General features: G+C 40.4%; 1 protein-coding gene across 2 annotated transcripts; it reads left to right on the top strand.

Annotated features, from left to right (window-relative positions):
• The first annotated feature begins 35126 nt into the window (after window positions 1-35126).
• LOC126458301 (SET and MYND domain-containing protein 4-like) lies at window positions 35127-70184 on the top strand. Of its 2 annotated transcripts, XM_050095246.1 has the most exons (6): window positions 35127-35881; window positions 35961-36222; window positions 40163-40300; window positions 58253-58374; window positions 58461-59198; window positions 69684-70184. In XM_050095246.1, the coding sequence occupies exons 1-6, from the start codon at window positions 35363-35365 to the stop codon at window positions 70152-70154; spliced, it is 2250 nt and encodes a 749-aa protein (XP_049951203.1). In that variant the 5' UTR covers window positions 35127-35362; the 3' UTR covers window positions 70155-70184. The 2 variants fall into 2 exon arrangements, with proteins under 2 accessions (XP_049951203.1, XP_049951204.1); XM_050095247.1 differs by lacking the exon at window positions 40163-40300.
• Window positions 70185-72089: the final 1905 nt, after the last annotated feature.

Below are 72089 nucleotides of genomic sequence, written 5' to 3'. Positions count from 1 at the left end.
TAGCCAGTTTCCCGATATTTGTGTAATAAGGCTGAGAGTTTTTACAGCAGAGATAGAGGGTTTGGTCAGTGTTTTCCAGTATCTGTCCCTCCCACTATAAAGGCGAGCACATTACCTCAGTAACAGGATATTCATATCAGTATCTCCAACATATTACATTACTACTAAATCTAGATGACAACGTTTTATGGAGCTAATATAAAAATGCATTTACGTTGCGCTAGTTTAGCTCACTTGCCTCCTTGACAGCGCTTCCCCCGGCGCACGTTTTTACGGACAGCTGTGGGAACACAGCCTACGTCCTGCTAGAAGAATCCGGCAGCGGCCGTTGGCTCGGGCGGCCTGTTCTGCAACCCACACCCAGCACCCAGACACACTCCATAAATTCTCCCGTCCCCAGAACTACGTGGATTCCCACGTTTCTTCCGTTCCGTCCGCTTCTCCTCGCTGAGCGGACTCCTAGGTTGGGAGTTCGTTCTAGCGATACTATTCCAGGATTCTCGTGGACTTTTATTTCCTTAGGTCAACAGCATTCTGACTGCTTTGATGCGGACCGCCACTTATTTCCGCACCTTATTATTCCATATTGACCCGAATATAAGTCGCCCTCCTCCTTCAAAATTCAGCCACGAAAAATTAGGATACGGATTATCGCCATGTTACAAAAAAAAAGCAGGTCAAAGGTCAACTTGTACTTTTAATCATGGCTCTCTTTCAACAACCGTAAATAATTTTCAACATAGGAATCACAGTTACACTGCAAAAAAGTAATGGTCAAAGTTCAGTGCAGATGCGCTCCAGTCAAAAAGGCTGGAAAGTGTTTAATCTTAATGTTTGACTTGAGAATATCTGCTCTAAACTTTGACCATTGCCTTCTCGAATTGTAATTTTACGGTTTCTTATAATTTCATTTTGATGAAGACATCCTTGGAGGTGTCGAAACCTAGGTCATTGTACCATACAGTTATTTGCAAACCGTTGGCTGTGTGATTCCTTATGCAGAGGTCAACTGCTGAAAATCCAAAAGCCTCACATGTCATATTATTTACTGTGTTTGACATCTTATGAGTTTATTCTTTACTTTTGCTGCATACTGAATATCTTTAGTCATGCAGCAGTAGCTGGTTAGCTGTGTCTAGGGCTGGGCAAACGATAGTCGCATTCGAACGGGCTCGAGATTTCCCCCGATATACCGCAAAGTTCGTCTCAGTATCGAGCCTATTCGAAAACTTACGTGACATCCGCCTAGTGACTCGAGTGAGAGGGATATGCAACGAACTATAAATCAGACACAGCAATGAGCTACGGCTCTAATTAAAATCTGATAAAGTCATGAAACTCCTAAGGAAATAGAATGAAATCTCACCAAAGCACAAACTGCTGCCGCATTCGAACACATTTGCAATAAGAGTGCTCATACAGAACCGGTATGTATTCATACATAAACATTTATGCTGATTTAAGTAAACCTAACAGGCAAAGGCGAAAATGCTTTGCTCCAAAAAAAAAAAAAAAAAAAAATTATTTTACAGCGCCTAGTATAATGTTTTATTAGGTTATGATATAATAATGCTTTACAAAGTGGGTTGCAAAGTAGCATGTCAATACCTGTTTACACATTATAGTAACAGTTTATTATTTTTTTAATTAATTAATTTATTTAAGAAATTTGTTTAAGAAAATTCTCTGCTTCTTATTTATTTTTGGTATTTTTAGTTATGATTTCCAGTGGTTTTATTTAGGTTTTAGCTTCAGTCTTTTAAAAGCCGAAGAATATAAGTCTTTGATTTTAAATACCACAGGAGAGCTAGATATATGTCCCGCAGCGTCGATCTCGCTGGTACTTCTCGTCGGAACTGCTCCACCTGAAATCTCTAAAATGTTTATTTCGTTACGAGGATCGGTCAGCACAACTAGGTACTATGTTGTATGATGCGTATGGAATGATGTATCCAATTTTTTTATCAACGAAAAGTTTATTGCTTCTGAGATATTCTCTGGAAGAATATTGACCGTGAAAAGATGCAGGCTCGCACCACCATTCCACACTGCACCTCCGGTTGATCTACGTCTCGTGATATCTGAAGAATGTTTGTCAAATCTTTTATAAATTGATAAATACACACCTTGAATGCGTATTATTTTCTTGAATTTGTTTGTTGTGCTATCAACTAAGCAAACATTCAAAATGGAGTTTACTGGCGTCGCACAACAATAGCAAAATCTCTCCAACATACAACACGTCCTCAAATATACATCTTTGGTTGCTTATTCCAGAGAGATGCGTCCGTAGCACGGAACTTCCAATTCTCGCAGGCAGTTTATACTACTCTTGGCATTAATAACTTGCCGCAGATGGGAATAATTAAAATTAAAGCTTTTAAGTTGTTTACCTTGTACGATCCATTGCAACAGGTAAATTCGTTATAACATTTTAATAAGTTTGATAACACCGTGAGAACTAATTACAAGGGCAAGACCAATCTTGGGGACAGATCCAGCAGACGTCACTAGCTTCAGAATAGTTATTGCTGGCTCTTATTTATTTATTATTTGCCGTTGTTACGAATGATCTGTACCCTAGATATTTTAGTCCGTGTTTCACAGTTATTTTTACTATTAAAACCCACAATCCATTACAAAGCTAAGACTGGTCGTGGCCAAAAATAGTGTTAGGTGGCTATAATTTCGCACCTTACAAGCACTCATCTACATACTGTGCCCTTTACAACCGGAATTAGATATCATTTGATAGTCTATACATCGTATATATGAATATTTAAAGAAGACTGACATTGTCACGTACACCTTGTAAACATTTGTTAACGCTTATTGCATGAAAGATGATGGTGTATCTTTATTATCAAAACAGTGTAATGAAATGGTGGCAATGAAACGGCAGGCGTAACTGAAGCCCTGGGTCGAAAAGTCCGCACAGGTGTGATGGTCCTGCTTAAGAGAGGAGTAGCCCTTGCCGGACGTTCGGGGCACCTGAGCGCTGAAGTACAATAGAGTGGCGGCTGGCCGGTGTTGTTGCTAGGCAGGAAGGATAACCGAAAACTCTGAAAATCATGGACGCAGCAGAGAGGAACAAGGAACCGTTACCTCGGAAATCACGCAGGCTGGGTTATTTCCGATGATTTTTACTCTGAGAAGCGTACCATTGTATGCATTCATAATTAACTGAGATAGGTATTTCCTAACAAACTTTCCGCGCCGGACAACAAAAGACTAAAATATGGTTGGTCGGCGTTCGGAAGAATCTGTCGAGAGGGAGAATATTCCATGGTTTCGAAAATATGATTCGCCTTCTGCAGTTACGAGGATGGGGAGCCGAGCTTTGCTGGGAAGCCAGCGGTGGAGAGAATGAGGTCTTCCATTCTGAGCGCCCGTGTCTGACGATCGCTCAGTATCAGCTTTTGTTGGTACAGACGGACTTGCTGTCTTTGCTCTCAGAAGATTTTATAGTTAGAACGGTCAGGCACTGTACTGTTGCGAACTTATACGATTCTAGGGTTCGCCTCCGGTTACGGGGTCGTCGTTGAGTATGCAGCATTCAGTGATTGAGAGCACTTCTTCTGTCTATACTCACAAAGAGACGTTATCTGAATTCCGTCCTTGTGGCTGGGGGTTCGCGTTTCTTGTCAGTAGAACACAGAGAGGACAAGACAGTATTAGATTATACTAGTCAGATGACCACCTTCTGCCGTCCTAGTGTTTGAAAGAGTTTATTTTGTGGCTCGAGTTCTTCCATCGTCGCAGACGTGTATGAGAACCATCACTCCGACACATCAGATGTAGTACATAAGATGATACTGTTAATTGCTTCGGCTTATTAGGGCTGTAAGACTAAACAACTGTGATCACGTAAGTTTTTTTTCCACTGTGGTTGCACACCATTGTAGATCATCTTTGAAATGTCAGTCACCTTGCGTTATTTATATTAGATCACGTGACCATAAAAAGGGGCAGATTTGGGCAATTGATCAATAATATTAGTTAAGAATTTTATTTGTATCTCTTTATGTCCACTGGACATTGATATATAAACATTTGTAATACATAAATGGTTTTTAATCTACAAGAAATGTATAAGCAGAAACAGCATTTGTCATTTTGTAGTTACTAGTTCCCTTAACCATTCATTTATGTAATTTATACGTTAAAGAGCAATAATCACTCCGTCTTCAGGCCACAAGTGGCCCATCGGGACCATCCGACCGCCGTGTCATCCTCAGTTGAGGATGTGATGGAAGGGGCGTGTAGTCAGCACACCGCTCTCCCAGTCGTTATGGTGGTTTTCTTTGACCGGAGCCGCTACTATTCGGTCGAGTAGCTCCTCAATTGGCATCACGAGGCTGAGTGCATCCCGAAAAATGGCAACAGCGCATGACGGCCTGGATGGTCACCCATCCAAGAAAGAGCAAGAAGGAGGAGATAATATCACCATAAGGACATCCTGAGATCTGCTTCAGGGGGTAGTCAGACAGGCCCAAATCTTCATTTTCGTGTTCAGTATTTTCCTTTGCGCACATTAGTTTTTACACCCGCTTGCAGTAGCATCTTGGAATAGGCACAAGGTCGTGGGCTGATGAAAAGATGGAAAAGAGCCCTAGTTTTCCCGAACTATGACGTAAACTGTTCGAACAGTTCGTGTCGTGTTGGAACACAGCCCTAGCTGTACCCAGCAGCAAAAGTAATATTTTCAAAATGCTTTATGAATTACTGTTGTTGTTCACGATGCGCGTGCGCTGGGCGTAATATTTGACACAGGCAGTGTATCGACAGCGCAGAGGTGTTGAAATGTCTTTCGATGTAATAGGGACGAAATTGCTCCCATCCCGAGATTATGTACAATTTGACCGTTCACGCCGTGTTTACAGTAAATCCAAAGTTTCAGTGTGAAAAAATTTGTAATGCGTTTTGGAAGATGTGATTTTTCTTAATGGAAGTGTAGCTCAAATTTTTTTGACGAAAGAACAATTGCGACAGTAAAAAGTACAGACAGTGATTCATAATCTTTTATAGTCCGTATCGTAGAACCACTTGTATGAATATCAAGAGCTCAGGTGGAAACCCAGTTCTAAGCAAAGAAGGGAAATCAGAAAGGTGGAGGGAGTATATAGAGGGCCTATACAAGGGCAATGTACTTGAGGACAATATTATGGAAATGGAAGAGGATGCAGATGAAGATGAAATGGGAGATACGATACTGCGTGAAGAGTTTGACAGAGCACTGAAAGACCTGAGTCGAAACAAGGCCCCGGGAGTAGACAACATTCCATTAGAACTACTGACGGCCTTGGGAGAGCCAGTCCTGACAAAACTCTACCATCTGGTGAGCAAGATGTATGAGACAGGCGAAATACCCTCAGACTTGAAGAATAATATAATAATTCCGATCCCAAAGAAAGCAGGTACTGACAAATGTGAAAATTACCGAACAATCTGTTTAATAAGTCACGGATGCAAAATACTAACGCGTATTCTCTACAGACGAATGGAAAAACTGGTAGAAGCTGACCTCGGGGAAGATCAGTTTGGATTCTGTAGAAATGTTGCAACACGTGAGGCAATACTGACCCTACGACTTATCTTAGAAGTTAGATTAAGGAAAGGCAAACCTACGTTTCTAGCATTTGTAGACTTAGAGAAAGCTTTTGACAATGTTGACTGGAATACTCTCTTTCAAATTCTGCAGGTGGCAGGGGTAAAATACAGAGAGCGAAAGACTATTTACAATTTGTACAGAAACCAGATGGCAGTTATAAGAGTCGAGGGGCACGAAAGGGAAGCAGTGGTTGGGAAGGGAGTGAGACAGGGTTGTAGTCTATCCCCGATGTTATTCAATCTGTATATTGAGCAAGCAGTGAAGGAAACAAAAGAAAAATTCGGAATAGGTATTAAAATCCATGGAGAAGAAATAAAAACTTTGAGGTTCGACGATCACATTGTAGTTCTGTCAGAGACAGCAAAGGACTTTTAAGAGCAGTTGAACGGAATGGACAGTGTCATGAAAGGAGGGTATAAGATGAACATCAACAAAAGCAAAACGAGAATAATGGAATGTAGTCGAATTAAGTCGGGTGATGTTGAGGGAATTAGATTAGGAAATGAGACACTTAAAGTAGTGAAGGAGTTTTGCTATTTGGGGAACAAAATAACTGATGATGGTCGAAGTAGAGAGGATATGAAATGTAGACTGGCAATGGTAAGGAAAGCGTTTCTGAAGAAGAGAAATTTGTTAACATCGAGTATTGATTTGAGTGTCAGGAAGTCGTTTCTGAAAGTATTTGTATTGAGCGTAGCCATGTATGGAAGTGAAACATGGACGATAACGAGTTTGGACAAGAAGAGAATAGAAGCTTTCGAAATGTGGTGCTACAGAAGAATGCTGAAGATTAGATGGATAGATCATATAACTAATGAGGAGATATTGAATAGGATTGGGGAGAAGAGAAGTTTGTGGCACAACTTAACTAGAAGAAGGGATCGGTTGGTAGGACATGTTCTGAGGCATCAAAGGATCACCAATTTAGTATTGGAGGGCAGCGTGGAGGGAAAAATCGTAGAGGGATACCAAGAGATGAATACACAAAACAGATTCAGAAGGATGTAGGTTGCAGTAGGTACTGGGAGATGAAGAAGCTTGCACAGGATAGGGTAGTATGGAGAGCTGCATCAAACCAGTCTCAGGACTGAAGACCACAACAACAACAACATCGTAATCCGCTACTGAACGTGATTTATTACGAGGGGCGTTCAATACTTAATGGAGCATATTTTTTTCTCGGCTAACTTCGGTTCAAAAAATGCAGAAATTGTTGTGGGACATTTTGGAATATTCACGCTTTAGCCCCTATAGTTTCATGAAGTTTCGATTGGTGGCGGCGCTGTACGTAGCCACCAAAATGGCGTCTGTAACGGAGGTGCGTTCCAAGCAGAGAGTTGTCATTGAGTTTCTTTTGCAGGAAAACCGCAGCATCGCAAATATTCATAGGCGCTTGCAGAATGTCTATGGAGATCTGACAGTGAACAAAAGCACGGTGAGTCATTGGGCGAGGCATCTGTCATCATCACAACAAGGTTGCCAAACCTGTCCGGTCTCCCGCGTGCCGGTCAGCCGAGTACAGCTGTGACTTCTGCAGTGCTGGAACATGCGGACACACTCATTCGAGGTGATTGACACTCTCGTCCACCAGCTGAGGTACTAAAAGGTGAGAGCGCTCTGGCTGCCCATAGAGAGCAAAGAAGGACCATCAGTGCGGAAGCAGTACATGGACGATGGAGAAGTTATTGATGTAGCAAGAAACTGGTTCCGACTCTAGCAGTAGAGTGGTACCATGCGGCCATGCAGGCCTCCCAGTAAGGTGGCATGAGGCCATCCCATTGAACGGACTTCCGTAGCCAAACGTGTGAGGAATAATATCGTGTTTATCCTGAATAACACCAAACTGCTTTCAGGAAAAAATAATTGTTGTACTGCTTACTGATCACCTCTCATATTTCAATTTCTGTTGGTCCAACATGGACAGGGGACATCGGCTGGTTAAATAATTGTCAATGACAAGCAAATTCACCAACAGCCGTGTGACTTAAGATGTTATTTAATTTTGAAGGCTACCAGTTTCAGCTTTTCATAATGCATCTCTCCAAATGAACGAAAATGTCATATAGAGCCATAAATCTCTGGATGTCGTGAATTCAATCGCTACACTAGTCCTTCATTCAAAGACTTGATATCAGTTGCTGTGTGAGTGTGTGTGTGTGTGTGTGTGTGTGTGTGTGTGTGTGTGTGTGTGTTTGTTTGTTTGTTTGCTTGTTTTAGAATGAACGATGAAGCAAATTGCAGTGCATTGCAAGTTCTACCCACAATCCCTTCTCAGATAAGAAAGCTGACTACCCATAGTGCTACAAAACATACTCCCCCTGCATTACTTCTCTCCACTTCCTTGACCTGCAGACTGCAGCCTCATTTAAAATCAACCAAGTTCAGATGTGTGCACTATGCTTACTATTTGTTAATTACTTGATTGCTGAACTCCTTACTTCTGAACTGTCACGAATTGGACCACTTGTTGTCTAGCCATCTAATAATAATAATAATAATAATAATAATAATAATAATAATAGCAGATGACCTTGCAATCCGCACAAATAATAGAAAAGAAGTCACTAACGTCATAGAGAAGTAACACGAAACTGCACAAAGAACTGGCCTGCAAATCTCGTATGAGAAAACCCAGTACATAGAAAGAGTGCCACAAGACAAATTGCCTATTGTGACAACCCATGGGAAACTCGTACAAGTACCACATTTTAAGTACCTGGGAGAAATCATCCAGCCATCAGGGATCAACTAAAGGCCACCGAGGAAAGAATAAAAAAACCATAGAAAGCATATAAACTCACGTGGAACTATTATAACAAAAATTCCATATCCATTAACGCAAAATTGAGGCACTACAATACTATCGTACTTCCGGAGGCACTGTATGCATCTGAAACAATACAAATAGGTGGGCAAACTAAAATCAAAGAAATAGAGAAACAAGAAAGGAAAATTCTCAGGAAAATTTTTGGCCCTATACTAGAGCAAGGAGTCTGGAAGAAGAGACCAACATCAGAATTATATAAATGCACAGACAAGATTACGGATACAATAAGGAAAAGAAGAATGCAGTTCTACGGACATATCCACAGGCTGAATGAAAACAGAGTTTCAAAGCGAATTCTTAAAGTCATCAACTCAGGCAGGGGAAAAACAAAATGGATAAAAGAAGTTGAAGAGGACCTCAGACAAGCACACATAACAGTAAACGATGCAGAAAATATAACTGAATTCAGGAACATCATCAAAAAACATTGCTAAGAAGGAGTTGTGCGACATAAACGAAAGTCGATAGCTCTGTTCCTACATTTGAAAGATGAGGTCTATTCAAATTTCGCGCCAGTCGCATAAGTATGACGCTAGTAGTGCCACAGTGACACAACGAACTGTTACAAATCGGTTACGTCAAGGACAGCTCCGAGCCAGACGCCTTGTAGCGTGCCTTCAACCGATCCCAAACCACCGCCATTTGCGACTTCAGTGGTGTCAAGCGAAAGCTCATTGGAGACAAGATGGAGGTCTGTAGTGTTTTCTTATGAAGGCTGGTACTACCTCGGTGCCAGTGATGGCCATGTGTTGGTTAGGAGGCCAGTTGAGGGCCTGCAACCAACCTGCCTGTATGCTAGACACACTGTATCTGCACCCGGTGTTATGATCTAAGGTGTGATATTTCGTATGATAGCAGGAGCACTCTAGTGATTATTCCACGCAAACTATCTGCAAAATTGTACATCAATCTGGCAATTCGATATGTCATACTGCCATTCACGAGCAGATTTTCCAGGGGTGTTTTCGAGTGGGATAACGCTCGCCCACATGCCGCTGTTTTAACGCAAGATGCTCCACAGAGTTTCCACATGTTGCGTTGACCTGTTCGATCACCAGATGTATCTCCAATGGGGCACATATGGGACATCATCAGACGACAACTTCAGCCATCCACAAACAGCATTATCTGTCCCTGAATAGCCAAGTACAACAGGCATGGGACTCCATCCTACCAACTAACCATCCAGCACCTGTGCAACACAATGCAAGCACATTTGCATACTTTCATTCAATAGTCTGATGCTTACGTTGGTCATTAATGTACCAGCATTTCACATTAGTAATGGCTTATCTTGCGCTTACACTAACCTGTGACCTTGCAATGTTAATCACTTAAATATTTCACCTAGACAAATGTACTCCCAAAATTTTACTGCTCTTTATTAATTTTTTTTTTTTTTTTTGTGTTGCGATTTTTTTCTGTCAGTATATATTAAAGCACTACGTGTACTTCTGTGACTGCGATGCGGGGGATGCATTGGCTGGATAGAACTCAGAAATCATTTGCATGAATGATAGTGATGAAATATTTTATTGTACTATTCTCCGCCCTAGTGATATTCACTGCTCTCTTTCTGTATGCCTGCAGTCTCTTAGTTATCCACATCCAACGTCACACTTTCTGTGGTGGCAACACATCAGGTTGGAAGCGACACCTGAGAAATACCAGAAAATACAGTCTGCCCATATGACATAAAAGAAGGGTCAGGTTTATCTTATGTATTTTACATTACATGGTGAATGAAATGAGAATTCAATTGAGGAAGATTGCCATTTAGAAACTATGAGATAATTAGAACCTGGCATTTTCTCTCACATAATCTTTCGTTTCATGAATTGTAATATGTTTGATTATTACTCACATCAACTATAACCAGTGCAATTAAATTATTATTGTTTGCCTTTATATCGATCTTACCTATGTGGCCCGCCTGGTGAAGTGGATAATTCGAAAATTCAGTGTCCAAATAACAACACATATTCCAGTTAAACGTATAAAAGACAACATTACCAAATGATGCAGGCTCGACTTTAATAACAAAATGACTGATGGTAGAGTAGCTAGAGCTCGTTCTTTTCCTCATCAGATAAACCACTTGGAAATTCGTTAATGGCAGTTCGTGGGATTTAGATTCCTTTCATTACTGTTGGTGGAAATGAATCCAAACATTATAAATGACGAATGCCTGACTGTAAGACAACGGAATTACTATTCAGCAGGTAACTAATCGTACAATGACTCGTACAATGGCACTGGAATGCGCAGTCATAACTTACCCCCTTCAGATTCAAGTTATAGAAGAAGATAAGACAAAATCTGCGGTGAAATTACATTTCAGTAAGCTAATTGCAGAGAGACGATTGCGACAGAGTTAGAAACAGGCACTTGCGACACCCATTACATGGGACTGCCGTGCAGATATACATATCAGCAAAATTTCTATTTTTATACATGCTATTAGATTGCCGTATACTCTGTTTCACATATGAATGTTACATTGCCCCAATTGGGAAAGACTGGTTGCAAAGTAAATAGACCTTTCGCCATTCTATAGTTCTTTGTGCACCTTGTACTCAGAACAAATAATTAGAAATTGTCTTTATTTACAGATCATGAAAGGCAATTAAGGTAAAATAACAGTGCATATTCTTTGCCCCTTTGTAAGCTACATTGGAAGCATCACCTCAGTTTTGTAAAATGAACTCTTATGAGTAGCAGGATAACCTTTGTTCTGCGCCAATTAGTTAGTGCAGGTTGCATACAGTCAGGGGAAAACATACATTCCGGCACAAAGTTGATTGCTTTATGGCCCTAACCTGTTGTTTGGCTGATTGGTTTATTATCCTTGATGGTTGATTTACGACCCCCTGGGGATAATCCCTCATTCTGAGAAACACCCTACTCCTCCCATCTCCTTTCTCTCCCCCCCCCCCCCTTCTGGGAAATCCTCTTGCTGCTACAAGTACATCATTGATATCAAATTACTTGACTAATTAATAAATCGATAATTGAATTACCTCCCCCTCCTGGTAAATCCCTCCAGCCCTCCCATCCCACCCCATCCCCCCTCTCTATCTGTAAGTTGGTGGGAAAAGGACTCAGTCTATGCTGGAGAGGAAGGATCTCATGACAGGAAATTCAATTACATAGCACAAGATGCACTGTTTATTTATGAAATTCAATTTTCAGGGCTTGAATCTCTTTATTTGGTGGGAAAAGTTCACATCCAGTAACTACATGTCCTAGTTACGTAATTACACTGTAGATTGGAGGTGTTGTCTTGTTGGGAAATTTTCGTGTGTATGCTCGCCTTGACAAGCAGCGATCGACTGAGCTAATGCACAGTGCCACCATCAGAGGATGTCCCAGCCTCACCCCCCACCTGTTACCCCATCCCTCCCCTACCATGCCAGAAAAAAATTGGTGGGAAAACGACTCACTCTGTGCTGGAGAGGAAGAATCTCACAACACGAAATTGGAATCAGTGTCAGTTATATACTGATGCATATTCTTTATTTAATCAGTTTGCAGTAGATAGGGGTCGCCCACTTGAGTAGATCTCACGTCTGCACTCCTCCCCACTGGTATGTGCAGAGTCAAGTTCTAGAAGAAGATAAGACAAAATCGGCGATGAAATTACATTTCAGTAAGTTAATTACAGAGAGACGATTGCGACAGAGTTAGAAACAGGCACTTGTGACAACCATTACATGGAATTGCTGTACAGATATACAGATCATCTAGGCGCTGCCACGAATTTCAAAACCCACCCACTGTCCTACTTACAGACCATGATACTGAATACCACTGACTATGGACTGGCTATGAGCCTCCTGTCATCTTGCAGCTTCCACACAAAGCATCAAGTGTCTGCATTCTGTTGATCAGGAAATTCCACTCTCGCTCCCTGTCTCTGTATCTCTCAAGAGGCTACTTCCTATTTTCTGTGTGAACAACACCTCCAAACACACAGACGGAAGTTTTCATGTCTCCTCAGAATAATATGTTCCTATTGGCTAATGCTGGGGGCAAAGGGAGTGCTAACGCAATTTCGGTATCATAAATAGAGGTAAATAGTCCACTTGCACTTCCCTATCAAATTACCTGTTTAACGGTTCACAGGAGTCAAATAGATCACTTAAAACACTTACAACCGCCTTACAATGATCCTTCTTCCTAATAAAACATATTTTCAATATTTGAGAATCACACACAAAAATTATACGAGTCAAGTAATGAAATTTCTAGAACAAATAGATCACAGCGCTAAATATATCTGAGATCTCGTATGCACCGATGTTTGAGAACACAAGCACCCTCCTCCAACGCAACGTTTCCACTAAACATATCAGGTGAAAAAATTTAACCAGGCACATAAAATCGCGATCGCAAAGAGTGTGCTGTCTGCAGCCCGGGGGAGCCACAGTCGTACCATCTACCACCGGCAGGGAAATAGCATTGCCTCGCGAGCTCCAGTGAGGAGAGACCTTCGCATATGTGCCTATGCTAGCTGCTGCACGCCCATCCCCTGGCATCTACAAACCCACCGTACCGAACGCTCAAGAGGTCAGAGAGAGACAAGCAGTCAGCCAATCGGCTAACATGGGTGGAATAATCGCCCAGCACAAACACCCATCGTTTTGAATTTTCTCACGCAACACACAAGTTCACTTCTGTTGCTACTCACTCAGCACGCTGATCACTTCACTAGCCCCCACTGCTGCGTACAAGAGCAGACAGCAAGGCGCATTCTTTGTACCTAACCGCCCATCACAGGCTGAGCTAATCCATGACTTTCGGTCGCCGAGTCCACACTACCACTCCTGCCATGGCACACTGTCAGTCAAAAAGAGGCGGCTTGGATGAATATAGTAATTCTAAACTATTCCACCCCAACGTAAATACCACAGCTGAAAGAAATCCAGTGATGTTGACCATACACCTCGAATTTCTCAGGCGAAATGTAGATTTCTCCCTTTTATACAAGTTATTTTCAAAGACAGAAGAATTGGGAGATACACGAGGTTTCACATCGCTAAAGTATCGTTACTTGTTGTGAAAATCCTGTACCAGTATGGCATAAGCTACGCTACTGGCCTTTAAAATTGCTACACCACGAAGATGACGTGCTACAGACGCGAAATTTAACCGACAGGAAGAAGATGCTGTGATATGCAAATGATTAGCTTTTCAGAGCATTCACACGAGGTTGGCGTCGATGGCGACACCTAAAACGTGCTGACATGAGGAAAGTTTCCAACTGATTTCTCATACACAAACAGCAGTTGACCGGCGTTGCCTGGTGAAACATTGATGTAATGCCTCGTGTAAGGAGGAGAAATGCGTGCCATCGCGTTTCCCACTTTGATAAAGGTCGGATTGTAGCCTATCGCGATTGCGTTTTATCGTGTCGCGACATTGCTGCTCTCGTTGGTCGAGATCAAAGAATGGCTCTGAGCACTATGGGACTCAACTGCTGAGGTCATAAGCCCCCTAGAAATTAGAACTACTTAAACCTAACTAACCTAAGGACAACACACACATCCATGCCCGAGGCAGGATTCGAACCTGCGACCGTAGCGGTCGCGCGGTTCCAGACTGTAGCGCCAGAACCGCTCGGCCACCAGCGGCCGGCTGGTCGAGATCCATTGACTATTAGCAGAGTATCGAATGGGTGGGTTCAGGATGGTAATAAGAACGCCGTGCTGGATCCCAACGGCCGCGTATCACTAGCAGTCGAGATGACAGGCATCTTTATCCGCATGGCTGTAGCGGATCGTGCAGTCACGTCACGATCCCTGAGTCAACAGATGGGGACGTTTGCAAGACAACAACCATCTGCACGAACAGTTCGACGACGTTTGCAGCAGCATGGACTATCAGCTCGGAGACCATGGCTGCAGTTAGCCTTGACACTGTATCACAGACAGGAGCGCCTGCGATGGTGTACTCAACGACCATGGCTGCAGTTAGCCTTGACACTGTATCACAGACAGGAGCGCCTGCGATGGTGTACTCAACGACGAACCTGGGTGCACGAATGGCAAAACGTCATTTTCTCGGATGAATCCAGATTCTGTTTACAGCATCATGATGGTCGCATCCGTGTTTGGCGACATCGCGCTGAACGCACATTGGAAGCGTGTATTCGTCATCGCCATACTGGCGTATCACCCGGCGTGATGGTATGGGGTGCCATTGGTTACACGTCTCGGTTACCTCTTGATCGCATTGACGGCACTTTGAACAATGGATGTTACATTTCAGATGTGTTACGACCCGTGGCTCTACCCTTCATTCGATCCCTACATTTCAGCAGGATAAGGCACGGCCACATGTTGCAGGTCCTGTACGGGCCTCTCTACATACAGAAAATGTTCGACTGCTGCGCTGGCCAGCACATTCTCCAGATCTCTCACCAATTGAAAACGTCTGGTCAATGGTGGCCGAGCAACTGGCTCGTCACAATACGCTAGTCACTACTCTTGATGAACTGTGGTATCGTTTTGAAGCTGCATGGGCAGCTGTACCTGTACACGCCATCCAAGCTCTTGTTTGACTCAATGCCCAGGCGTATCAAGGCCGATATTATGGCCAGAGATGGTTGTTCTGGATACTGATTTCTCAGGATCTATGCACCCAAATTGCGTGAAAATGTAATCACATGTCAATTCTAGTGTAATATATTTGTCCAATGAATACCCGTTTATCATCTGCATTTCTTCTTGGTGTAGCAATTTTAATGACCAGTAGAGTATATTTCAAAGTACTCTCTTCTCAAGTAAAAAATTCTTTTCTAATCAGCTTAATATCTGTATCACAGGACTAGAATATTAAATTCAATTTTGCCACATGATGGAGTACTAAGATCTACCTCTGTCACAGGATGCCTCCTCACTACAGAACTCCCTTAAAATAACCAAGTGCTTCCCCACATGCAAAGTTCCTTAAGGTAACAGCACAGAGAAATAATAAATATCAGGTTCATACCACGCATCACTTCATAAATTCGGTAATGCATCTGATTTTATTATGATGGTTGTCTCTCCCAGCGTAGGTGAGAGATTGAAAATTTGTTAAAAGATATCGCTGCAATGGAAAAACGCCTGATTACCACTCCAGCTCCTAAATCACATCCGTGGTGTCCTAGCTATCGCTTCAACCCACCAGATGGCAGTCATTAACATCAAATTGATTAATTAAATTGATCATGAGAGTTTGCAAGGCAAGTAATTTTTTTTCAGCAGTCGAATTTACACTCACTGGGCAGCTCAGGTGGGAATTCCCTGAGGGACGACAATGTTCTTTTCGAGGAACACTATTGAGAACCACCGTTTGAAGCTTGAAGCTGATCGCAAAAGGATTCTACCGCCAGCAACATATATTTCACATAAGGACCGTGCTATTAAAAACACGATCACAATGAGTATGTTACTGTCACCCATCATAAAAACCAGTCTTTGTTGTACAGGCACACACAAGAGTCGCTGACAACATCCATTGCTAAAAACTATACATTCTTTATAAATATCAGTATGTATTGCTTCTGAATGAAGTGGTCTTCCACACAAATAGCGCGATATTGAATACAGACGATGATTTCTGGGGTGTGTAACAACAGATCGAAAGTGCGGGTGCACGTCGCCAGCTTTGTAAGCCCAGGATGAAATCATCCTCACCGAATTTGGAAAGTGATTAGGGTAAGGAACGTAGTTAAGCTGACATTTGCAACTCCCTAATGCTGCTGCTAGATATTCCTCACATTAATAAACAGCATTGAAATGCTTTCTATCTCGATGCCATGTAGACAGTGTAAGAAACATTCTGTAACATATCCACAGAATTACAAGCAAGGGGCGATGATGGTCGTTTGTGAATGATCACATACAATAGATGGCGTGCTATGTGAGGAATCACTTTAAAAAATACAACACTAGATTGAAGTTGACAGAAAAGTATAAAATCCTATGTCCAATACACCATATTTTCAGATCTATAGTGCTATGCTTTCAGATAGATATTCTATCAGCGATTTGGAATCAAGTCTCTCCATTCTACCACACATTTGTGTTGGAACCTATGGAGATGTCTTTTAACGATTACAGCCACTGGTGAATCATATCTGTGGCACACTCATATCTCAAAACGAGTCACCTTTTTCGAACCAATCTGCTAAATGCCCCATACAGCAAAACTCCAGCATGGTTTTAAACAATCTCTCTTCATCTTGTAAATGTTCCTCAGTCTCTGTCCTGCCCTCCCTGTGGTTTTGCTCATATGGTTGTTCCAATTAAAGTCGGAACCAAGCAGAAGCCAGAGAGTGCTATTTGTACCACCTCCTGCATCCCATGGAGAAACAGGGGTTAGTTGAGTTAGTGCGACAGGATCGTGTTTTGACTACTCGGTGGAAATGGGAACATATTGTTGTAACTCCGCCAACGGTGTACAATGTGTAAAGCCAGCGCCAAACAGAGCTTTCTCCTGAAACACGAGATAAGAGAAAAGATAGTATAAGCAGTTACTGTGCTGTTTCTTGTTGGGAAAATTAGGAAGACTCCATATCATACAGGGCATGGAAGAAGGACTAGGATTTTGCTACTGCATTGCAGTATGTCTCAAAACTACATACAGGTACCGCAGCCCGAAGGAGATCTGCATATCTCTCAGGGTTCATTCATGTCTGTCACCCAAACATTCCACTCTCACCTATCCTTATTCTGTACCATCCAACAGAGAAAAACTATGAACTATAAAAACTTCGCGAGCATCACCCGGTGGAGATATTACCATGTCCCTCTTTTCCAATGTAGCGAAAACAAATACCATCTGCATGCTGACATCGAGCATATGTGGCGATCCTATTAAATACACAAGTTGCGTCCATTGGAGCAGTTGGCCAGTGACAGAAGTCGCTTGTACAGACCAGCATACAGTTTCGTCGCGCATACTATAGGAGAAGCGTAACCCACAGACTATCGACCACAAGAGAGGGTTCTTATGTTGTTCTTTCCTAAGCAGTTTGATACATTGTTTTTCTGCTGTAACACGTCCAAGCAGTGTGTGACTACAGCCTTGTACACTGCCATACATTTTGCATTTCCAACACGACTTTGAGGTCTGTGCTAAACTGACGTTAACACATCTCAATTCACTGGCTTTCACAGAAAGCTGGACATTGCATGGTGTAAACTACGCTGTTCCCACACCATACAGGATGGTTGAAATAAAAAAACATAGATGGTGTTTCTTATAGACATAAATATGGAGGACATCGCAACGTATGGAAGCTGGAAAAGTTTGTGGCAATATGGAGCTTTTCAAACAGCTGTTTCAAAAAGGTTCAAATGGCTCTGAGCACTATGGGACTTAACATCTGAGGTCATCAGTCCCCCAGAACTTAGAACTACTTAAACCTAACTAACCTAAGGACATCATACACATCCATACCCTAGGCGGGATCCGAACCTGCGACCGTAGCGGTCGCGCGGTTCCAGACTGAAGCGCCTAGAACCGCTCGGCCACACCGGCCGGCCTGTTTCAAACAACCGACCTCTACATTTAAACTCATATTCTACAGTGGCATGGTATAAGATGTCTAGGTGTTCCATTTTCAAGGAGACCCTGGGCATTGCTTCTTCACATTGCACCCATGTACATGACCAGCGTTTCGGTGCAGGCCATCTCTGGGAGGTGTTGCTCCCTCCAAAGCTCTCTCCATCTCAAACAAGTTGTGTCTGTCAATCACCATGTGGTAATCAACAGTATGCCAGTGGATGGATGAGATGGAAAAAACACTGTCGATGTGGGACAATGTATTGTAATTAGCACCACGGATAATAGTGTGATCAATTTTAGCAATTTTGCCACTTTTTCCATAATTTCAACATCAACCAGTGACACAGCAGCACGTTTTCCAACTTCTGTATCACCGCTAAGCCACCCCTCATTACTTTTCGAGAACCATACACTACATCGCAAATATAGATAGATGACTGTGTGATAAACCCATTAATGATTAATACTCAGACATATACACCAAAGTATACCAACAGCGTCCTATACCCATGCAGTCAGGTTATCTACACACTAACACTTCGATCGTAGGCAGAATTCACGAGTACAATAGCCTATCTTTCCCTAAGTGGATGAGAGTCAAAGAGTATTTTCGCATTCATAGGACAAAGAAGGAGATTCAAAGATCTCCCCGCATTGTGTTTGACCAATCTTTTCTGTGACACTGTAGCCAATTTAATTTACAGCTGACCAGAAGTAGGTTATGCATGCCAGGGTTCTAAATGGACTGTGTTTGAAGCATTTTATGTAAATCAACCGTGCTAATAATTCTGAAGTATTGTCCCAGTGACTAGTGTCCATACCAAGAAGGTATCAGAAAGAGAGAAATGGTCGTGGAAAGAAATACATTCAAAAAACTACACGGTTCTGCACTTAAACACGCTGTAAACACGCTGAAATGCTAGAGCTGTGTAGTTTCTGACCTATCAGTCGTGTGGAATACAACGCTCTTAATACTCTAATGCAGGACATGTATGTTTAACATCTGTTATATAGTCTCCCTGCAAGTTTTTCTCCGATAAATTATGCTGACAAACTGTAAGGCGATAAAACAGCTACCTTGTATAACGAAGTAAACACCGATTCTTTGTAACACAAACACTACATAGGTTTCTTAGAGTTGTATGACGCCTGCTGTTAACGAAGCTAGCCGGCCGCGGTGGTCGTGCGGTTCTAGGCGCTGCAGTCCGGAACCGCGGGACTGCTACGGTCGCAGGTTCGAATCCTGCCTCGGGCATGGATGTGTGTGATGTCCTTAGGTTAGTTAGATTTAAGTAGTTCTAAGTTCTAGGGGACTGATGACCTAAGATGTTAAGTCCCATAGTGCTCAGAGCCATTTGAACCATTTTTGTTAACGAAGCTAAAGCCTGACTATGTCTCGGAAATTATGATGTGTTCACAACGGTCCTATAAAAATTATCGTCAACAGCTGAAAACGACTTCTTACGAGAAAATAAACACCACGATCAGCAGGCAGAGGAAATGTAATAGTCTTATTGCAGTTTGCCACCAACCATGGTAACGCTACTTTTGCACACAGAAGTTATAGTCCGATGTCGGGTTTTATTGCTCATGTGCGGGATAATATGGCCTTTTCACCCCGACACCACATCTTTAGAGCACCTCCTCTTCCCGCTATTAAGGTGTGCATTTGTAGCATCAGTCCAGAACACGCAGTTTTGTTGGTTTCTGTCAGAACTCATTTCATGGTATTTTTTTCTCTAACTTTATGTATTCTTAGTCAAATTCCGTAATTTTGATAGGTTTTCGCGATTTTACATATTTCATCTATTTCCCTCAGTTTTATGTAATCCATCAATTTTTCGTGATTATACCAGTGGATTTTACCGATGTTATGTCATTTTTCATATTTTTTCGACAGTTTTCTGCATGTATGTGGTCACATTGCTGACATACCAATGTGTTGTTTGATTTTCTACGAGAATATTTGCGAGTCTTATACACCAACCTACTAAAAAAATGCTAAAACATCCCCTCTTCCCAAAGACCCACATGCATGCATTTTCGATAAGACGAACATGAAAATATAATATCACTTAGTACCTATATGAGCTGACGGATGTATTGAGAATTCGAAGCTAGGAAAAAAATTCCCGTGTACTGCTCTGACTCATCAGAGAGCCTGTCTGCAGATTCATGTAATATTCCAATTGATGGAAACTCGAAGTTTCGAAATGGTTCTACATGTTCATTTGACTTGCGCTCCATCATGTACGGATCTGCAATAGGGAGTTGACATGTGTACAGAGCGGATTTCTGTTGCTGCTCGGATTTTTTTCCATAAGTATATGTTCTGATTGCTTACCAGATATGCTTCGTTATTTCTGTTTATGCCTCCCAAATCTGATACATACCCATAACCCTGTCAGCACCCTTTTGGGTATTTATTTTTATTGGCCCAGAATAAGTTATTCGTTAATTGACAGCGTGTCGACTACAGGTAGCATCTTGGGCCATAACATTTTTCCATCTCTGTCTCTCTCCCTCTCTACCTACAGAGAGTGTCTCCCCAGCAGTGCGATTTATAGACGAACAGTTAGCAAGTTATGTGTTCTAATCACAACCAGACAACCAGCCACCGCTGACAGCTCTACACACATATACATAGAGAATCTGCACACATATTACCAATCGCAAAGTCTCGATTTCAACCACTTCTACATCATTTTCGACAATTCTACGGCCCTACAAATAGCAAATACTCTTCGCAAACGGTCCTACAGTGGATGTAAGCACATTTAAATTCATCCTGCTAAAGAGCTAAAGAGCATAGCGTCTTCGACATAATTTATATTACCAATATTCGTAACAAGGTTGTCTAGATTACAACAAGCCAAGGCGTCCTGCTGCACTAATCACACATCCTTTTATACCCTAAATACCCACAGTGACGGTGAATGACCACCCCAATCACACGATTTTGTGTGTTAGATGTCAGTTAGATGAAGGAAGACGGCCCTTCATGAGTATCATTCTTATGCACAAGATAGAACAGCACATTAGTCGGGTGGTATGGCACAGCAATGCACTTGAATGCACTATCCACTACCAATAACATGCATTTTATAGCTATATTCCATAGCACAAAGTGGGTACCTTAATAAAATCATAGATTCTAGTTAGTCGAAACTACATTTACAGCAGCTCCTGTGTCAAGTATGATCGTAATTGGGATATTGCCTACAATTGCATTCACAGCAGCCTCTGATACAATATTACACTCTTCACTACACTTATAAAAAAACTGAGCACAGCTTATCTCTAATGTCTACCCCATTATTACAGTGCAGTATGTGTACCTGATTGTTATCATGGTCCCCACTCCATTCAACGAAAAACATTCAAGGGCAAAATAAGGCTGTTTTCTGTTTACTATGTTCAGTGCGGTCAGATAGCGGTTTTCAGCCGTCTCAACCACAATGATGGCCAGGTTCTGAACACACCAATTCTGATTGGTATGGCTGTTCTACACTAAAGAGCCAAAGAAACTGGTATAGGTATGCGAATTCAAATACAGAGCTATTTTGTAAAGTAGGCAGAATACGGCGCTGCGGTCGGCAACACCTATATAAGATGACAAGTGTTTGGAGCAATTGTTAGATCGGTTACTGTGCTACAATGGCAGATTATCAAGATTTCAGTGAATCTGAACCTGGTGTTATAGTCGGCGCACGAGCGATGGGACACAGCATCTCCGAGGTAGCGATGAAATTGGGATTTACCTATGCGACCATTTCACGAGTGTACCGTGAATATCAGGAATATCAAATTTCTGACATCGCCACGACCAACGACGACTGAAGAGAATCGTTCAACGTGACGGAAGTGCAACCCTTCCGCAAACTGCTGCAGATTTCAGTGCTGGGCCATCAGCAAGAGTCAACGTGCGAACCATTCAACGGAACATTATCTATAGGGGATTTTTGGAGCCAAAGTCCCACTCATGTGCCCTTGATGACTGCACGACACAAAACTTTACGCCTTACTTGGGCCCATCAACACCGACATTGGAGTGTTGATGACTGGAAATATGTTGCCTGGTCGGACGAGTATCATTTCAACTTGTGTCGAGCGGATGGACGTGTACGGGTATGGAGACAACCTCATGAATCCATGGACCTTGCATATCAGCAAGAAATTGTTCAAGCTGGTGGAGGCTCTGCAATGGTGTGGAGCGTGTGCAGTTGGAATGATATGAGAGAGCCCTGATACGTCTAGATACGACTCTGACAGGTGACATAAACATAAAAAAAGACATTCTGTCTGATCACCTGCATCCATTCATGTCCATTCCACATTCCGACTGATTTGTGCATTTCCAGAAGGACCATGCGACATCCCACACGTCCAGAATTACTACAGAGTGGTCCAGGAACACTCTTCTGAGTTTAAACACTTCCGCTGGCCACCAGACTCTCCAGACATGAACATTATTGAGCATATGTTGGATGCCTTGGAATGTGCTGTTCAGAAAAGATTTACACCATCTCGTACTCTTACGGATTTACGGACAACCATGGTATCACTTCCCTCCAGCACTACTTCAGACGTTTGTCGTGTCCATACTAAGTTGTGTTGCAGCACTTCTGCGTGCTCGCAGGGGCCCTACACGATATTAGGCAGGTATACCAGTTTCTTTGGCTCTTCAATGTAGATTTAATTATAGTTTTGCCAGTTACTTTTTATATTCAACTGCCAATGATTTCCTGGTTACTGTGGCAAGTAGAACCATGGTGTAACATTCCTCCCATCTTTGAGAGATCCAACCACTGGATCGTGAACTGTCTGTAGCTTTCATAAAAGTCTAGACAACATATTCCATACTTTGACAAATAGGTACTATACAGATTGATTCAAAAGTAACTGTACACACTTCATCCAATGTAGTGTATGCATCAAAAAAGAGTAAAATGTTAAATAAAGTTTTATCTGAAATTACTTTATTTCCGAGTGATGATGCATAATGTCATTTGTGGTAGGCATTACATCATGGGCCACTACAGGCTTTTGGCATCTCGTGTTCGCCTGCAAATCAACTGATGTTGCTTTGTACACCCCTCTACATTGCTTGGTTGGTTCTTGTATAAAATATCTATGTTTACATGACTTCGTTGTGGTCTGTTGTACTCTATGGCGCTGTGGAGCACATGTGAGCATATAAGAATCCTCGCATAACTACAATAAGAGGATATCAACATCGTTTTGCAGTGAACGTTTGGTGTGGTACCGTGGACAATGAGGTACTCAGACCACATGTTGTCCCACAACGTCTTACTGGCAGAGTGTATCACTGCTTTTGGAACACAAAATGGGTGATCTGCTTCAAGATGTTACACTCGCTACACAAACCATCTTAACAGTTTATGCACGATGGTGGCCCTGCACATTTCAGTCAGGAGGCAAGAGAGTGTCCCAGTGTTGCTTATTCTGATGAGATGATAGCGTGCACGCCCAGTTGCTTGTCCCTCCTGATCTCTGCCTCTTAACCATTGGGGCTGTTTCAAGGAGCTCATGTTTGGTGCTGGAATCGAGAATGAAGCACGTCTACCAGCACTCAACAGAAACTGGCTACGCAACTGTCCAGAATGAGATGAACGGAGCCTGCCTGCAACATTCTGAGATCGGTAAGACGTCGAACACATCCCAGTCTTCATCTATATGGGTCCCATTTTGAACAAGTTCTGTGGTAAATGTACAGTTTATAGCTTTGTTCAATTTCTGGTCCCTTCAAGTTGTTGCTTTCTGAGAAGAATTAATTTTGTGTTGTTTGTGTTGCACTTGTGGTTCCTACACTGCTGCTTAACTCTGAAATAAAGCAGTTTCAGACAAAAATTAATTAACATTTTCTGCTTGTTTTGATGAATATGTTACACCAATGAAGTGTGTGCAGTGACTTTTGAATTACCCTGTATACAGGGTGATACAAAAAGGTACGGTCAAACTTTCAGGAAACATTCGTCACACACAAATAAAGAAAAGATGTTATGTGGACATGTGTCCGGAAACGCTTAATTTCCATGCTAGAGCTCATTTTAGTTTCGTCAGTATGTACTGTACTTCCTTGTACTGTACTTCCTCGATTCACCGCCAGTTGGCCCAATTGAGGGAAGGTAATGTTGACTTCGGTGCTTGTGTTGACATGCGACTCATTGCTCTACAGTACTAGCATCAAGCACATCAGTACGTAGCATCAACAGGTTAGTGTTCATCACGAACGTGGTTTTGCAGTCAGTGCAATGTTTACAAATGCGGAGTTGGCAGATGCCCGTTTGATGTATGGATTAGCACGGGGCAATAACCGTGGCGCGGTACGTTTGTATCGAGACAGATTTCCAGAACGAAGGTGTCCTGACAAGAAGACGTTCGAAGCAATTGATCGGCGTCTTAGGGAGCACGGAACATTCCAGCCTATGACTCGCGACTGGGGAAGACCTAGAACGACGAGGACACCTGCAATGGACGAGGCAATTCTTCGTGCAGTTGACGATAACCCTAATGTCAGCGTCAGAGAAGTTACTGCTGTACAAGGTAACGTTGACCACGTCACTGTATGGAGAGTGCTACGGGAGAACCAGTTGTTTCCGTACAATGTACAGCGTGTGCAGGCACTATCAGCAGCTGATTGGCCTCCACGGGTACACTTCTGCGAATGGTTCATCCAACAATGTGTCAATCCTCATTTCAGTGCAAATGTTCTCTTTACGGATGAGGCTTCATTCCAACGTGATCAAATTGTAAATTTTCACAATCAACATGTGTGGGCTGACGAGAATCCGCACGCAATTGTGCAATTACGTCATCAACACAGATTTTCTGTGAACGTATGGGCAGGCATTGTTGGTGATATCTTGATTGGGCCCCATAATCTTCCACCTACGCTCAATGGAGTACGCTATCATGATTTCATACGGGACACTCTACCTGCGCTGCTAGAACATGTGCCTTTACAAGTACGACACAACATGTGGTTTATGCACGATGGAGCTCCTGCACATTTCAGTCGAAGTGTTCGTACGCTTCTCAACAACAGATTCGGTGACCGATGGATTGGTAGAGGTGGACCAATTCCATGGCCTCCACGCTCTCCTGACCTCAACCCTCTTGACTTTCATTTATGGGGGCATTTGAAAACTCTTGTCTACGCTACCCCGGTACCAAATGTAGAGGCTCTTCGTGCCCGTATTGTGGATGGCTGTGATACAGTACACCATTCTCCAGGGCTGCATCAGCGCATCAGGGATTCCATGCGACGGAGGGTGGATGCATGTATCCTCGCTAATGGAGGACATTTTGAACATTTCTTGTAACAAAGTGTTTGAAGTCAGGCTGGTACGTTCTGTTGCTGCGTGTTTCCATTCCATGATTAATGTGATTTGAAGAGAAGTAATAAAATGAGCTCTGACATGGAAAGTAAGCGTTTCTGGACACATGTCCACATAACACATTTTCCTTCTTTGTGTGTGAGGAATGTTTCCTGAAAGTTTGGCCGTACCTTTTTGTAACACCTTGTATTAAGTTTTCCTTATCCGAGCACATTTTAAACCTCATTCGCTGAGTACTTAATTAATTCTTATTTTTGTAATGTTAATACAGTCTACTGGCAATTAATGTACCAGGAATTCTGGCAGGTGGGGGATTTTCTGCCTAACATACATGCAAGTTGCGCAAAGTACAGTCAGAACCACAACGGTACCAGAAATTGAGACACTCATCATTACAATGTTGCGACGTTGATCAAAATGGGTTTGCTGCACGTGCTGCAGCATCTACCCTGCAGTAGGTGGTTGGTTCATGCACTCCTGCTGACTGCTGCTCATCGGTGGCAAACGCTGGAAATGCACGCCAATACTACAACTGGGCGTCCACTGAGTCGCGACAAGTGGCCTCCTCAGATGAATCACTTTTTATACTCCATACGACAGAAGGCCATTGGTGTGTATGACCGTACAATAATGGTCGTAAGCGTCCAGGCCGGAGGAAGCAGCTTCATAGTCTGGGGAATGTTTTCATTGCATTCCCTGGGTGATCTCATCATTGTGGAAGGCACACTGGATCAACACAAATACACCATGCCATCACGAAGATTGTTTTTTTCCCTATCCCGATGGATCTACCAGCAGGTATATGCAACGCCTCACACAGCTCACAGCGGACGTGCATTGTTTGAAGAGCACGAGGATGAGTTTACTGTATCCCCTAGCAACCAAATTACCAGGATTTAAACCCAACTGAGAATCTATTGGACAGTCTCGATCAGGCTGTTTGCACCATGGATCCTCAACCAAGAAACCTGTCACAGCAGTAGCCCCAGCATGGCTCTACATCCATGTCAGCACCTTCCAGAGCCTCATTGACTCTCTTGTTGTACAGGGCTATTACAAATGATTGAAGCGATTTCATAAATTCACTGTAGCTCCATTCATTGACATATGGTCACGACACACTACAGATACGTAGAAAAACTCATAAAGTTTTGTTCGGCTGAAGCCGCACTTCAGGTTTCTGCCGCCAGAGCGCTCGAGAGCGCAGTGAGACAAAATGGCGACAGGAGCCGAGAAAGCGTATGTCGTGCTTGAAATGCACTCACATCAGTCAGTCATAACAGTGCAACAACACTTCAGGACGAAGTTCAACAAAGATCCACCAACTGCTGACTCCATTCGGCGATGGTATGCGCAGTTTAAAGCTTCTGGATGCCTCTGTAAGGGGAAATCAACGGGTCGGCCTGCAGTGAGCGAAGAAACGGTTGAACGCGTGCGGGCAAGTTTCACGCGTAGCCCGCGGAAGTCGACGAATAAAGCAAGCAGGGAGCTAAACGTACCACAGCCGACGGTTTGGAAAATCTTACGGAAAAGGCTAAAGCAGAAGCCTTACCGTTTACAATTGCTACACGCCCTGACACCCGATGACAAAGTCAAACGCTTTGAATTTTCGGCGCGGTTGCAACAGCTCATGGAAGAGGATGCGTTCAGTGCGAAACTTGTTTTCAGTGATGAAGCAACATTTTTTCTTAGTGGTGAAGTGAACAGACACAATGTGCGAATCTGGGCGGTAGAGAATCCTCACGCATTTGTGCAGCAAATTCGCAGTTCACCAAAAGTTAACATGTTTTGTGTAATCTCATGGTTTAAAGTTTACGGCCCCTTTTTCTTCTTCAGAAAAAACGTTACAGGACACGTGTATCTGGACATGCTGGAAAATTGGCTCATGCCACAACTGGAGACCGACAGCGCCGACTTCATCTTTCAACAGGATGGTGCTCCACCGCACTTCCATCATGATATTCGGCATTTCCTAAACAGGAGATTGGAAAACCGATGGATCGGTCGTGGTTGAGATCATGATCAGCAATTCATGTCATGGCCTCCACGCTCTCCCGACTTAGCCCCATGTGATTTCTTTCTGTGGGGTTATGTGAAAGATTCAGTGTTTAAACCTCCTCTACCAAGAAACGTGCCAGAACTGCGAGCCCGCATCAACGATGCTTTCAAACTCATTGATGGGGCATGCTACGTCGAGTGTGGGAGGAACTTGATTATCGGCTTGATGTCTGCCGAATCACTAAAGGGGCACATATCGAACATTTGTGAATGCCTAAAAAAACTTTTTGAGTTTTTGTATGTGTGTGCAAAGCATTGTGAAAATATCTCAAATAATAAAGTTATTGTAGAGCTGTGAAATCGCTTCAATCATTTGTAATAACCCTGTATGTGTGCGCTGGAAAAGGTGGTTACTCTGACTCTTGACATGTGATCACATTAATGTGACTGGACTGTGTATAACGAAGCAAATATCATTTCATGTTCATCGCCCGCAAAATAAACTAAACAAATCCTCAATGTGCAATAACTTGCATAAATACCCTACTACCCACGACATAAAAATTTGTCAAAGTCACCACAACATTAATCCCCCCCACACACATCAGTGCACTGTAGCACAAGATCATATCACTCAGAACACCCAAAGAATCTTTATCGGAATCGATTAAGCAAGAACTTTCTGCAAACGTGACATTATTTTGAAGTCATGCGTAATGTCGATGACTGCATGGTCGTCTATCGACTTTGTGACAAGAAAGAATATGAATGTTACTGCTCCTCGATTCACTCACAGCAATTTCAGTTGTCCTCTTAGGTTCCTGGCTAACTACACACTCGTAAATTGCCACATATTCGTAAATAAACAGGAAGAATATTGTCATGTAGAGGAAGGTGTAAGCAGATGAATGACGAACACTAACTTCACGTAACAAAGGTTTATTCAGCACATGCACAGACAAGAGCGCGGAGCGAACTGCCTTCGGCAAGAACACATACGGTATATATATATAGCTACAGAACAATCCAGTACAATGATTCTTGCCATTTGTGGATACTTCTAGAATTTACTCGAACCGAAGATAGAAATTAAAACGTTTCGGTTCAGGTGGGTTTTAAACTCACGACCCTCCATGCAACAATCTAGTGTCATAACCACTACACTACGGCGCCTGCGCTACTCGGCTTCTGCTGCGACATTGCTCCCTCCTTAAGAGAACAGCGTCTCAGTGTTACATCCTCCTAGACCGGAAACGAGTCATTGGTCCTGCATACTCCGACTCCCGATGACTGATGTTCGTCCTGGCAGTGGTCTTCTTAGAACTTCCCTTGCCGCTACGTTCTTCGTTACCTTTCCGCTTGTTGCCTTTCGCTGGAGCTTCGAATTTACCCTGGGTTTCAGGATCCTTATAGGGCTTCATTCGAAGGACGTGGATCGTATCTCCGATCTTTCGCCGTGTTGTGTCGGGGTCGAAATCTGCAACTTCATAAGTTCTGGTAGACAACAGAATGGTGGCTCGCGTCATACCTTCGGCGATCGTTTTCCTGAGCCTGCAGCGTGTGGAGTCGAGCCAACTGCCGAGCTTCCTCAGCTCTGTGTAACACCTAGCCGATGTAGTTGTCCACGTCATTAGGATGTAACGGAAACAGTGTCCAGGAAAGGGAGGTAATGACAGTGGCACGTAAAGTGCCCTCCGCCACACACCGTTGGGTGGCTTGCGGAGTATAAATGTAGATGTAGATGTAGATGAACATCAGACAATTGTCTTACAACCTTATAAGGTCGTAAGTAGCGGCTGAGGAGCTTCTCAGAGAGACCAACTGTCCGAACAGGAGCGAAGATCCAGACGAGGCCACCAGGCTGGTAGACAACAGAATGGTGGCTCGCGTCATACCTTCGGCGATCGTTTTCTTGAGCCTGCAGCGTGTGGAGTCGAGCCAACTGCCGAGCTTCCTCAGCTCTGTGTAACACCTGGCCGATGTAGTTGTCCACGTCATTAGGATGTAACGGAAACAGTGTCCATCGTCGCCGTCGCCTCACACCCATGCACCAGGAAAAATGGCGTAAAACCTGTGTTGTCTTGTTTGGCGGTGTTGTAGGTAAACGTCATGAAAGGTAGCACCTCATCCCAGTTTCCTTGCTCAACATTGACGAACATTGATAGCATGTCGGCCAAGGTCTTATTAAAGCGTTCAGTAAGCCCGTTAGTTTGCAGATGGTAGGCAGTCGTCATGTGATGAGTAATGTTGCACCGACAGTTTATCCCTGTCACAAGATTAGATTGAAAAACTACACCTCAATCCGTAATTAACGACCGTACTTTAATACAATGTCTTCTACGATGAATTTGGCTACCTCGAACGCTTCGGCTGTTTTCACAGCTTTTGTAATGGCATAGTGCGTCAGATAATCAGTGAAAACAATAATCCATCTACTGCCACTAGCAGACATTGGAAATCGTCCGAAGAGGTCAATCCCAACACGCTGAAAAGGCGTTTCGGCTGGTGGAATTGGTATGAGTCGGCCAGGTGGTTTCTGAGGAACTGCCTTTCTCCTCTGGCACTCTCGACAGTGCGACACATATTGACGGACGCTCCTAAATAAACCTGTCCAGAAAAATCTCTTGCAGATCCTATCATATGTCTTAATAAATCCTAAATGTCCGTCCTCAGGTGTGTCATAGATTTTCTGTAGAACATCTAAGTGCATGTGTTTAGGAATCACTGGAGCCACCTCTTTCCAAATGGATCAAAGTTTTTCTTGCAAAGTAATCCATTAACTAAATTGTCCTTTCACATCCTGTGACCGATTTAAGGCAAGCATAATTTGAGATATCTTGGCGTCCTTCTTCTGCTCAGCAGAAAGATCCAGAAGTGTTGCGAGACAGTCACTATCTTCAAAAGTCTTGATGGTCTTGCACAGGGTTTCTTGAAAGACAGTCGGCATCTTGGTGTTTTCGCCCACCTTGCGAGTCGTCGGGTTGGATTCTTAAGACCTGTCAACCAACAAAGTGAATGATGGTCTGTAACAACTGTGAACGGCCGTCCAAAGAGATATTGTCGAAATTTTCACATGGCCCAGATCACAGCAAGGCATTCTCCTTCTGTAGTTGAGGAGTTTCTCTCGGCATTTGTAAGTGTCAGAGAAGCATAGGCTATAACTTCCTCTTTTCCATCGAAAATCTGCACCAGAACAGCACCGATCCCATACCCACTCGCATCTGTATGTAGTTCTGTAGGTGCTCTTTCATCATACAGACCAAGTATAGGGTCAGTCTTCAGAGCTTTTCGCAGCACGTCGAAAGAATCTTGTTGAGCACCACCCCAGATAAATTTAGAATCGGCTTTTAACAACTATTGGAGTGGCCTGGCCTTGATACAAACGTCTTTGATAAAACGACAGTAATAAGAACACAATCCAAAGAAGCTTCTCACATCTCTAATACTTTTAAGACTAGGAAACTCCGTTATAGCTCTCACCTTTTCTGGGTCTGGCCGCACACCTTCGTTTGACACAAGGTGCTCAAGTATTTTGATTTCTTTTACTCCAAAGAGACACTTTCTTGGATTAAGTTTCAGTCTGGTTTGTTGGAGACACTTAAGAATGGCCCTCAGCCTTTTTATGTATTCATCAAATGTCTCTGAGAACACTATAATGTCATCTAAATAACAAAGACACATCGTCCACTACAGGTGCCTTAGAAGATTACCCATCATCCGTTCAAAAGTTGCTGGTGTATTACACAAACCGAACGACATTACCTTAAACTCATACAGGTCCTCAGGGGTGATGAATGCAGTTTTCTCACGATCAGCCTCATCTACTTCAATTTGCCGGTATCCCTAGTACATGTCCATGGTTGAGAGAAACTTAGCCCCCTTCCGACAATCTAGTGTATCGTCAACTCGTGGAAGAGGGTAGACGTCGTTTTTAGTTATCTTATTAAGCTTCCTGTATTCAACACAAAAACTGCAATCCTTCTTCGTGACGAGAGCCACTGGTGACGACCATGGGCTCTGCGAAGGCTGAATAATGTTATTCTTCATCATTTTTTCTACCTCGTCGCGAATTATTCGATGTTCCGTTGCTGACACATGGTATGTTCTCTGCTAATTCAGTGCTTCACCGCCGATTTGTCTAATTTTCTCTTCACCTGTGGATCGAAGCATTCAGAGAACACTTGAAGAATGGCAAGTAGCTTCTTCTGTTGTTCCTTAGTGAGATCTGGTGATAGTCGAGCTAGAAGACCTTGTCTCCTAGTGGTAGCGCTAATTTCACCCACAGACTCAGCATGGGAGGTTTCTATGATGCTCAGCTGTTCTGCAATTAACGGCTCAGTGTTCGCTATGCACATGCGTCTTGGAAGGTCTGCGGTTTTCGGTGACAGTTAACTATTCACAATTCACCGAATCCTTCTTAAACGAGACGACACAGGCTGGTATGACCATGTTATTCTTCAGTGGTATACTTCTCTTACATTCCACTACAAGATTCATGGGTTGATGCATGGCATGACACATGACAGCTACCTTCCTAGAGCTGACTGCAGGAATGATCACTTCATCCAGCACGCATAGTCTCCACACACTCAGATGCGCATCTTCCTGTCCACAGTATCTCATCTCGTCTAGCATAATCTTCGAGCGACCACAATCTACAATTGCTTGAGACGCTTTCAAAAAGTCCCATCCGAGAATGACATCATGGCTACACTCTTGTAAGATGATGAATTCTAAAGGCTGTGTATGGCCACTTGTAACCACACAAATGACACATCTTCCTGTAGGTTTTACATACTTCCCATTGCCGGCCGAAGTGGCCGTGCGGTTAAAGGCGCTGCAGTCTGGAACCGCAGGACCGCTACGGTCGCAGGTTCGAATCCTGCCTCGGGCATGGATGTTTGTGCTGTCCTTAGGTTAGTTAGGTTTAACTAGTTCTAAGTTCTAGGGGACTAATGACCTCAGCAGTTGAGTCCCATAGTGCTCAGAGCCATTTGAACCATACTTCCCATTAGCCACCTTCAGCAGAGCAGTTTTGCTGTCGACAAATATGGTTTTCTGCAACTGGCAACGATACTTCTCCGAAATGACAGAATATGATGCTCCAGAGTCCACAAGAGCTGGGGCTGGTCTGCCATCCATGAGGATATCGACGTAGTTTCCAATCATTTTTATAGTGATCGACGGCGTGGGATTTTTCTCTTCAGCGACCTCACCTCCAAGGAAGCTCGCACCCTATAGTTTTCCAGTTTGCAATGGGTGATCGACTGGAGCTTCTAAACGACGATGGAGACCTTGATCGGCGTGTTGGAGAGCGTCTTCTCCAGCGGCTAGCTTGCGGCGATGGTGACCTACGTCGTCCTGCAGCCACATCTTCGTGTTCATCTTCGTCGTCCTGGAGTTGGCGTCAGCTAAGATCGATCTGCTCTCTTCTGGGGCGGGTGTCATCAAATATCCGTCGCCTTTCTCGACAATAGCGCACCACATGTCCCGGTCGTGCGTACTGGAAACGTACTGGTTGGTTATCCTGGGTCCTCCAGATATCAGTCTTCCTTGGTGCCCAAACAGGTTCCTCATGCGGCATTGTAGGAACGTAACTTCTCCTAGTTCTCGACTTTTTTACTGTTTTAAAGGGAAATGAAGGACGAGAGATTGGGTTCAATGACTGTTCCACTTCCTCCCTTATGACCTCTTGATACGTCTCGGTTTTTTGCTCGCCATGCAGTCCAAGTGCCTTCTAAACTTCCTCTCTCACTACCTGACGAAGAACGCTTGTGAAATCAGTTTCTTCCTCCATCGCAGACATCGATACGAAGTTTGGAAGCCGTTCAAACTTCATGCATGTAATTCTTTTTTGATGCATTGTCTCGATATACTGGCACCATTTTATGAAGTCGTCTGCTGTCGAAAACTCCTTCAGGAGTAGGGCTTGATACATATCCTCAGCAACACCCTTCATGAGATGTGCAACCTTATCTTCCTCCTTCATTCTAGGATCCACTATTTTACACAGCTCCAAGACGTCTTGAATGTAGGATGCTGTCGTTTCTCCTGGACGCTGTGCCCTGCACTTTAATTTACCTTCAGCCTTGTACTTCTGTTGTTGTGTGTCGCTGAAATACTTGCGCAGTTCCGCCTGAATACTTCCCAGCTTGTGAACTTCTCCTCGTTGTTCTCATACCATTGCTTGGCAGTGCCCTCCAAGTAGAAAAATACGTTAGCCAAACACTCGGTATCATCCCATTTGTTACATTTGGCCGTATGCTCATATACCTTCAGCCACTTCTTTGGATCTTGGCCATTGTCACCAGAGAACCCAGAAGGATGTCTCATGTGGTGGCACACAGTTGCTGTCATTGTGACGTCCTCTTCTTCTTCTGTCTCCGATGGATTTCAATCTGTTGAATACGGCTCGAACTCGGGTTTCTCGCCACGTAAACGGCAGCTCTGTCGTGGCCTGATGGGAGCCACTGTGTCGTCGATAATGTGCGGTATCACAAGTTCCAATACCAAGCCTCTCCACCAGAATAATGTCACGTAGAGGAAAGTGTAAGCAGATGAATGACGGACACTAACTTCACTTAACGAAGGTTTATTCAGCACTTGCACATACAAGAGCGCGGAGCGATCTGCCTCCGGCCAGAACACATACTGTATATATACATTTACAGAACATTCCAGTACAACGGATCTTGCCATTTTTGGATACTTCTAGAATGTCCTCGAACTGAAGATAGAAATTAAAATGTTTCAGTTCAAGTGATTTTTGAACTTATGACCCTCCATGCAACAATCTAGCATCATAACCACTACACTACTTTTTTTTTTTTTTTAATCTCATTTTGTTCGCTTTTGTTCGTTGCATCTGCTCGGGGCAGACGTCGTAAGACATCCATTTATGTTCGTTGTTGATCGATTGACTCAGGGTGTTTTTTTTTTCTTTTTTCGCAGAGGGCACGTAACCCTCTGACCCAACACGCTGAGTTACCGTGCCGGCTGCACTACGGCACCTGCGCTGTTCGGCTTCCTCTGCGACATTATGAATGTTATTTAAGCCATCCTCTCAGGTTCCTGCCTAACCACATACTCGAAAATCGCTGCTCGTTTCAGTCGCAGCAATTAAAGTTGTACTCTTACGTTCACGCCTAATGTACCCTTAGGCTTCTGCCCACTGTACTCTGTACTCTTAGGTTCGTGTTCGTTTCACTCGCTGCAATTCAAACTGTCTACTTAGATTGGTGCACGCTCTAGAAAGGCGGCACGTATTCGGAAATAAAATAACTAAATATTTGTGAGAACGAAGAATATGAATTTTATTGTTGCTCGTTTCAGTCGCACCAATTCAAGCTGTCCTCTTAGGTTCCTGCGTAACCATTCACTCGGAAATCGCTTGTGTATTTATTTATTGCCTATTAAACATTCCGTCATGGAGAAACATACTTCTACCATAGATCGCAACAAATGTTCACGTTAACTACAATGACGATCCTTCTGATAAACATCGCCACCACAAATTCACACACACGAAAATAAAATGCCAGTAGACAAAGTTCTCGCATTCTGTAACTGATTTCTCGCAATCTCTCGTTTAACACTTGTATGTGTAGATATCATTGTATGCGACGAAAATATGGCGTCCAATTGTTCTATGAAATCCTGAGCAAAATGAGCAATTTGCCCACAAGGAGGCTGTGGGTTACCGATTATCGCGGAGGCACAATGAAGGGAGCTATCGATAGGTCGATTATCAAGCAACTGCAAGTGGCGTTGAGTGTGTCCCCCCCCCACCACCCTTCCAATGTTTATTTTCATCTGGTTTAAGTGTAGGTCACATGGCTTTAGCTAGATGTGTGTTGGAATTTGGGCCCTGAAGTTTGGTTTGTGTTTTGTGTGGTTTCATGTATACGCTTCATTGAGGAGGTGAAGGTTTCTTGCAACATTTAAGAGTCGACTCATGGATACGACTTACTCCTCGCATCAGTAATCTGCCTAACGGAAGGGAAAAGAATGATGGAACCAATCGATGCATTTTACCGGCTTTGTGAATGTTTAAAAACTGATAATAAAGTGGAAGAAGTGTCGAAGATGTTTTCATCTTTCGAGAGAGATAGTAACCGTGTGTCATTCGTAATGGAATTGCTGAGACAGTACAATATTCTGACTTTACCGTTGTGCCGTAAAGACAAAAAGTCTGATACCATAGCAGCAGAATATAGGATGCAAGGCAATCGCGCTTATCAACAGAAGGACGATCGTAAAGCACTCAGTTTGTACAACAGAGGCATAGCTTTTTCTCCAGTTGTTCAGTTAGCAGACACTGAAGGAGACAGTAACGAGCTATCGTTAGGGTTTGCCAACAGATCAGCTGTTGCATTTTCGTTAGGCGACAGTGCTTCATGTCTTAAGGACATTGATCTAGCATTTAAGTATAGATACCCTGCTAATTTACATTACAAACTACTAGAAAGGAAGGGTAAATGCTTTCTGAGAATGAACAGATTTGAAGACGCATTCGAAACTTTTACGGTAATTACAGATTGTATTGCCTTTATAACAAAGTGTCCCAAACTTTGGAATAAATAAACTTTCTCTGAAATATTTGTAGGGTGCATTAAAAGCTCTGGAACTAGCGTCATTGCCTGCAGAGAAATGCCAGTCTGTAAAGAAACAGATAATTGAGTTGCAAGGAAAAACAGAGTCTAGAAATGCAGCAACTGAGAAGCCCTACCTGTTTAGTCTCCAACAAAAGTTACCAAGAAAAACATACCAAGAAAGTAATGAAATTGTTTGTGCTTGTGATGCAGTTGAAATAAAATACAGCCAAGACATGGGGAGGTACATCCAAGCATCAAAAAATTTAAATCCTGGTACAGTTGCAAGTAAAATTTGTTTTATTGCCAAATTTTGTCTCTAATAGTCCCATAACTGCTACTCACTGTGCTGCATCCATATAATTTTACTTACCACTTCTCTTTATGTTCAGTCTCCCTAGTTCATTCCCCCCCCCCCCCCCCCTAAATTCCTTTATTGAATGTACATTCCATGTGGCTGTGTTTTTAACAATGCTGGATTGTAAAACTGATTCTTTGTGCATAATGCATAACATAATGTATAAATATAACAAACACACGTAGGTAACATTTCCTTTTAAGTTATGAAAGTCAAGAGTAAATGGGGAAGTAATGTGAACAAAATTACTGGAGAGGTAGGAGAAATGAAAGTAATCTTTTGGGAAAAAAATAAGATTGTAATCATAAATGCATTTTACAGGTTCAGTATTTGAATTTTTACATTGTGGAGAATACGACAAACAGGAAAATTATTAATTATGTTTCATATATTGGAAAGAAAATGAAAATTTCATTACTGGACTCTTTTAATGTACTGTTTGATTGTATTTGTTGCTTTTGCTTGACATTTAGGTTTTTGAAATATCAAAACTGTTCACTTGTCCACCAAGTTTTTCAGAACAGCATTCTGTACTTTCTATTTTCTAAATTGAAGTATTTTTGGCTCACACATTGCTGTTGTGATCACTAAGTGGCAAATCAAATAATTTTAAGTTCATTCGGGATATTCAACTGTGTTGTGTTAACATTTCTGATAAAATGTGGTGTTCAGTATCACCTATTAGAACTGATCTGCTACACCGTACCAAGCCCTAAGATGCAACACAAACTTGATTTCAAGATGGTGACCAATAGCCTTAAACATATCCATGGCACAAAAATATAAACAAGTACAGCATCATACTAATTCTTAATAATTTATTGTAAAGCTATTAGGACTGCTGTGGGAAAGTGGGAATTTTGTGCAGGAAAAAAACTAAAATCACATAGGCCTCCCAAAATCACATTGACAATAAAACAAAAACAAAATGCAACAGTGCTATAAGCAACGAAGCAATAGTTTTAGAAAACAAAAAAAACCAGACAGTAAAAGCAAATAAACTGTAACTGGTATCAAAAACATCAGTTAAGCTACACAGCTCAATTTAAAAGACTGATACTACAAGGGTAATCCCAAAAGTAAGGTCTCCTATTTTTTTTTTTAGAATTACATAAACCTGTTTATTTCTACAATGGTTTACATCAGTTTACAGATTGAACATTTAGCTGTTTTTCAACGTAATCACCATTTCTGTTGATGCATTTTGGTAGATGCTGTGACAGTTTTTGTATGCCCATGCCATACCAGCTCGCTGACATGCTCTTCAGAAAGTTGTGAACCTCTTCTTTCACCTTGTCATCGGAGCTGAATCGCTTGGACCACAGTTAATGCTGACAGGAACTGTGAGACTGAAAAAAATCAAACGGACAATTCAGAACCAGAGAAGAGGAATGTTGAGCAAGGGCGTACACATTCTCCATGACAAAGCTTGCCCACACATCGCTCAGCAAACCGTTGCTCTCCTGCAACAATTTCAATGGAACATAATCACCCACCCACCCTATAGTCCTGACTTGGTGCCCAGTGACTATCACCTCTTCCCTAGGATAAAAGAACATTTGGCCGGAAAGCAATTCAGCTGTGCCAACGAGGTGAAATAAGAGGTTCATAACTTTCTGAACAGCATGGCGGCGAGCTGGTATAACATGGGCATACAAAAACTGCCACAGCGTGTACAAAAATGAATCGACATAAGTGGTGATTATGTCGAAAAATAGCTAAATGTTCAAGCTGTAAACTGATGTAAACCATTCTAGAATTAAATAAGACTATGTACTTATAAAAAAATGGGACACCTTACTTTTGGAATTACCCTCGTACTATAAAAAGGGATCGATGACCTCAGCAGTTTGGTCCCATAAAACCTTATCACAAATTTCCACTACTGTAAAAATACTAAAACAGATCATACTATGCATAGCCAAAGAGGAAGACCAATACATGTACTGAGAAATGGTGAAAACTAACAAATGGCAGTATTGACTACATCAGTTGACCCATATAGCTCACCTCATAAGACTGATACAGTTCAAAAATTCTAAATCAAGTCACTTGATATTTTCAAGGTAATTATCAACACACAATGACATAATCAAGAAATTGCAGTAACACAAATTCTGATGTACAAGAAACACACAATTATGTACATAAACAGATGTACTATACATTCTACAATAAAAAAATAAAACTATAAAAGTGTACTTACCACTAAAGTAATTTGACACACATATCTAGTGATAGCAAGAACAGTATGTCATCAACACAATCTCTCAAACCAGGCACCCCATTGGGCAGATTGCCATACGTTGTCCCGTGGACAGCACCACACAAACTGGTGCCTGAGCTGAGAGACAGCAACATTAGCCAGTGTCAAACCTTCTTTACAAACACTTCACTTACTCAACAAATAACTGTAGGAATTTAATCATGCTCCTTTCATCCCCCACTGCGGCTTGCCGGGACCTGACTTGTGACTTTGTGCCACATCCACAACCACCAATACATAAAATGAAATCTTGAACTGTGTTCAATACACCACACTAATTACTACAAATCTGAAGATGACTCTATCACCAGTAACTGCCAACATCAGAATAACTCACTAACAAACTGCTACAAACTATCCATTATTATCATAATTGTAACCACAGACAGTACTTGAGGACTTAAATACCACTAACAATACTTGCGAGCAGTTTAGAAACATAAACTTCCGACACTAGAGCATGCCACCACAAAGTCTAATATGCTTTGTGCATACATGATACATGTCTCATAAGCTGCACTATAATGACACCAGACAACACAGATACATCACAGGTCAAAGCAGACAAAAAGTATTGAATGCTCAAGTTGAGCCAGCATTTCCTTATGCTCATTTTCTTTGCCTTCATATTTATCAGTATGGAACAGTGTCATTTCCGTTATACACATTATGTTTTGATGGTGAATTTTGTTCACAACTTTTGTACATATTTAGGTAAGAGTTACATAGTGCGTTCCTCCATCTTCAATCTTTGCATTTTTCATAGTTGATGCATGATCTGTGCTTATTATGCATGCTAACATTCGCATTGGAGATTTGTCTTTTGTACACTAGAGCTCATCAGAGATTGGTCAATTGTATGTTACAGTATTTCTGAATTTACCTTTCAGCTTTTGTTATTCAAAATGAAAAGTGCATTAGATATTGAGTAGAGTGATAGGAAAAGACATGAGAATGTTCTCTGCAGAAAAGAAAGGAAAATATGGAATACCGTGACTAGGATAAGGGACAGGATGATTCCACTTGGGTTAAAACGTCGTGGAAGTCCATGATATTTAGAGGATGCTGTAAAGTGCAAGTATGTTCAATAAATAATTGAGGGCATTAGGTGTAAGTGTTGTTCTGGAATGAAAAGATTTTCTGTGCTAGTTATGGCTGCTCCAGTTGAAGTATCACCAAATTTTGTGATTATATAAAAGGCAATTTTTATTTATTGAATAATTTAGAGAATGTCACATTGGAAGCAGTATACTACAGGTGCAATACAAAAGATGTACATACTACAAATTCTGGTCATCTCTACAGGTTGTTGACTGCACCATAATTAGTCTCCAAGCTCTTATAGACGTAACAGGACTGATATCAGTGGTAGCAAAACAAAAGGAGAAGTGTTGAACTGTGTTTTCAAATGCTACTTTAGATAAGATTATCCTGGTGCACTGAATGTTCAAGACAAAAGGGAAGTTTTTTTGTACAGACAGTGAAAGATTGTGTCCATCAATCAGAAGGAACTTTTTTATGTTGTCGTATGTAGGTCAATTTATCCAATGTATTTTTTATTTGCTTTTACTTTTTTTTTAATTTTTGCATAGGCTGCATCACTGGTGAGTCATTCTGGAAGGTTTACAAAATAGCCACCTACAACTGCCATAACCTCTTCATTTTCCTCTCAATTTTTAAGTCACAATTTTTCTTAGAAGATAAAATGTGTGGAAATCATAGGATGACAGGTAAGGGGAAAATGCCAATATTCCAGTAATTTCTGATTTAAATCCCAGTTTTCTTATTGCTAAAGCAGTTTTTTTTTGGGGGGGGGGGGGGGGGGGTGCATTTACCTTTTACCTGTCCAAATGCGATCTTTCTCATTTGCAGTAATGTCTCTTTGTGCCTGTTTTTTATGCAGTTTGCTCAGAAGTCATGTTTAGTATTCACTAATTATTATTTTCTCCTAATCAGCAATATGTGCTCCCAGTAAACACTGACTATAGCCTTTGTAGGAAGTAAAATTGACATTTCCGGTTTCCACTCATTACTTGACTTGCTGTTATATTTTTAGTGTGAAGCTGTGTACTTACAGCTTGTTTACAGTGGAAAAAGTTCGCTTCTTTTTAAAATTAAAATAAAAAAAAAAGTAGTTATATTAACTTAAGTATGTTGTTAAATTAACCTAATTATGTCATGTATTGGAAAATTCGACTCGTTCCACATCATTACGAAATATCGTATTCACGATCCATGGAACTAGTATTAATCTAATCTAATCTAATCAAAATGAAAAAGTGTGCAAATTACTAAAGATTCCCCAGACAGACCAACCATACTGATGCTCTGCACTATTTTCTTCAACAGGCTTCACAAAGTCATTCATCCTGCCCAAAGTTTTCTTTCATTGGTCCATATAATCATTTTTTGGTGCTTGTGTGAGCTCTTTAGTGTTCATCAGGTAGCTTCTCCTTCACCAAAGTTGGGACATGCAGTAAGTGTATCCATTGGGGAACCTTACTGCCTTTCAGGCAGTTTGTAAATTCAACATATGTGCAGTGTAACAATATTATTAAAGGGAAAGTTGCTGCACACCATATAGTGGAGATGCTGAGTCGCAGATAGGCACAACAAAAAGACTTTCAGAAAGTGAGCTTTCGGGCAGCATGGCCTTCGTCGTAGATAGACAACATGCATACACGTGACTGCCATCTCTGGCTGCTGTGGCCTCAACAGCCATAGATTGTGGTCATATATGTGTGAGTTACATTTGCATGGGTATATGTGTGTACATTGCCTATCACTGACAAAGGCCTAGTTGGTTGAAAGCTCACTTTCTGACAGTATTTTTGTTGTGCCTATCTGCGACTCAGCATCTCCACTGTATGGTAAGTAGCAACTATCCTTTTCATAGCACTGTTACATTCTGTCCTGGATTTTCCATTATTCAGCATCTGTGCAGGATTTTCTCCTGACATTTGATAGAGCAATTTATGTCATGAGCTTTTCAAGTGAAGTGAGTTTGACTCATTCAATAATAATTATTTATGTGTTATTCAGTGCAAGCATATACAATTGCAGACTATCACAGTGCAGAAGCTGAAGTATGCAAATAGAAGTGCTTGCTGCCTATGTGGTATGCCTATGTTTGCGAAGTAAGTTGTTTATCCTCTGGACCTGCTGCTTAAGCATCTCACCGTGATTTATTAAAGTGAATGATTGGTTAATTGATTGCATTACTTAGCTAGGTTAGTGAGTCTGTGTTAGCATGCACCCACTTCAGTTGAGTCTGCCAGGATCCTTTATTTTGCAGATGGAATGGTGCACTTGCTTCTTTTTCCTGTCACATAGTAAGAATGATATTATTTTGGTGAGACTAGTGTTCTCTGTTACTCTGGAAAGTTTTTCAGCTAGGCTATTATGTCAATGAGTACCACACCTGTTACTTTCCTCAGTTCTCTATAGATTGGATAAGGTGAAGTATTTGTGCTGTACATGATTTATCTCCCATGAAATCAATTCGGCTACTGATTTGATCTGTCAATTTATACATTCAGAGGTTTTGTATGCTAGAAGTGATATTAGTCAATAGCTCTTAGGATTTGCTGAGTCTTTTCTCAGTTTTAATAGTGTGTATACTTTAGCCTTGAGCCATGGAAATGTTTTCTCTGTTCATTTAATATCTCATCTATTCCAGTAGCTTTACCACATCTAGATTTGATCACTGCTGCCTCCAGTTGTTCTTTTAGTGTGATACATGTTTTTCTTCCTTAAATTACCACCTTTAATTTTTTTCCCATGAGAAGCAAGAAGTTGCAGAGCCATTTTATCTGCAGTGACATTGAGCTAGTCCTAGATTTTGTTGGGTCTCTGTTTTGATTCTTAATCAGTCTCTAATTCTCACAACTTCTTAATTTGTACTTTCAACAGTTGTCATCCACTTTCCTTGTTTACTGTTTTTACTACTTCAGTTATGACTTTTCCTAGTTTGACAGTATTTCATTGAAAGGATCCCGTACATATAATGAGACACATTGTTGTAACAGTTTGCTGGTTCATAGTTCATGACAAGTAGGCATGTAGTTCTACAGTCCTTTGGGATTTTTTCCTATTTTTTGTGATGATTATTGAACATCTCTCATAAAAGTCTATAACTGTATGGCAGTGATTTGATGTTTATTACAGCTGTGCCAATATCTGTTCAGAAAATTTAACCCAATTTGCTGTCTCAAAATGTAATCTTATTTTAAACAGGACGATTGAAAGTCTTACTGAGGCAACAGTTTGGCAGACTGGCAGCCCATGTTGTATGTTGGCACTTATTTTCAGAGACAGAAATTAAGTTTGAGTAGTAGCCACATATCTGTGAAATCAGGAAAAACTTTAGTTTTTATTTATTTATTTTTATTTTTTATTTATTTTGTGTTGTGTAGATCCAGGTAGCGAGTAAGTTGCAGGGATATGTAACATGGCAAATTGTACAGAGTTCAAGTATAACTTACATGACAATAACAATATAATGTAAGTAAAATCTCGAATGGAAGGATACCTGAATACAAAAACCAATTATTCACTTGTCTATGGTAGTGCCCAAAATAATATGAGAGTAGTAGAAATTAAAACTTAACATATATTTGAGGAGACAATGAAGATGAAAAATGTGACACAGACATTACAGGTTACATTGTTCTTGAGTGGAAGAACACAACCATGTTTAAAATAGAACTTCTGACATAAAATTGATCAGAACTAGTTCCAAAACAATTGTAAAGTTACCAATGGCAAAAAAAGATGCAGACATTATACACATTGTTAAGTCGTGCATCACAACTGTGTTTAAATTAAATATTCTGACATAAAATTCATCAAATCTTGTTCTAAAATAATTGTAAGTTTAGCATTATGCTCATTGTGTCTCAGAAATTCATCAACCATATAAAAAGATTTCTCTATTACCTACTCTTTGAGAATTTCTTTGAATTTTGGCGGTTGTTCATGAAGACATCTAATATGTGATAGGAGTGTATTAAACAGTATCATTAATCAATTTGAGTTTATGTTCCTGTACTCAGTTTTCAATATTTTCACCATTCTTATCAATGTCGGCCCATGCCTTATTATAGTGCTAAAATGCCTCTATCACAATGTTGATATCTGATAGCTTAAAAGATGTGAGACTAGTAAACTGGAATGGGATTTTAGTTGGTTTTGTGCACAAAGATGACTCTACAATTTTTTATCACTGTTGCAATGATCATCTATGCTGGTACTACCAGCTCGTACAACTTCAGTCTCTGGTATGATGGCACTTCCAATTCTTCAACAAAGAGATTCTTCCATGTGGTTCATATGTCAGAGAGATTTGTTTGCACCTCTGGTTCACATAGAATATCACATGTTTCAGTAATCCAGTTTTGGGATTGTGTGTAATCTTTGGATGAATATGATTCCTGAGTGTTAATTGACATCATTGTCACAGATGGTCTACAAAAAAATTGTTCTGGCACCTTACGATGCATTCCTCATGTGGTAGAGAATTTAGCCAGTGAAACACTCAGTGCCAGAGGCACCACATGGAGGTTTCCTCTATGCTCCACCTCTTGCTGAAAATGTACCAGCAAGATTACACGAATCATTAGCTGTTTCTTCCAGATTGGTTCAGACACTTAGTCAGAACAGTATTGTGCTTCCATTCTTCTTCAGTACTGTAATGGATGTGAAAGTAGGAATGTAAGGACAATTTGTACTTCATTTATTGCCCACTGACTCCGTACATCAGTATAGTGGTTGTTGTCATGATGGAGCCAGCAATCCACAGGCAATGTGTGACATTCATATGGCTGAATGCTGAAGCAGCTCAACAGCAGCTGGTGACAACAGTGCCATTGCTGATCCAATAGTATGTCAGCTACACAGCACAGTAAACAAGCATTTGGTGTACACTGCCTGTGGCCTGTGGCAGCTGGTGGAAACATGCAGCTGTCCTGGATTGAACTCGGTATCCTCGGAGAGTTGCTGACATGTCACGTGATAGTGGCCACCATGCTGGAGGACCATGTTCAAAATCAACAGACTGGCTTGCAGCTTGTAGACACCACTGCTCAGAGAGGGCCAATGTGGACTAGACAGTACGGCTGACCAATGACTGATCAGGAGAGAGTGCCAGCAAAAGCATACTTGTGGTGTCAGTGTATTTTCTCTTGTATGCTGGATTTGTTAACTGTTTACAGGATGAATGATGGAAAGTGAACACAACAGATTACACAATATGGCAGAACCACTGAGAAAATAGTTTTGATAAGTGCTGTCATGATGTGAACTGTATGAAATTATGTGGTGGTATAATGGAATATATAGTGCAGAACGCTGATATGTAAAACAGAATATTATGTAAAATTTGAACTGTACTGCTGGGTTCCTGCTTAACCAACATCACAGATATCAGGACATTCTGAAAATACGACGCAAGTTTTTGAAACGATCATCATGTTATGCTACAATTCAGTGCATCAGTCAACCACTTTTTGTCCAGTCACATTCGTTGGCTTTGCCAACTCACCATCAGTCAACCACTTTTCGTCCAGTCACATTCGTTGGCTTTGCCAACTCACAACCAAGCTAACATTTCAACCTAAATTAGACCGTAGGCTATGCTACAGATCAACCTATCATCACAGCCACTTTTCCTTGGCTTCACCATCTCTCAAACTGTAAACAATTTTGCAGTAAATCCTGTCATATCCTGAGAAACAAACCAGACAAGAAAACCAAATTCCAAGAACAATAACCAACCTTGTTAACCATAATAGCCGAATCAGTAATTGTCAATGTCATGCTCTCTATGTTTGTATCTTCTACCAAAACAGGTTGTTAGATTCAGAGATTTTCATTGGCTACTGCATACTATTGCCTGATTAGCTTCAACCAACAGCAATGGCAGCACACAGCAGAACAATCACTGGCACCATAAGTGCAGTTTAGCCAACTGTGATTGTAGCTTGCATGATACCAAATAATTTTGCCAACTGGGCGAAGAATATTTATACTCCACAGTGGAGTTTATTGTTACAGTAGGCAGGGTCCAGTCACATACTTGACTGTGGAATGCCACACTATGCTGCATTGTATACCGGTATGGTAACTGAATACAGTATTGCTGGTTTTCTAGTGGCCTGACAACAGTTTGCAGCAGCATTATTATGACATCCAGCTTTAGAATTGCAACTGCAGTTGACCTCCATACAACATGGCTGGTTGTGAAGGCTGTGTTGCAGCTTGACCCACAACATTCCTTAGGGATATGACTGCTTCATGTAACATGCGCATAAAAGAGGTAAATGTTCACCTATGAGAGCGCAGCACATCAGTATCTATAAGCAGTGCGTGTACAGCAAGGAAATGTACTGGTTAAATATGTCTCACTTTCATCTTGAGGTACACTGCAGAAGAGTGCGTCATCCGGGAAACAACCTGGAGCAAACTGTTAAATCTAATGAATTAAAAAAGAAAAGAAAATTAATAAATAATCAAAAATTTATGGGAAAGTTACAGTGTGTTGTACAGATTAGTCTACGCCAAATTGATTTTGAGATTTACTGGAGGCCATTGCGAGGTAAGCATTATAGTGAAGAAATAGGGGTAGAGGATATTTCGTTCACACATAGTTCACTTCAGTGTGAGATGTAACTGGTACACTATGCAGAACTTTACGGCAGTTTAAACTATTGCATCTTACAGAGTATTCACAACCAGTGTCAGACATCTTGTCTGTTAACTTTGGGATTTGTGGCAGGTGACACAGTGGACTTCCGCTGGGTATACTTCAGTGTAAGACCCAATTCCTCACACTCCCTGCCCTGTTCCTAGTTTGTGGGTGGCATTTTTCAGGAGTGGTAAATATCCAGTTGCATTAATACAAAGTTATAGGGTTTCCAGGTGAGTCAGTTTGTGTAAATGGCACTACATCTTAATGAGTCTTTCTCCTATCATCATTTAATCTACTGGTAAAGTTTTGAAATGTGCTTGGGTAGTCTTTATGTAGGGTTAGCCGAGGTGGGGAGTGGTCGGGCCCTCCTAGTGTCATAGGGCAGGCGGCAGGATCTGAGCCAAAGGATTTGTCAATTCAGTGATGGTCTTGGCTGCAGATTTCTAGTCCTGCATTATCATTTGGGGATTTGTAGGACCCCCCTGGATAGGTCAGGATTGCACTACACAAAGGAAGCACTTCTCGAGTTGTGGAATACTTGTGTAGTGCACATGAGGGTTTTTTAGGCTAGGGGGTAGTTTGATGTACTCTGATGAACACTTGCTAGTTGATACACAGCAAGGGAAGTGTGACAGCATTCTTAATAAAGACACTTTGACTGCCAAAATTTTATCAGTAAATTGTCAAAGTATTCATAACAGAGTTCCCAAACTTACTGCCCTCCAGGAAAGTTCTCACACTCAAATCATTCTCAGGGCCAAGAGCTGGCTGAAACCTAAATTGGAAAGATCTGAGACATTTAGCGAGTCATGGAAAATATATCAGAAAGACAGATTAGAGGCCATAGGAGAAGGAGTGTTCATTGCAGTTTACAAAAATATTGTCTCTATTGAGATCGAAATTGAATGACAGTGAAGTTTTTTGCTCACATGTAACAGGTCTGGGTGAAAACAAGTTAACTATTGGATGTTTTTACTTGTCACCTGTTCTGCTGTGACAGCTCTAGAGTTATTTAAAGAAAGTCTACAGTCATTAGCATGCAAATACCCAGATCATGGAATACTAGTTGGAGATGACTGTAACCTCTGGAGTACAGACTGGGATGTCTATGGGTTCATTGTGGGGGTTACAAACAGTCATATGAAGTACTTTTGAACATGCTTTCTGAAAACTGTCTTGAGCAGCTAGTTCAGCAGCCCAAACATAATTCAAATATCTTGGATCTTGTAGCTACAAATAGGCCGGACCTTATTGACAATGTCGGTATAGAAATGGGGATTAGTGATCATGATGTCATTATAGCAGATGTGGTTATGAAAGTTAATAAATTAGTTAAGAAGGCTGGAAGAGTGTTTCTGGTAGAAATGGCAGAAAAGCAGTTATTAATGTCTCACTTAGTGAATTGACATCACTTAGTTCCATTAAGACGGATGTAGAGGAATTATTGGCAAAGATTAAGCATATTGTAAATCATGGTCTAAAAAATTATGTGCTTAATAAATGGATTAAGGACAGAAAAAAACCCACCATGGTTTAATAACGAGATTCGAAAATGCTGAGGAAGCAGATGCTGTTGCCCTCTCAGTTCAAAAGAGAAAGTGTAAATGATGACAAGTAAAAGTTCATATCAGCGCACACTCCGCTCCAGAGTGAAAATCTCATTCTGGAAGTAAAAGTTAATTTGTACATCTGTGAAAAGATCTATGCATGAAGCATACAACTACTACTACCATCATACATTAGCAAAAGATTTGGAAGAGAACCTGAGAAAATTCTGGTTCTATATAAAATCACTAAGTGTGTCTAAGGCTTCCGTGAAGTCTCTTGTCGACACATCTGGTGTGACAGTTGAAGATAACAAAACAAATGCCAAAGCTTTAAATTACATGCTCAAGAAATCATTGATGTGGGAGAATCGTATAAATGTACTGTTGTTTGACCATCGAACAGACTTCCGTATGGATGACAGTAATAAGCATCCATGGCATAGAGAAACAACTGAAACAGTTGAAAACAAATCAGTCACCAGTTCGATTTTTCAAAGAGTAGTCTATGGCCTTAGCATTTTGCATTTGTTGTGAATCTCTCACCCAGTGCAATGTCCCAAGCAAATGGAAAAAGTGCATGTGACTCCTATATGTAAAAAAGGCAAAAGAACAGAAACGCAGAATTACAGGCCAATACCCCTGCATCAGTTTGCTGCAGAACTTTTGAATATACTCTCAGTTCGAATGTAATATATTTTTGTGAGACAGAGAAGCTTATGTCCATGAATCAGTGTGGTTTTAGAAAGTGTCTCTCATGCGAAACTCAGCTTACCCTTTTCTCACACGATATACTGTGAATTATGGATGAAGGGCAACATGCAGATTCCATATTTCTAGACTTCCAGAAAACAATTGACACTGTCCTGTTGCAGGCTGTTGAGGAAGGTATGAGCTTATGGAATAGGTTCACAGTTGTGTGAGTGGTTTGAAGACATTTTATTTTATTTATTTATTCGTCCATAAACAAATTTCTTTGTATGGATGTCGTCATTATACATACATATGTATGTTATGTTGTCACATAAGATAATGAAATACAAGCTATATACAGGGTGTTACAAAAAGGTACGGCCAAACTTTCAGGAAACATTCCTCACACACAAATAAAGAAAAGATGTTATGTGGACATGTGTCCGGAAACGCGTAATTTCCTTGTTAGAGCTCAATTTAGTTTCGTCAGTATGTACTGTGCTTCCTCGATTCACCGCCAGTTGTCCCAATTGAAGGAAGGTAATGTTGACTTCGGTGCTTGTGTTGACATGCGACTCATTGCTCTACAGTACTAGCATCAAGCACATCAGTATGTAGTATCAACAGGTTAGTGTTCATCACGAACGTGGTTTTGCAGTCAGTGCAATGTTTACAAATGCGGAGTTGGCAGATGTTCATTTGATGTATGGATTAGCAAGGGGCAATAGCCGTGGCGCGGTATGTTTGTATTGAGACAGATTTCCAGAGCAAAGGTGTCCCAACAGGAAGATGTTCGAAGCAATTGATCGGCGTCTTAGGGAGCACGGAATATTCCAGCCTATGACTCGCGACTGGGGAAGACCTAGAACGATGAGGACACCTGCAATGGACGAGGCAATTCTTCGTGCAGTTGACGATATCCCTAATGTCAGTGCCAGAGAAGTTGCTGCTGTACTAGGTAAAGTTGACCACGTCACTGTAGGACAGTGCTACGGGAGAACCAGTTGTTTCCGTACCATGTACAACGTGTGCAGGCCCTATCAGCAGCTGATTGGCCTCCACGGGTACACTTCTGCGAATGGTTCATCCAACAATGTGTCAATCCTCATTTCAGTGCAAATGTTCTCTTTACGGATGAGGCTTCATTCCAACGTGATCAAATTGTAAATTTTCACAATCAACATGTGTGGGCTGACGAGAATCCGCACGCAATTGTGCAACCACGTCATCAACACAGATTTTCTGTGAACGTTTGGGCAGGCATTGTTGGTGATGTCTTGATTGGGCCCCATGTTCTTCCACCTACACTCAATGGAGCACGTTATCATGATTTCATACGGGATACTCTACCTGTGCTGCTAGAACATGTGCCTTTACTAGTACGGCACAACATGTGGTTCATGCACAATGGAGCTCCTGCACATTTCAGTCGAAGTGTTCGTACGCGTCTCAACAACAGATTCGGTGACCGATGGATTGGTAGATGTGGAGCAATTCCATGGCCTCCACGCTCTCCTGACCTCAACCCTCTTGACTTTCATTTATGGGGGCATTTGAAAGCTCTTGTCTACGCAACTCTGGTACCAAATGTAGAGACTCTTCATGCTCGTATTGTGGTCGGCTATGATACAATACACCATTCTCCAGGGCTGCATCAGCGCATCAAGGATTCCATACGACGGAGGGTGGGTGCATGTATCCTCGCTAACGGAGGACATTTTGAACATTTCCTGTAACAAAGTGTTTGAAGTCATGCTGGTACGTTCTGTTGCTGTGTGTTTCCATTCCATGATTAATGTGAAGAGAAGTAATAAAATGAGCTCTAACATGGAAAGTAAGCGTTTCCGGACACATGTCCACATAACATATTTTCTTTCTTTGTGTGTGAGAAATGTTTCCTGAAAGTTTGGCCGTACCTTTTTGTAACACCCTGTATAATAAATTCATAATATATATGTGTATATTACACACAAAATTCATCATTGAATTACATAATGCAGAAGAACCTGCTTCGATCAAAAGAAATGGATCACAAGACTCCTATAATACTTGTATGGGTAAATTACAATCTAGAATGTCCACTTCAAAGTTGATTAACCTGATTATTTATTTATGCCAATTTTATGCTGCATGAATTCTCTATTATTTAATAAATATCCTTTAAGGGATGCTTTAAATTTACAGAGTTCCTTTATGTTTTTGATTTCTTTTGGCAATTTATTGTATATCTTGACACTTTGGTAAAACATAGTGGTTTGGGTTTTAGTTTTATTCATTCTGTCTATGTACAAGCAATTACTGTTTCTGGTTTGGTGATCAAGTATGCAACTGTTTGCTAAATATTGCTCAATATTTTTGTGAATGAAAACTGTAGTTTGCAAGATATATTCACTTGGGATTGTCAGAATACCCCATTTTTTAAATAGCTCACTGCATTGTGCTCTTTTCTGACTCTTGCTCATTATTCTGATTGCTCATTTTTGCAATCTGAACACATATTTCACATTTTGGGCATTTGCACCCCAGAATGTTATGCTGTAACTTATTATAGAATGTATGTGTGCAAAGTATGTCATTCTCTGGCAAGAACTACTGCACACCGTGACTAATATTCGTAAGGCATAGCATGCTGTGCTAATTTTTTTCCCAAGCACCCTAATATGTTCATCCCATTTTAATTGTTGATCAACATATATACCCAAAAATTTTGTGCTGGCTACACACTCTATGGTTTCATTGTGAACTTTAAGTTTTGTCATATTCAGTTTTTTTCTTTATATAGAAGTTTTTGTTATTAGTCTTTTTCACATTAAGGGTTACTTTGTTGTTATTTGACCAGTTGTGAACTGCCATAAGTGCCTTTTCAGCTTTTACATTTAACATTTCTGGTGTGCTGTCTGTAATTATTATATTGCTGTCGTCAGCAAATAACACTGTTTCACCTTGCATTACCCACTGTGGGAAATCACTAATATAAATAAGAAATAGTACTGGGCCTAACACACTCCCTTGAGGTACTCCAATGTTCAAGTATTCTTCATCTGAAAGATGTTTCACTAAATAATTTGAGCTACTTGAAATTTGAGATATCTCCACCCTCTGCACTCTGTCTGCAAGGTAAGATCCAAACCATTTATTTACAACCCCACTGATTCCTAGTGCTTCAAGTTTACCTAGTAGTATTTCATGGTCAACTGTATCAAATACTTTATTGAGATCTAGGAAAATGCCTGTTACTTGTTCTCCTTTATCTAGGGCTTCTAGAACTACTCTTGTAAATTTTTGTATAGCTGCTTCTGTTCCCTTTCCAGTCCTGAAACCAAACTGTTCTTTGCATAGGAGTTGGTATTTATTTAAGTTGTCCATAAGTCTGTTTTTCATAATAGTTTCCTTTATTTTTGAAAAAGAAGGCAGCAATGAAACTGGTCTGTAATTCTCTATATTTTCTGTATCACCTTTTTTGTGTATGGGAAGAATTTTTGCGTGCTTTAGATAATTAGGGAAGCAACCTGATGAGAATGACTCATGTAAAATGTCTGCTAAGGGTTCTTTTATGCTGCTAATGCAGTCTTTTAGTATACACATTGGAACTTCATCTAAACCCGTGGATGATTTACTCTTGAATTTATGTACAATGCTACTGATTTCCTCTCCATTGGTGGGTAGCAGTAGCATTGTGAGAGATACATAGTTCTTTGCCATTGTGTGTTGTGTTTTAGGAAGCTTTTCTTGCAGTTTTGTTGCTAGATTACTAAAGTAGTTGCTTATAAAGTTTGCCAGGCCCTTAGGATTATCTATTAAATTACCTTTATTTCTTATTTTTATGTTCATCTGCTTTGATTTTGAGTTACCAGTTTCTTGTTTTACTATATTCCAAATGGCTCTGCTTTTATTGTTTGAGTTCTGTATGGTCTTTTCATTTTGGATTCTCTTTGCTTCCTGCAACAGTTTTCTGTATGTCCTCTTGTAGCTGAGAAAAAACTGGGTCACTCTTATCATTTTTGATAGATCTCAGATATATGAGTGTTTCAAAGGATTTTCTGATACCTTTTGTCACCCAAGTCTTCCTACTAGATCCCCCAACAGAATGTACTACTTTAGGAAATGTTTCCTCAAATTTTAAGTTGAATATATTCATGAATTTGTTGAATTTTTCATTTACATGTGTTCCTGAATATACTTCTGACCATGTCTGGCCAGTCATCTGTGTTGCAAATTCACACCTTTTTGATTTAGAAAAAACCATTTCTGTAGTTAAGCACTTTTGCTTGTAACTTTGTAGATATTTTAAGTTTTGCACTTTGACCAAAGTGGTCTGATATCCCAAGGTTTTTAACAGTTACTTCACAGCATTTGTGGTTAATATCTGACAGAATATGGTCAGTTATTGAAGACGAGTGTTTGGTTACTCTTGTGGCATTTGTTACCCATTGTGAGATACCATAACTGTACAAGATATTCAAGAAACTGGTGCTGACTTCACCCATTTTCAGCACATTGATATTTAAATCTCCACAAGTAATAATATGTACTTTAGGATTACATATTTTGTCCAACACTTGTATTAATTTAGTGAAAAAGGTTTCAACATCACCATTAGGAGACCTATATAAAAACAGTATATACAATTTTATGGGTATTTTGTTCTTTTGACTCTACTACTGAAAGTTCAAAATTTTTTTCTTCACTCAAAGAAATCATATCACTCCTGACTATGAACTGTAGTCCTTTTTTCACATAAATACATGAGCCCCCACTCCTATTTATTGTTCTGCTATAATAACATGCTAATTCATAAGAAGGTAAAACTATGTATTCAATTTCAGATCCTTTGCACCAGTGTTCAGTAATGCAGACTGTCAAGCTATCTATGGCTTCTAGTTCAATTTCTAACTGTTGCACTTTGTTCCTTATTGACTGAACATTCTGGTGAAATATTGTTAAATAATTATAGTTACTTATCTGGGGTGCTGCTTCTTCCTTCCTTCTATTAAAAAATCCTTTAGATGGGAAGGAGGCACAGGTCATCTTTTGTTCACACTGCTAGATGATAGATCTTCTACTGTTGCCACTGCTGTAGCTGTTGCTTCCTGACTTATTTGTGGTAATGACACTGCTCCCATCACCACTGTTGTTCTTATGTTCACTTCACTGCATCCTGGATCTTCTGTTATTACTGGTTTTGCATTCCTTGTTGTTACTGCTGTTGTTGTAGCTGCTGATGCTGACACTGATTCCTCTTCTGCCAATGTTATCAAAGCTGCTCCATTTGCAACTGTTTCTTCTGTGGCATCTACATCTTCAATATCTTCAGTGGCCAGGTGCTGTTTGAATGTTTGAGTGGAATGTCTTCTATCTGGATGTTCTGTTGCCTCCAGTGGAATTGGGTCATGTATTTCACTGTTTATGGAAATACTTTTCATTAACTCCCCAAGCTTTTCACATAAATAGGACTTGTCTTTCTTGTTTAAGTGTATTCCATGTTTTGTGAAGCACAGTCTTTCCAAATCAGCTGTATGAAGAAAGAAAACGTTGTCCATGGATCTGCAGATATTTTGATAGATCCTGTTGGCTTTCTGGATCTCTTTATTTACACAGGACCCTTCTAGTAGATCATGCTTGTGAGTTAACCCTATAACATTTTGATTTTTTATTCTGTTTAGGACTGTCTTTAGTGTCCAAGTAGCTTCTCTTAGCTCATTTTTATAGATATCATTTGCACCACCGAATATTACTATGCACTGATTTTGCCATGTGTGGTTACTATAATTACAGTCTTTTAAAATTTCTTTCATACAGGCACCTGGTTTGATGAAACCTGTAGCTCTGAGTCCATTCTGATATCATATTTTTTCTGCTAACTCTCTTCCATTACTATCTGAATATAGGACAACATCTCTTGTTTTATTCCCCACAATGTTTTGCGTTAATTGATTTGTATTACCATGTGTTTCCCATCCAAATGGTCATTTGAGATTATTGTTTTCATCGTGAATACACTTCTCATGTCGTTTCATCTGCACAAAATTTTTGTTTACATCACATCTAGATAGACTTAATCATCCTTTTGCACAATCCTGACAGGGAAAGTCAGGTATTCCATCTTCTTAATTAATAGAACCCAGTATGTTGTCCTTGATGGCAAGTGTTTATCAGAGACAAGAGTATTGTCAGGAGTTCCCCAGGGAAGCGTGATAGGACACCTATTATCCTCTGTATACATGAATGAATTAGCAGGCAGGGTGGGCAGCAACCTGCAATTGTTTGTTGATGGTGCTGCGGTGTACGGTAATGTGTTAAAGTTGAGTGTCTGTAGTAGGATACGAGGTGACTTGGACAAAATTTATAGTCGGTGTGATGAATGGCAGCTAGCTTTAAATGTAGAACAATGTAAATTAATGCAGATGATTAGGAGAAACAAACCCGTAATGTTCAGATACAGCATTAGTAGTGTCCTGCTTGACACACTCACGTTGTTTAAATATCTGGCATAATGTTGCAAAGCAATATGAAATTGAATGAGCTTGTGAGGATTGTGGTAGGGAAGTTGAACGTTTGACTTCAGTTTATTGGGAGAATTCTGGGGAAGTGTGGTTCATCTGTAAAAGAGACCATGTATGGGACACTAGTGCAATATGTTCTTGAGTACTGCTCAAACGTTTGGGATCTGTACCAGGAAGACATCGAAGCAGTTCAGAGGTGGGCTGCTAGATTTGTTACTGGTAGGTTTGAATGACATGCAAGTGTTACAGAGATGCTTTGGGAATTCAAATGGGAATCCCTGGAGGGAAGATGACAATCTTTCTGAGTAACTCCATGACAAAATTTGGAGAATTAGTATTTGAAGCTGGCTGCAGAACAATTCTGCTGCATCCACCAAACATTGCGTCTAAGGACCAAGAAAATAAGAGACAAGAAATTAGGGCTCATACAGGGGAATGTAGGCAGCCATTTTCCCCTCGCTCACTTTGTTAGGAAATCCACTACAACAGTTAAAGATCTGGGATGAGGTTCCAGTGCAACACAGTTTAAATCCACCAGGTTTTCAAGAGAGCAAGTACTGACATACATACATATGTCAGAACAGCAGTCTAAGATAGTCAAGAGTTATGTGCAGTTGGGTTTCTTTTTCAGTTATGCTAGAACATAGTCGTGCATGAAAAATAAGGTTGCCACCTTATTGAATTCTCATTTTTCTTTCTTTCCCCCCTCCCAGAGAAAGAGAATGAAACAGAGAGAGATCAGGAATGCCTGTAATGAGGTAGGATATTTTTTAAGATATTGTGATGAACATAAGCTAATGATAGATATTGAATCGTTGGATGCCTCTGTTGAAGGAAGGTCTGAATCCAGAAATGACTATTACAATTTAACTTGTCAGTAGGAAGAATCAGGGAGTGTTAGTGTGACAGTTATGTTTACTTTATATCTTCTTAACCACCACTCAGCATTTCATGTTTAAGATAAATGGTAAATGTTGATCTGTCCTCTCATTTGTTGTCTGTTTTCTTTTTTACCTAGCAATAGGGAAGGGTAGAAATCCTGTGGATTACTGTTACTCTAAATTTACTGAATGATTTGATAAAGTACAGTTAGTAATGACCTGTAAAGTGGACAAGGAAGGTGGGAGCTGCAGAAGTGTAATGAGCTTGTAGTTTCGCAGACTGGTTGAGAATAAAGTAACAGAGATTCCAAACCAATGTCCACGAATGTTTGTACAGTCCATTTGAATATTTTCTCTTTGAAACAACAGAAAAAACAGTAGATGCTGGCGTGTTGTGGATATAATGATGTGCTCTTGCTCAAGGCAGCTTCTTGTTCACATCCATCACTGATAAAGCCAATGAAACAAACCTTTCTGTCAGTACTGTACTGTGCGTAGATAGTAGTCCTTCATCACCAAGGTTGTTTTTGCATAGTAGGGTGGTGTTGCTCTTCAACGTACAGCTTGCCAGTTTGAATACCAAAGGAGGAAGAAATTTCCTTTCTTCAAGGCAAGTACAATGTAGCATTATTTCACAATATATCCACACCTTGCAAAGAAAAGTTTCCAATTTGTTAAAAAGAAGAAATGTTTTCCATCCAAGTGTCTGAATTAAACTTTAGGTTCTGCAACCTGATAACGCCTTATAGTGGTGTTATCAACTGGCAGACTCTAAAGTGTTGTTCAGACTCTCCCTCCCTACCTCCACATACTTTTTATACCACTAACTGAGCACTCCAACACTGTTCCACCTGCAAACAGCACATGGGAAGAATGATTGTCAGTAAACCTCTGTAATGGTTCTAATTTTTCGAATTTTCTCCTCATTGTCATTATGTGAGACGTATATAGGGGGAAATAATATGTTATACACCTCTTCCCAGAAAATGCTCTCTAGAAATTTCCATAGTAAATCTCTCCATGATGCACAATGTCTCCCTTGTAATGTCTGCCAGTGGCATTTATTGAGCATTTCCATAATGCTGTCGTGCTGACTAAACAATCCCATGATGAGATATGCTGCTCTTCATTGGATCTTCTCTATCTCTTCCATCAGTCCTATCTGGTAGGGATCCCAGAGAGATGAACAATACACAAGAATAGGTAGAAAAAGCATCTTATAAGCCATTTCCTTCATGAATGAGTTACATTTCCATAAGATTCTTCCTGTGGCTCTGAGTCGGCATCTGCTTTTCCCAGTAATTGTTTTATATGGTTATTCCACTTAAGGTTGCTCTGGATAGTCACCCCTAGATATTTTATGGCAGATACTGTTTCCTGTGGTTTGTCATCAATAGTGTAGCTACACGACAGTGGATTTCTATTCCTATCTATGTGCAATATGTTACATTTATTTACATTCAGGGTCAATTGCCAGAGTTTTTATCATCCATCAATTCTCTCTAGGTCATTCCGCAATTCGTCACTGTCTTCTGGCATTGCTACTTGTTATGGACAATTGTACCATCTGCGAACAGCCTTAGTGAGCATCCAACATTTTCTACTAGGTCATTTATATATATTCTAAACAGTAACATCCTATCCTTCCTTGGGGTGCACCGGAAATTACCATTACATCTGTTGATTTTGTTCCATTCAGAGCAATATGTTGAGGTCTGTCTGCAAAGTCAGGGAACACGGCATCAACCTGAACGCCATTGTCTACAACACCATTGATCTCATGGAGGAACAGAGCGAGCTAGTTTCCTGGTATCTCCCTCCCTCCCTCCCCCCCCCCCCTCCCTCAGTACAGATCACAACACCTTATGCTTTCTTAGCGTTTTCGCCACCATGGTATGATATATGTAACTTCCAACTTGCTATTCCTAGATTGTGTACTGTATGAAAGAGTATAATGTAGATGATCACGTAATTTTTGTAATAAATTTCAGTGATTCCTGGATCATTATTTTTGGTGTTGCTAGAGGGGTTGGGTTGGGTTGTTTGGGGAAGGAGACCAGACAGTGAGGTCATTGGTCTCATCGGATTTTAGTGTTGCTAGAATTTTCTTCAGTTTTAAAACTTTCATTTACTCCAAACCAGTGTTTTAGTCTTAATTCCTTGGACCTGCTGCCTCCCTCCCAGCCATAAACCACCTTTCTCCAACACACCCCGTTGCTCTGCACCTCCTGTAGGTATACAGGTGTGTGTGTGTGTGTGTGTGTGTGTTTTGTTGTGTTGGTACTTGTATTCAAAAATTTATTTAAATTTAACAAAATTATTTATATTCTACTAGAACTTTCCATTACCGTTTTTAAAACTTTCTGTATTTTAGGTGATGTGATTGCAATTGAGAGGCCATATGCTTCAGTGCTGTTAGATAATGCATACTACACCCACTGCTACAACTGTTTGCTGCGCTGTAATGCACTGATCCCTTGTGAAACATGTTCCATGGTAACATTCATGATAAAGTAACTTTCTGTTTTCATTATGTTTAATTTTTAAATCATATCACTGATTTCATTAACACTCTTTTTCAGGTGATGTTCTGCAGTGACAAATGTCGAAATGAGGGACTAGAGAAAAGTCATTCTGTTGACTGTTCTATTTTGGCACCACTTACCAGATATGGAATTGATAAAATGGGAATGTTGGCTGTAAGGATTATATTGACTGCAGCAGCTTATGGAAAAAAATTAAATGAGCTGATCAGTGAAATACGATCTTTTGAAATGGAGACATCTGCAGATAAACGAACAAAAGGTTTCAGCAAAGATGGAAAATATCATTCTGATGAATATACAACAATTTATCATCTGGTTGGCAATACAGACAAACGTACTGTAGGTGATTTGTTTAAGCGTGCTGTTAATGCTGCATGTATATTGCATTGTTTTGAAGAGTACTCAGATTTCTTCAATCCAGAAAATGCTTCAAGTAATAAACAGTTGCCTGATTCAGGAAAGAACAAGGGAAGTGAGGGTCATCAGAGCCCTCAAGATTTTCAGAAGGAAGCCAAACTTATTGTTGGTGGTCTTTTATTGAGACATTTACAAAATTTACCATGCAATGCTCATGAAGTTTCAGAATTTATACACATTTCTGCAGTAACCCAAAACAAAGAAAAGTTTGATTTAGACATGATAGAAATAGGAGCCGCAGCATATTCTTTTTTAAGTTTGATAAACCACTCATGTGATCCAAATGTTGTGAGGAATAGTCACTGTGGAAGCACAGCTGTTCTGAGAGTCATAAAACCAATCAAGAAAGGTGAACAGGTATCAAAATTCCAATTACTTTTTTTCATTTTGGATGTCTATGCTTGTGTGTTAACATGTTTGCAATTACATTTACAAACATGTCTACCTTTGCTCCATTTTAAGTTTTATTTTATCTATCTATTTATGAGAGGTGGTAGTTTGCATGCGTTAGTGTTGTGGATAAAGATAAATCACTGAGATTCCCCCCCCCCCCCCCCCCCCCACACACACACATACACACACACACACACACACACACACACACACACACACACACACACAGGGAGGGAGAAGGGGAGAGGAGGAGAACTAAATATTGAAAGAGAATGACCTAACTGTAATAAAATTATCATAATTATAAATTATGCATTTGATGTGTAGTAATGTGAAACACTAGTTTTAATTTGCCATTTTTCCATTAATGGACTGCATAGTGTAACAAAAGAGCCTGTCCACCTGTAGTTGAAACCAGAATTATTACAAGAGGACTGATACAATGACTTTCTGGCTCACTGACTTAATAGCTTCTTCATCAAGAGCAAAAGAGGAACACAAAAATACAATATGAATAAGAGTAAATTTGGCTAGTTGGAATTAGTAGCAGTTGTATCTAAATTATCCTCATTGATGGTGATAGTGCCACATTTTTATTTCCTGTTCTTTTCTTACATTTCTAATTTTTCCTCAGCATATGAGCAACCAGCTTGACACCCGGTATCAAAAGCCTTCATATTCTTATTGCTTTTGCCCAGGTTCCTGTTATTTGACTAATTAGTAAGTGCAGGGGCCAATGGCCTTGCTACAGTGGTAACACTGGTTTCCTTCAGATTACCAAAGTTAAGCACTATCAGGCTTGGCTAGCACTTGGATAGGCAACTATTTGGGTCTGCCGAGTGCCGATGGCAAGCAGGGCGCATCCAGCCCTTGTGAGGCCAACTAAGGTGCTACTTGACTGAGAATTAGTCACAAAAGCTGACAACAGCCAGGAGATAGTGTGCTGACCACGTGCCCCTCCTTATCTGTATCCTGTTACACCTGACACAGTGTTCAGTCAGTACCATTAGTCCTGACAAGACATGTTTGGATGGAATTTAGTTTTTAGTTTTAGTAAGCATAAGGAACTTATTTTTTATTACTTTTCATTTGTGTCTTTTTCGTTATTTGTGCTGCACTTGTTTTCCTTGGTCATGTGCACTCTTTCTTGCTATTTTATCTCTTCTCCACTGTTTTTTATTTCTTTCTTGCTCTTAATTAATAAAACTGGAGCATTCAAAAAATTGAAGCCATCATTTCCATGATTCAAAAAGAAAGAACAGATGTCAGTTGTTTATTACAGACAAACTATTAAAACTAAAAACACACAGCACATGTCACTGGATAGAGGAAGGTTCAACGTTTTGACACAGCTGCACTGTTGTTTGTTTGTAGCAACATAGTGACTACACCACAAGAGAAATCATTTTGTGTGTTGGACAGCAAGATCTTCTTCATTGATTTTGGCTTCTCTAGCCACCAGACCTCACACCTCGTAGTTGTTTTTTTTTTTTTTTTTTCCTGTGGGGTTATGTCTTTGTTCCACCTATGGCAGCTACTCATCAAGAGCTAAGAAATCGAATTATTGAAGCTGTCACTACTGTTTCAATATTTCTTGAGCATTGCATGGTGCTCATGTTGAGTTTATGGAATAGTGTCTGTGCAAATGCAAATAGAATAGTTCATTCACAGGATAACATTGAAACCATATGGTCAGTACTGAAGGAAACGTCTGGTCAGCAGCACAAGGTTGACAATGGAGAGTCATTTCATAGTAAAAATATTTCTGTTACTGATAAGTCAGATATATTTACTGCATTTAACAATCACATTCTGAGCATTGCTGGTCAATTAAATAAAAACTTAGGCTCTACAGGCAATCATATAACTCTTGGAAAATACCTTTCTGAGACTGATGTCTGAAATACTCTTCTGTGACACTGACAAGTGGGAGATTGAGTCAATAATTAAATCACTATAGACTAAGGACTCTCATGGATATGATGGAGTACGTAGCAGAATACTGAAGTACTGTGCTGCATGTGTTAGCCCTGTGCTCCGTCATATTTGCAATGTCTCTAAGAACGGTCAGTTTCATGAACGATTAAAGTACTCAGTAGTAAAACCACTTTATAAAAAGTGAGAAAGGGATAATTTAGACAATTTAGACCTATTTCTATGCCATCAGTGTTTGCTAAAGTTACTGAAAAAGCTGTGTATGTAAGGATAATTGATCATTGTATTCCACATAATTTGCTATCAAATGTACAGTTCAGTTTTAGAAGTGATTTAACAACTGAAAATTCTCTATTCTCTTTTCTCTGAGAGATACCGGATGGGCTAAACAAATTAAACAAAAGATTTTGAACACTAAGCATCTTTTTGATTTAACTAAGGCCTCTGATTGTGTTGATCACAAAAATATTTCTCCAGAAGTTGGACCATTATGAAATACGGGAGTTGCTCACAGTTGGTTCACCTGTTACTTTAACAACATACAGCAAAAGGTCATTATCCACAGTGCTGAGAATGGCTATGATGTGGGGTCTGAGTGGGGCATGGTTAAATGGAGGGGTGCCCCAGGGATCAGTGCTGGGACCACTCCTGTTCCTTATTTATATAAATGATATGCCCTCTAGTATTATAGATGATTGCTGATGACACTAGCTTGGTAGTAAAGGATGTCATGTGTAACATTGTCGCTGTTTCAAATAGTGCAGTTCATGACATAAGTTCATGCCTTATAGAAAATAAACAAATGCTAAATCACAGCAAGACTCAGTTTTTACATTTTCTAACACAAAGTTCAATGAAACCTGACATTCTATTTTCACAGAATGGGCATATGACTATTGAAACTGAACAGTTCAAATTTCTAGGTGTTCAGTTAGATAGTAAACTGTCATGGAAAGCCCACATTCAGGATCTTGTTCGAAGACTTTTTGCTGCCATTTTTACTATTCAAATGGTATATGAAGTAAGTGATAGTTCACAGAAAATGCAGTCTGCTTTGCTTATTTCATTTGCTTATGATGTATGGTATTTTATTTTGGGGTAACTGTTCCCATCCTCAAAGCTTATTTTTGGCTCAGAAATGAACGGTTCGGGCAATAAGTGATGTGAGTTTGCAAACCTCTTGTCGACCCCTGTTCATTTGTCTGAGTATTCTGACAATGGCTTCTCAATGTTTATATCCTTTATTGTCATTTCTTGTTAACAATATCAACTTATTCCCAAGAATTAACAGCTTTCGCTCATTTAGTACTAGGCAGAAATCCACTCTGCATTTGGATCACACTTCCTTGACACTTATGCTGAAAGGTGTGCAGTATACTGCTGCATCCATTTTCAATAAGCTAACACAAGAGTTCAAAAATCTTAGCAACAATCCACACAGTTTCACATCGAAACTGAAGAGTTTCCCCATGGTCCACTCCTTCTGTTCTGTTGAGGAGATCCTTGAAAAATTAAGCTGATTCCTGTGTTATAGTGTTGATTGTGTTTACATAAACATATGGCTTGTCTTTTTTGGGTTGATAAATATTTTATTTCTTATTAGTTTTATGTTGTAATTTCATGTACTGACATGTTCCATGACCTTGGAGATTCACTCCTCAATTTGGTCCTATGAAACTGGACATGTAGAATAAAATAAAATAAAATAAATAAAGTAAGACCTTGAACTTTCCTCTGTCCAGTGACATGTGCAATGTCTTTCTAACTTCCATAGTTGCTTTGCAATAAACAATTGAAATCTGTTCTTTCTTTTTCAATGGCCCTGTGTTTCTGTCAGCCATGCCTTGTTGTACAAAATTCATTGCTGTATAAAACATTGCAAATGTAATATTTCAGCTTGCATTAGAAAGTAGATGATTTTTAAACTGTTTTCCCTTATTGAATCCGTTCAAGAATGAGCTTCTAACATTTCAGATAGTATTTTTACTGCCAGTTAGGCTCTCTGCTTAAAAATGAAGTCCAATTTTTGCTCTTAGAATTATGATTCAGAAGATTTAAATAAATTAATTCAAATTGAAAGTAAAAAATGAATTTTTATTTCATGAATCACAGGCAATGAATGTCTAATCAACAACCCACAAAAAGGGTTTAATTAGAGGGAAGGTGACAGACACTAACATTAAATTCAAGATTCAAAGAAATAACTCATTTAATTTCTAACTTTCAGAATTTTTGAAATTTTTTTCCAAACAGAGAAGCAAAATAGAAAAAGTCAGCAATTTACTTTATGGTTATAACATAGTATCGGGTTACTTGAAGAAATACATCAACCAGTGACTGGGTGTTGTATTTCTTCAAGTAGTTTAATCCACAGTCATGGAGCTCAACCACCAGTTGCATAGATAAATTACTATTCTAGAGGTAATTATGATTCAGACCTTTTATATGCGTTAAAGTATGAAGATAATTTGTTTTAAGTCACACTGTATCCTGCACTAAGATGTGCACAAGATGCCAGAATTTATTTGGATTTAAATGCAGATTGTTCAAATAATTGAGGATTTTATGACTATAAAGAAATTTTTACATGTCTTTTAGAAACAAAGAACAGCCAAAAATTGTAAAAGGTATCTTGCAGAGACTCTTACATATGAGGTAACTGCCAGGATTTAGATTTCAGTTTCATACTGATAATGGGGTGTTGGTGACGGATACATAAAACAAGAGATTGATGAAAATAGAAATTATGAGAAATAGCAAGAAACATCAAATGGATAAAATCATCTACATAAATAAAATTGTAAATGTTCATTTGTTCAAAATCTTTAATCTGTTCAAGTTCTTCACCGGTCACTTTGATATTTTGACATAGCATTGCATTCAAATACACGTGTTTTCATGTACCCACTGGAGAACCATTTATTCTCTGAAAGTTCTTCATCTCGAAAAGTTTTTGGCTGATTTATCAGAGTTTTACACAATACTCTATGATCATTTTTGGATGGACATTTTAATATACAAATATATATGTAATATATAAAGGGGAAACATTGTTACCAAAAGTCACAAAAGTCTTTTAACAGATTTACTTAAAATTAACACAATGCTCTAATGAACATTCAGATGGACAGTAGCCTATATGTATTAACAGGACCTGTAAAACATAAAAATAATCAGTACTCCAGCAACAAAGCGATGGATGAGCTTGCAAATTCCTTCATCGTAAAATTCGACCGCCTGCGCCTTCAACCACGTGGTTACCTCCTTTGGAACAGAAAAGGTGTGATTTTTGTGGATTTCCTGGAAAGAGGCACTACAATAAACTCTCAAAGGTATTGCCAAACTCTGCACAACCTCAGAAGAGCAATACAAAACAAGCGCTGGGGAAAGTTGGGCTCAAAGATCTTGCTGATTCACGACAATGCCCGGGCCCACACAGCAAATGCCACTCGTGAAGTTCTCGAATCTTTTAAGTGGGAGTTGTTTCCTCATCCGCCGTACAGTCCTGACCTGGCACCGAGTGACTTCCACTTATTCCCAGCAGTGAAGAAGTGATTGGCTATGCAGCGTTTTGATGACGACGCACAGCTTCAAGAAGAGGTAACCACGTGGTTGAAGGCGCAGGCGGTTAAATTTTATGGCTGAGGAATTTCCAAGCTCGTCCATCGCTACAATAAGTGCCTTAATTTAAATGGCAACTATGTAGAAAAGTCCTCCCTCCCATGAACCATGGACCTTGCCGTTGGTGGGGAGGCTTGCGTGCCTCAGCGATACAGATAGCCGTACCGTAGGTGCAACCACAACGGAGGGGTATCTGTTGAGAGGCCAGACAAACGTATGGTTCCTGAAGAGAGGCAGCAGCCTTTTCAGTAGTTGCAAGGGCAACAGTCTGGATGATTGACTGATCTGGCCTTGTAACAATAACCAAAACGGCCTTGCTGTGCTGGTACTGCGAACGGCTGAAAGCAAGGGGAAACTACAGCCGTAATTTTTCCCGAGGGCATGCAGCTTTACTGTATGATTACATGATGATGGCGTCCTCTTGGGTAAAATATTCCGGAGGTAAAATAGTCCCCCATTCGGATCTCCGGGCGGGGACTACTCAAGAGGATGTCGTTATCAGGAGAAAGAAAACTGGCGTTCTACGGATCGGAGCGTGGAATGTCAGATCCCTTAATCGGGCAGGTAGGTTAGAAAATTTAAAAAGGGAAATGGATAGGTTGAAGTTAGATATAGTGGGAATTAGTGAAGTTCGGTGGCAGGAGGAACAAGACTTCTGGTCAGGTGACTACAGGGTTATAAACACAAAATCAAATAGGGGTAATGCAGGAGTAGGTTTAATAATGAGTAGGAAAATAGGAATGCGGGTAAGCTACTACAAACAGCATAGTGAACGCATTATTGTGGCCAAGATAGATACGAAGCCCACACCTACTACAGTAGTACAAGTTTATATGCCAACTAGCTCTGCAGATGACGAAGAAATTGAAGGAATGTATGATGAAATAAAAGAAATTATTCAGATTGTGAAGGGAGACGAAAATTTAATAGTCATGGGTGACTGGAATTCGAGTGTAGGAAAAGGGAGAGAAGGAAACATAGTAGGTGAATATGGATTGGGGGACAGAAATGAAAGAGGAAGCCGCCTGGTAGAATTTTGCACAGAGCATAACTTAATCATAACTAACACTTGGTTTAAGAATCATGAAAGAAGGTTGTATACATGGAAGAACCCTGGAGATACTAAAAGGTATCAGATAGATTATATAATGGTAAGACAGAGATTTAGGAACCAGGTTTTAAATTGTAAGACATTTCCAGGGGCAGATGTGGACTCTGACCACAATCTATTGGTTATGACCTGTAGATTAAAACTGAAGAAACTGCAAAAAGGTGGGAATTTAAGGAGATGGGATCTGGATAAACTGAAAGAACCAGAAGTTGTACAGAGATTCAGGGAGAGCATAAGGGAACAATTGACAGGAATGGGGGAAATAAATACAGTAGAAGAAGAATGGGTAGCTTTGAGGGATGAAGTAGTGAAGGTAGCAGAGGATCAAGTAGGTAAAAAGACGAGGGCTAGTAGAAATCCTTGGGTAACAGAAGAAATATTGAATTTAATTGATGAAAGGAGAAAATATAAAAATGCAGTAAGTGAAACAGGCAAAAAGGAATACAAACGTCTCAAAAATGAGATCGACAGGAAGTGCAAAATGGCTAAGCAGGGATGGCTAGAGGACAAATGTAAGGATGTAGAGGCCTATCTCACTAGGGGTAAGATAGATACCGCCTACAGGAAAATTAAAGAGACCTTTGGAGATCAGAGAACGACTTGTATGAATATCAAGAGCTCAGATGGAAACCCAGTTCTAAGCAAAGAAGGGAAAGCAGAAAGGTGGAAGGAGTATATAGAGGGTCTATACAAGGGCGATGTACTTGAGGACAATATTATGGAAATGGAAGAGGATGTAGATGAAGATGAAATGGGAGATACGATACTGCGTGAAGAGTTTGACAGAGCACTGAAAGACCTGAGTCGAAACAAGGCCCCCGGAGTAGACAATATTCCATTGGAACTACTGACGGCTGTGGGAGAGCCAGTCCTGACAAAACTCTACCATCTGGTGAGCAAGATGTATGAAACAGGCGAAATACCCTCAGACTTCAAGAAGAATATAATAATTCCAATCCCGAAGAAAGCAGGTGTTGACAGATGTGAAAATTACCGAACTATCAGCTTAATAAGTCACAGCTGCAAAATACTAACACGAATTCTTTACAGACGAATGGAAAAACTAGTAGAAGCCAACCTCGGGGAAGATCAGTTTGGATTCCGTAGAAACACTGGAACACGTGAGGCAATACTGACCTTACGACTTATCTTGGAAGAAAGATTAAAGAAAGGCAAACCTACGTTTCTAGCATTTGTAGACTTAGAGAAAGCTTTTGACAATGTTGACTGGAATACTCTCTTTCAAATTCTAAAGGTGGCAGGGGTAAAATACAGGGAGCGAAAGGCTATTTACAATTTGTACAGAAACCAGATGGCAGTTATAAGAGTCGAGGGACATGAAAGGGAAGCAGTGGTTGGGAAGGGAGTAAGACAGGGTTGTAGCCTCTCCCCGATGTTGTTCAATCTGTATATTGAGCAAGCAGTAAAGGAAACAAAAGAAAAATTCGGGGTAGGTATTAAAATTCATGGAGAAGAAATAAAAACTTTGAGGTTCGCCGATGACATTGTAATTCTGTCAGAGACAGCAAAGGACTTGGAAGAGCAGTTGAATGGAATGGACAGTGTCTTGAAAGGAGGATATAAGATGAACATCAACAAAAGCAAAACAAGGATAATGGAATGTAGTCTAATTAAGTCGGGTGATGCTGAGGGAATTAGATTAGGAAATGAGGCACTTAAAGTAGTAAAGGAGTTTTGCTATTTGGGGAGCAAAATAACTGATGATGGTCGAAGTAGAGAGGATATAAAATGTAGGCTGGCAATGGCAAGGAAAGCGTTTCTGAAGAAGAGAAATTTGTTAACATCCAGTATTGATTTAAGTGTCAGGAAGTCATTTCTGAAAGTATTCGTATGGAGTGTAGCCATGTATGGAAGTGAAACATGGACGATAAATAGTTTGGACAAGAAGAGAATAGAAGCTTTCGAAATGTGGTGCTACAGAAGAATGCTGAAGATTAGATGGGTAGATCACATAACTAATGAGGAAGTATTGAATAGGATTGGGGAGAAGAGAAGTTTGTGGCACAACTTGACCAGAAGAAGGGATCGGTTGGTAGGACATGTTCTGAGGCATCAAGGGATCACCAATTTAGTATTGGAGGGCAGCGTGGAGGGTAAAAATCGTAGAGGGAGACCAAGAGATGAATACACTAAGCAGATTCAGAAGGATGTAGGTTGCAGTAGGTACTGGGAGATGAAAAAGCTTGCACAGGATAGAGTAGCATGGAGAGCTGCATCAAACCAGTCTCAGGACTGAAGACCACAACAACAACATGTAGAAAAGTAGTATTTAAGTGTGGCTTTCATCTGTTTATAATAAAAAAAAATTCCAATACTTTATTTATTTTTAATTCCAAAACGCAATGTACTTTGTGGATAGCCCTCGTATATAAAGGGGAAACATTGTTATAAAAAAACTCAAAAAGTACTTGGCCAATTAACTTCAAATTTGTACTTGTTACTCTAAAAGTGTTTGGACGAATATAGAAACTATATATAAAACAGTGAAAGTTGTTAGCAAAAATCTTGAAAAGTTGTTGACATTCAGATGGCTATAGACTATACATTTTTTTTAACAACATGTACAGCTTTTCTATTAAAAATGACCGTGAGAAAGAAAATGCTCTGCTGTTGTAAAAATGTGCATATTTGTTTCCTTTGACGCAGCTAGTTTCTACTGTGATAGTGAGGCATTTAAACAATTAGACAAACTGTTTCTCCCATGTATATTCTTTCTGATAATATCAAATGATGGAAAATCCAGGATGGAATGTAACAATATTATGAGAAGGAAAGTTGCTACTCACCACATAGCAGAGATGCTGAGTCGCAGATAGGCACAACAAAAAAAAAAAAACCTCTCACAGTTAAAGCTTTCAGCCATTAAAGGCTTCATCAACAGTAGACACACAAACACACACACATACACTCATGCAAACCTAACTCACACACACAACTGTAGTCTCAGGCAACTGAATGTTTCTAAATGTAAATTGTATAAACAGCAACGAACTGTTTTGTTTGCTTTTTCTAAATGTAAATTGTATAAACAGCAACGAACTGTTTTGTTTGCTTTCTTGCAGACTGTTTTCACAGAAAACTGGAATGTTGTGTTTTGGGCTTATCGTCTTATGACTGGAAAATTACTACAGCATATAAATTTGCAGTGACAATAGAAAAGGTTCAAGGTCAGTGGGTGGGGGCAAGAGGGTGAGAGAAGATGGATAGAAAGAGGGGGAAGTAGGAGAAGATTATGTCTTGTATCCAGTTCCCGTATATAATAGAAACATGTGCTTTCTCTTTTCTTTCTAGTCCCTCTAACCAGACTGAACCACAGTAATGTATAGCTGAATGTGACTAATAGTAAATAAAGAAATAATAAAAAAATTAAATAACATTACGGAGTATAGAAACTACTGTTGATAATGCCAGTGAGTGATAATGCAGAGTATAAATAGATAAGTGGAAATCAGGAATAAAGAAAGGCATGGAAGATGACAAGCAAATCAAGGTGGAAAAGACTAGTGAAAATTAAGATGGGTGGCACATAACGGCCAAGAAGTACCCCCTGTCGAGTACTTCACAGTGCAGGAAGAGAGACACAGAGAGAGAGAGAGAGAGAGAGAGAGAGAGAGAATGTGTATGTTTGTGTGTGTGTGTGTGTGTGGGTGGGTGTGTGTGTGGTTCTGTTTCCTGCAACTTTAACTGTGTCATTAATTATATTCATTTGTTAATTTAGTGAACAATAGCAGTTTCTCATAATTAATGATTTTTGTTTTCAGGTCTTTGACAATTATGGTTATCATTATGCAACTCATAGCCTTGAGGAAAGACAGTTACATCTGAGTTCACAGTACTTTTTCAGGTGCATGTGTGAACCATGCACCGGTAATTGGCCTTTATATGTCAGTCTCCCGAGTGCACAGCTATTGCTTAAATGCACTCACTGTAGTGCTATGCTAGAAGATAACTTTCCAACCAACCCGTCTGAAGGAAACTTGGTTACATGCACAATGTGCAAGGGTGTGAATGATGTTGTCAAGAGGAAGAAAGTGTTAATGGAGTCATCAGATCGATTTATGGAGAATATATCAGCTGTCTTACGTGGCCACACCGAGGGTGTTGCTACCAGTTTAGTAACTCATTTGACATTGTTGCATGAAAATGTACTAAGACCATGGAAAGAATACAATGACTGTCAAGAAGCATTGAAGCAGTGCTTCAATTTTCTTGGAAACTGTTATACCATTTGATGAATAAATAAAAAGTTGGTGCCTTTCTAATCTTTCTGTGGTCATTTCATGTACCATAAAATGAGGTGAATCCGACCAGGTGGTGTCAATCCAATCATTTACCAGTTTTTCCAGTTTTGGATAACGTAGCATAGCATTTTAAAAATTACATTTCAGTTGACCATTGTTGTGAATTCTTGACTAATCTATCAACAACAATGACATGTTGGAGTGCATGCAACCAGCAAATTGCCTTGTAAGTAGGTGTGTGATTCTTGTGCTACACTCGTGTAGTCAACACAACAGTGCAAAAACTTCTGCTGGCGCCTGTTACTTCTGAAGTGTGATTGGTAAGTTGCAATATTATTGCTTGCATATGAACATCTTAATGACACAGTTTCTTTTTTTCTTTTTTTTTTTCATTACTAATACTGTTTAGTCACTATGTAGGCCTAATTAGAAAATTCCATTTTTGTAGGGTGAATCCAATCATGTGAGTATACCAAAAGGTTCTGGGACCAACACAGAAATCTAACTACAAACCAGAATTTCTTCTAAATGTGGTGAAAGCTGTCAAATTAGGAAAATTAAGCATCCAGAAAGCATCAGAGCAATATGCAGTTCCATATACCACATTAAATGATAAACTCAAGGAAAGGTACAAATACAAAATAGGCAGCCAATCAGCTTTAACCAATAGTGAGGAAAAAAGCCTGTTTAAAGGAAAATTGTGTTGTGCGAAATGGATGTTTCCTTTGAGGAATAATGATGTAAGGGACATTGTACAGGCATATTTCAATTGAGCAGGGAGGTTCGAAAAAAGATTTTGTGACAATCAACCTGGGCATGAGTGGGTAAAATCTTTTCTGAAAAGAAATAAAGAACTAACGGTTAGACTGAATGAAAATGTGAAGAGGACAAAGGCAGCAGTTACCCGAGAAACAGTGATTGATTATTTTAAAAACCTGGAAGTGACCTTGAGTGGGTTCCCTCCCTCCAGTTTTATAACCTATGATGAGACAAACTTTTGTGATGATCCTGGACAAGTGAAAGTAATAGTGAAACGAGGCACATGACATTGTAAAAGGATAGTGGGTAATTCTAAGTCAGGTATCAGTGTGATGATAGCAACAGCTGCCGATGACATGGTCCTCCCATCATACGCAGTTTATAGGGCAAAACACCTCTACAATAGTTGGACTGAAAGGGGCATAACTGGTGCAGGTTATAATAGGAATACTGTTGGTTTTACTTAACAATATCTGAATCGGGGTTTGCTGAAATTGTCTTGCCTTATACCTGGCAATTAGAGGGACCTAAAGTGATTATAGATGACAATCTCTCAAGTCATCTGTCATATAACGTGATTAAACTATGCCAGAAACAGGACATTAAATTTGTGCTTCTACCACCTAATTATACTCATTTGTGGCTGCCAGTTGATGTGGCCATTTTTAGACCTTGAAAACTTACTTGGAGAAATGTGCTAGATGATTGAAAAAGGAAAAATAGAAGAGTGGTGCCAAAATCTGAATTTCCTGGGTTGTTAAAAAACACCTTTCAAAATCTAGCTATCACATCCAAATAAAATGTAATATCTGGGTTCAGAAAAGCAGGAATTTTTTCTTCCTGTCTCGATATAGTCATTTCACAGATTGCAGAAGCAACCAATAACAATGAACACAGCACCAGCTTATCAGAAGTTTATTGGGCAGCAGCCTTCAAAATGCAATTGAAATGGGTTTGCTCTAACGAAACAAAAGGAAAGCCACACCAAGGAAAGTGTGTAGCATTAACTCTAGGAAAAGGAATTATTGTCAGTGAACTCAATGAAAATGATAGTGATGGGGCTGCAAGCAGGGAGTCCCTATCCAGAACATCTAACAGTGATCTAGAACAGCACAAGTCAAATGAAAATGAAGAAATGGACAAGGAGAAAGATTAAGATTGGCATAA

This window comes from Schistocerca serialis, chromosome 2, assembly GCF_023864345.2.
Source record: "Schistocerca serialis cubense isolate TAMUIC-IGC-003099 chromosome 2, iqSchSeri2.2, whole genome shotgun sequence".
In the NCBI taxonomy this organism is placed as follows: Eukaryota; Metazoa; Arthropoda; class Insecta; order Orthoptera; family Acrididae; genus Schistocerca; species Schistocerca serialis.
The sequence above is the reverse complement of the archived record's forward strand: the minus strand, read 5'-3'. Positions and strand labels throughout refer to the sequence as shown.

Coding starts and splice junctions, on each gene's coding strand:
- LOC126458301 (XM_050095246.1), top strand. CDS start 35,363: ATGATGGAACCAATCGATGCATTTTACCGGCTTTGTGAATGTTTAAAA. Junction 40,301..58,252: donor TGGAAATCATAGGATGACAG/GTAAGGGGAAAA, acceptor TCTGTATTTTAG/GTGATGTGATTGCAATTGAG. Junction 58,375..58,460: donor CTTGTGAAACATGTTCCATG/GTAACATTCATG, acceptor ACTCTTTTTCAG/GTGATGTTCTGCAGTGACAA.